The sequence below is a fragment of the Ambystoma mexicanum genome, chromosome 3p (genome assembly GCF_040938575.1).
Source record: "Ambystoma mexicanum isolate Mex_15411 chromosome 3p, UKY_AmexF1_1, whole genome shotgun sequence".
Taxonomy (NCBI): domain Eukaryota; kingdom Metazoa; phylum Chordata; class Amphibia; order Caudata; family Ambystomatidae; genus Ambystoma; species Ambystoma mexicanum.
In genome coordinates this window covers 43,777,499-43,849,587 of record NC_090925.1, presented here as the reverse complement: position 1 = coordinate 43,849,587, position 72,089 = coordinate 43,777,499, and positions in this window count along the sequence as shown.

The window sequence follows — 72,089 nt, the reverse complement described above, 5'->3', positions numbered from 1 at the left end:
AGGTAAGCGTCCTTGAGGTCTAATTTGACCATCCAGTCTTCCGGAAGAAGGGTGTCATGAGCACTGTTTCCAAGGAGTCAGGACAAGCCCAACATCCCCGGAAGCAGGCTCACAACCCCCGCCCCTGGTCCCAACCGACCCCTATCGGGGCCCTCTGGACCATGTCCTGGCGCCGTTGGCGCCAGGCTCATAAGAATCACTGGTCCCGGCGCCAGAGGTGCCGGGCTCATACTTTGGGTAAAGGTGCTCGGGTGGACTTACCTGTAGCAGACCATGCTGCATACTCACCTTCACAAGTCCTGGCAAAATGAAGCTCCAGCCTTCTGCTGGGTGGGACTATTTTTCCAATCTGGAACTACTTTCTTACCTGGGTGGGGCTGGCATCACTCCTTGAATCTGGAACACAGGAACTCTTTTTCTCTTGGGCGAGGCTGAGGAGGAAGACACCTAATCACCTCAACACTATTTAAACCACACCCGATTGGAAGAATGTGCTTCGCGTTATTCTGCATCTGCAGCAGGACGCTCACCGAGTCAGCTCCAGTCTTCTAGTGATATCTTCTGCTCCAGCCTGTGAAAACAAGTCAGATCTTCACTTACCATCCAGGGATCCAGTCTCCGGCCGCACCTGTCAGCAAAGGAACATCAGGTTAGCAAAAGGCAACGTTTTAGCAGCCGCGCTTACTTACCTGAATCCACGGCATCTCCCGAATCCCGCGGCCTCTACCTGCAAGACAAAGAACTCCGGTTAGTTAAAAAAAAAGGGGAAATTGGACACAATTATATTTTCACTTACCGGAGCTGTGCGCTCCTCGCCATCTCCTCTTCTGCTGCATCTCCGCACCTGCAAATCAAGAAAAAGACATTAAGAGGTGCGAATAAACCTGTCAGCAAGCATATTACTTACGTGCTCCTCCACGTGCACGGATCTTCATACTTACGTGCATCCGTATGCTCAGCATATAGCATTTCGGCACCTAAGAAACAAAGGCAAAGTCTTCATTGAAAGGTGCTCTCGAACTTTACAAACCGACCAGCATCCGCTCGTGCAGAAAACGACGGCATCGCTTCTTCAGCAGCTTTAAACCCTCTGAGGCTACAAGAGACTTAAAGCAATCCCAGTGAAGTAACTGGAACCCAGCGCCCCTGCATCAGTCGCAGGATGGAGAGCCCAGCATTTACATATCTAAGGTGAGAGCTCATTCAGACTTTGGGCGGCCTCAGGGAAAAACGAATAAGGAGGAGAAGCCCAACCAACAACCAGCCATTAATCCCTTTTTCTTCCGCCTGCAGACACCTTACTCTACAAGTCAGACATTCCATAAGAGGAGGTCCGGTCCAGAGAACCATCCGAGTCCTGCGCTTCTCAATTGAAGACACGGTAACTGTCCAGCCAGGATCTGCGCCTCCGTGGGAACCAGGTGAGCGTTACAAAGGGTGTCCCTGAGCAAATGAATTCCCTCCATCTTGAAGTGGTGATAAACCACAAAAGAGTTGAGGGCTTTCAGATTGATTACTGGGCGAAACCCCTGGTCGGGTTTCGGGACTAAGAAGATGGTATTCAGAAACTGAGAGGCCTTGTAAGAGGCCGGGACTACCGCCCCCTTGGAGATGAGATCCCTTACCTCCACATCTATGAGGGATTGCTTGACCTCGTCGAACACCAAAGGAAGGGGAAAGGACAACTGGCAAGGAGGGGCATAAAATTCTATCTGATAACCTTGAACACTTTGCAACACCCAAGGATCCGAAGTGAGGGACTCCCACACTGGAAGAAACCTGTTCTCAATGAGAACATAATTCTGAGGGGCCACTACATCTCCCATATTGCTCCATTCCCATCTAACTAGCATAGGTTTCCCCTGAAGCACACCGTCGTACACAGGGAACCTGCAATCCAAAGGACTGCCTCTTTAAGACTAAGCTCGCTTCAGAGTAAAGATCAGGCATGTCATAAAGATAAGTTAATTGAAGGTCAGGCAACCTTCCCTCTGATTCCACACCTGCAGCCTGTTAACCTGATGCAGGTATATAAAGGGAGAATGCTCAAACTCAGGGTGTTGAGCAAGGCACGGCACAGGTACATGGAGGCTGCGTGGCTGAGACCAGCAGGGGATCCCTAAGTGCTGACACTCTGACAGGGAGGAAAAGGCGAGACACAGAGGGGAGCCGGGGTGCACAGAGCAGGCCCAAGAACCCAGTGAAGCCCAGGACTGACTGGTGGAGATGCTGGCGTGGTGTGGATCAGGAGCTCTCTGGTAAGTCTGTAAGGCAGGGAAAGGAGGAGGTAAGGTTTGAAGGCCTAAATTGCAAAGTGTGTTTATTTTCCTGTAACGAGGCAGCCGCATGGGAGTCTGTCAGGGAAGGGAGGAGGCCACCACCTGGCTGGGAAGCCACATCGAGACCCGTAGAGCAGAACGGACATCTCTCGTCTCTGGCCGGTAATCAGGTAGGCTGAAAGGTCGGCTGGAGTGTGACCACAAATGAGAGAAACTTTGTTTAATGAGACTTTCCATCTATTTCAAGTGTGCGACTTAAGGGAGCCCAGTGTTGAGCTGTCTGAGAATACATGATATATAAATGAACAACGAAAGACTAAGAGCGATAGTTGAAGTGGTCACGTGCCAAGGGAAATATTGGCGCGGTTTCAAAAATCTTCAAGTGTCTCTTTGTATTGTTTAAAAATAACTGCATGTCGCACCAAGAAATACAGAAAAAAAATGTGGTCGAACGCAAATGAAGAAACAAAGTAAATATATATTTTCTGAGCACAGTGAAAAGTAACTGTGAAAGTGAAAGCGGATGAAGTTCTGTGAACCGGGTGAAAAGCATCATGGAACTGCAGTCCAATAAATCACGCAACAGATTGCGTAAGGTGGAAGAAAAGTAGCCAGTGAACAGTCGCGCGTCCAACTGCAGGCGCTTGTAAAATTGAGGAACTGTGGAATACATGAACCAGGATGCACTTTGTTTATTGCGAAGGAAGGCAATTGTGAAACGAATACATTCTTACGAATAGAGAAAGAAGGATTGTTTTTGAAACTGTGTGAAGAGGATGTAGTCTGGGAAAGGGAACCCCATAGAGAAAGAAGAGGAACTCGAGCCTGACTGAGGGAAGTCTGGAGCCAGACTCAGTTAAGGAGAACCAAAGGGGCCTCACTGAACTGTGAACTATAAACTGAGAACCACAAACTGTGAGAAACATAAGAGATGCCTTCAACAGCCAAAGTGCGGCCTGGTCAAAGAATTGCGTCACTCACTTGTCCTTGTCATAGACCCAAAAACCCTGTGCTTAAAATGTGGGGAAGGGAGATATCTTGGACAGTACAAGAAGCCATTCTGACATGATTTAGCATCACTAATTTTCCTTTATTCCTCCCTTTGCACTTTGTGTATGCTAAAAGAGAGGGCAAGGTTATGTTTTGTTGGCATAGGCCATTTATAATTTGACTGCGACTGACGAGGACTGTTTTCTTTTCATTTGATGGTCGAGATTACTCCCATCTTAGCTATAGGGCCAGACAGGAGTTTTTTCCAACCCCCTGAAACTACCAAAAAAGGTTTTGAAACGTATACCCTTGTGTTGTTGTCTTCCTCATGGTGCCTTGGCTGTTTTACATATATAGGACACTGCTTTCAACTGCTGAAAAGCTTTGGGGATCCACATCTGGAGAAGCGACCGAGGAATGCCACCTGAGGTGTGCAGCTTCCTTTCATCGAAGGTCAGCCACTTTGAGCTCCTCTCAACACTACCTTTTCTTGGATTTATTTGCAACTTCTTTTTACTGCAGCGATGCCAGATGTTGAGCTAACCTGATAGTTTGCAAGTCATCCATGGCTTCCGGGGCCTCTGCTCTGGTTAAGTTTTTTCTCCAATAAAACAACTAACTGTTAAGGTACCTTTTCCCAAAAGGATGAACTTGCTCGTTGTATTTTGTGCTTTCACAGGTCCATCACTTTTTGGCCTGTACCCTAGACTCAAAAACGAGGCCATTTATTTGGGCATCATTTGGATGCTACAATTAAATCTGGTAGATTGATCGGTATCTGTGTCCACGGTATAATCCGGCGGATGTTAACCATTGCATACTTGTAGCGTAAGATGGCCTGGGAATCCAGGCGCTCCCCGCGCCATGCGCCATTTTTAAAGCCAGGTAGCCAATACCCTTGGATGACTGCCAGACACCCATGCATAGTCATGAGTGATCAAACAGGGCAGCTGTCATTAAAAGGGATTCTTTATATTCTGGCTGCAATTTTCTTTGTCGCATAAACAACAGGCAGAATCCATATGGTTCCAGGCCTCTTCAGCTGCATCAAAATGAGGTGTGGACAGCGGTGCAGTTGTTTTCCATGCACAGTGAAGAGAAACTCATAGAGTGCATTTTCAGCTTTATGTCCCTGTCGAACCAGGTAAACGATTTCAAATTGGTCCAGAGGTGGAGACACCTGCAGAGGAAATGATCCTGTTAGTCAATATATTGGGCTTCATTCTGAGCCTGCCACTCCGGAAACAATGGTGCTGGTAAGCTACCGGCACCGTTGTTTCCAGACCAGCACACTACAACACTGCGGTCCGATGCCAGGTCAAATCAGTTCCAGTGCGGTGTTGGTGAGTCAATGCCTGAGTGTGAAAGCCTGCAGGTGATTTCCTCCTTGGAATCCATTTGTATAACCTGCAAATGCCTTCAGTCTAGAGGTGGAGGGGCGGCTGGAGGACACCAAGTGAAATGTGGGAGTTGGAGGGTGTCTAGAGACTGAGTCTGCAACACACAGCTGTTGTGTAACCTTGTATATTTCCTCGAATAGCCGACATCTCAAAGCAAACTGCGTCACAGAAACAGCGTGTGTTGTGGTTTTATTTTTCCGATTAAAGAGTAACGAAGAAGAGACATTTTGAACATACATTCATATGTTTGGGTGTTCTCAGATTTTTCATGGGAGTTGCTCTACAACACTAACATGCATTACAATCAAGCAGTGTGTTTTAGGTTTAGGCCATTATAGAGCAATAGTACAATGAATAAAATGTACATATCTGAGCAATCCTTTGTTTGGCTCTGCTCGATGGAATAGATAACTCCTTACATTCCCTTTTCTGATTAACTGCTGCTCTAAACATGCTTGTGTAATATTGCATGTGCGCACGAGGCCACTGCATGCTCCCAGGTGAGGGGGGAGTACAGAGGCGTTCTTTTCCATAATAAAACGGCTTATAAAAGAAAGCCAGTGAAATTTATGCCAATTATCCCTGGCCAGAGAAGATTGAATAATAAAACGTTTTAGACTTGCCTTCTCATGGTTTAGGTCTACTTGATGGAAAATGTTAGACCTTTTCCAATATGAATGAAGTTAATTTGGTTGTTTTTTGCTGTAAAATGCTGGGGGAGACCCGTGCACACCCCCTTTAAGTCCCCCCACCTTAACCTATTCCCTTACCCCACCCAATATATATATTTAATTAAATTTGACTGAAATTCCCCCAAAAATGATAAAAGAAATTCTGTCAAATTTAAAAGGTACTTTTTTTTCCGATCAAGTATGCTAATACCCCTTCTCATTGGATCACAGACGTAACCAGAAGAGGATTGGTTCCCGCGCCTACTGGCCCTCTAAGAAGTCAACTCCCAATTCCTGATGGACACGCAGAACTGGGAGCAGACCACGCCAGTACCGAAAGGCCCTTGAGGGATTTGTTTTCCTGTATCTGTTGGTCAGGCATTTTCGTGCAGCCCCAGAGAGGAACCATAAAGGACAATGGGCCTCATTAGGACCCAGGCGGTAAGGGGTTTACGGCAGCATAAACAGCGCCGACCCTTACCGCCTGATTCCGAGGTCCCTTAGCGCCATGGTGGTTTTAACACCTGCTTTTAGCAGGTTAATACGCCACCGTAATTTACGGTGGCGTAATTAACGCCTTCCCCACTCCCATTATGCCCTATGGGGCAAAAATGGGAATGGGGAAGGGTAAATGAGTTAATGGGGACTTACCGCCCCACTCACCTCGGAATGGGGCGGTAAGTCCGCCAACCACCATGGCGTAAACGTAGTTTACGCCATGGTGGTAAAGGTACGACCCAGGCGGTAACTTACCGCCTGGGTCGTAATGAGGCCCAATGTCCTTTGTCTGGGTGCCATAAACTTTCAGTATCAAATCTAAGGTTTGACCATGGCATCAGGCCCTAAAACGGAAAACCCACCCAGGTATTGGGCCGTCTTCAATTGTTGCTTGCCTAGAATGGTGTTAGCCGCAACTGCTGCTGAACAACTAACACCCAAATAATCAAACTCCTTGACTCTTGGGATGACTGCCCATTACAGACCACAGATTTAATTCAGATTTCATTATCCTCCTCCCACCAACGCATGCCATCACAGCCGATTTTGAAGTGTTCATTTTCAGTTCCAAATCATTCAAAAACTCGGCATAGACATTGATCAGTTTCTAAAGGGCCAGTGGAGTTCTAGCAATCAGAAATGTGTCATCCGCGTAAGCTAAGGTCGGGAAAGCCCTACCACCTTCGCTCAGGAAATCTGCCTGGGAGTTCACCAGGCCTTCATGTAGTCCGTTAATATAGAAAGTAGAAAGAACAAGGGCTAAAACGCAGCCATGGCCGTCTCACAAACCAACTTCAAAGCAAGCCGTGCATTGCCCATCGGCCCACTACTTACATTAGCTCGATTTCCACTGTGTAACTCCAGCAACACAGTCAAAATCTCCTCTGGACACTTCATGGACACAAGCACAGCCCACAGTATTAACCTGTTCAACCTGTCAAAGTTCCTAGTCAGGTCCATGGATGCAAGATATATGGCCTCACCCCCACAGAAAACAAAATGTGTGAGTAGTAAATACAGGTTCCATTGTGCCCACCCCTGGTCTGAAACCAAGCTGAATGAGCAGGGAGATAGGTTGATATGAAAGTGGGCTAGCATGGTGCCCCTTTTTAAAAATCGGGACAATAATAGCTGACGACCAGGAAACTGGGTAGTTACCAGACTTTAAAAAAGGCAGTGTAGGCCACGTTTAACAGTGGTGTCAAGACTTCGACCTGATCAGGAAAGAGGTCCGCCAGAATACCGTTCGGGCCTAGGGAGCAATTACGTGTTGCCTATTAATAGCCAAAAGTAGCTTCTAGGGTGTGAAACACAGGGAAGAACTTGAATTCAATACCAACTGGGAAGGATCCATCCCGTTGAACAGACCAGAGAAATACTCCACCCATAAATGTTCATCCACATGCATTCCCTTTGGCCTGTTTGCGGTCATATAAACCAGCCTACGTCATATAAACCAGCCTACATTCACACATTCCCCAAACCGTTTTGAGTCCTGGATTGTGACAGTCGCCAGCAAGTCTACCCATGCTCCCTCATCTCCTTCACTGCTCGCCTCGCCAGATGCTGTGAGCCTTCCTCCTCCAAATGCAAGGTATCCATCCATTTACTCAGTGATATTGGGCATTGTTGTGTAGTCGCAGCACAAATGATGAAAAGCAGAAAAAAGAAAAAAGAACATTTTGCATTTAATCTTTCTCGAAAATCCAACTGGTTGGATACACTTTTGTGCCTCCTTGCACATTTTCATTCCGTTTGCAGACAATCTGCCCAGCTGGTCCCCGATGCATTTGACCTCCTTGTGGCCTTTTTAAGATGGCCGCCACCATTCACGGCTCACAGTGAACTGCCTTCTGCCACCCGATTGGCTGGGGCAGCATTTGCGTGGCCAATAAGGGAGTGGGCAGGTGGTAGCTGGTCCTCATTCCCCAAGGTCCTTTCTTTAAACTCTGGGGATTACCCTTTCTGGCCCTGTCTGGGTCTCTGCAGGCTGTGTGGACCCCTTTCAACAATGCCGGATCCTGCCATCACGTCTTTCTTCCATAAGAACGGGTAAGCCCCTTACTCCTTCACCAGGCTCACTTCTCATGCACATTTCCTTTCAATACTGTGCTCTCCCAGCCTAATCCTCTTGCTCACCCCCACCTGGCGCTGCTGCCAACACATACGTTTATCCAAACCTGATTCTGTGGCTTCTCGGATGGTCTTGCTTTCCCTCACATTGCGCCTCCTGATTCTTATCCACCGACCCACGTGTTAGGCAAGATTGTGTGCAGTATCCTTTGGGTGCACTACAGCAACCTTGACTTTCTGGCAATAGGAACCCAACTTTTGGTATAAGTCTGTACTACATAGGTTGGTAGTATGGCTGAGCAGCCAGGCTTATCTCAAGAGGGGTCAATGTGAGCAGTAAGGTTCCACAGTAACAGTTATTCAAATAAAAACGTACACTCAAGGTTTCTTGATTAAACAATTATTAATTTATTTAACAGTCAGTTCTAGAAGCCTTCCTCAGAAGAGAGCAAAACATGTAGCAATTATCATACACTTCAAAACACACTCTGTTTCTCTAAATCAGATGATACCCATTTGGGATGGCACACAGGCACTTCCTACACCCTCAGGTGACTTAATTAGCTAGGACACTGTGGACATAAATCTATCACTGGTACATTTAGAGCAATACTGAGTTTGGTTCAAAGGTTAGATTGGGGAATAAAACAAAGGTTAACAAATAATTCATAAACAGGTAAGTACTTTTTAAACCTTCCAATGTCAAGTAAATGTAACCCTTTCCTGGGGGAAAGGTGAAGGCACAGAGTCAGAGGTAAGAAGAGTCTCTCAGGGAGCTAGGACAGCCAATGTTAGTTGAACAAAGTCTATGGGAGCTGAAGATCTTCTTTGCAGGTAATTAAAAGTCTTGCACAATGTTTTAGAAATGTTTTTATGAATAAAATCACTTGAAGAGCCACAAACTGTGAGGCTTGTGGGGAGCAAAGCTGTAAGAAACTCTGCAAGGGCAACCAAGACAAGTCTCAACTGAGAGCAAGTAAGGCTACACAACAAGAGGTAAGTCCTCTAAACTTTACAGTACCTTTGGTTAGAAGAAATGGTTCCAGCTGGCTTCTGTTCCTTTACAGCTCTGCAGATCCTGGTATTCCAGGGCCTCAGTCGTAGGGACAAGAGGGAGGACGTCTGGGGACTCCTGCACTGCAATGGCACGGTCAGCGGCAGCAATGGGCAAACTTTAATTCAGCGCCACTTCGCCGTTTCAGCTTCTCGCATCTGACAGCAAATAGCAACACTGCACTTCTCGGATACCACGTTGGACTTTCCTCGCATCTGGGTTCCAGAACTCTGTTGAGGTGACTCAGGCATGGTCAGTCCTGCTTCAGGGAAGTCCGGAGTATCTTCCTGATGCTCGGGTCCGATTTACAAGCGATACACTTTGTTTGGTGTTCCTCTCCCTGGCACTTCCGTTCCAGCAGCAGCCATGGAAGTACAGCCAGCTCTGAGAGGATGTCCAAACGAGTTCACTTTGTGGTTGATTGGTCCCACTAACCTAAGGGGAAAAGTCGTCCTTGCAGGGCTTCTCTAGTCGAAATGAATTCGGAGCTTCAGCACAGCAACAGGAGTGCTTCACCGGGCAAACCAACGGTCCAGGAGTTGGAGCAGGTGTCTCTTCCAAGTTCTTCTTCGAATTCCTTTTTCCAGTGGTTGACCCTACCTTCCAAGCCAAAAATCCTCGCCTTTTTATACAGGTTTCTCCCATTCATTCCAGCCTAACTGTCAATCACACAGCAGGGTTCACCTTTGGGTGCATTTCTGTAACCAAGGGGATTGAGCACAAGGAATTTCGGGAACCTCCCTCACTTCCTGCCCTGCCAGACATACAGGAGCCAGAGGCGGGCTTCACTAGTGAATCCCACCAAAGGCAAAACGAACAAAGAGACCAAACCTGGTTTGCTGCACAAAGTAAATCTCAAGAAAGACCGGGGTCATTTTGATAAAATGGGTACCCATGGGTGCCTTACAGCAGCTGCAAATGCAGCCTGTGGTAAAAACATACAAAGGTAGTAAAAAGTAGCCAGCCATTAATTGTAGAAAGGGTAACATAAGACAATGTAACATGAGAAACTAGACAAAGGGGATCCTAAGTAACCCCTCCAGCACCCTATGGTAAGATAGTGTGTGCTGGTTCTAGAAAGTTACAAAGTGTAAATAAAGTCAATTTCACTTCACTGCTCTTGGAAACGGTAGTTTGACCAAGAGATGGTATTTAAACCTTTGGGAAATCTAAGAGACTTCTCTGTGCCACTGCACTGAAGGTGTTGTGTGTCACTATGTAAAAGATGATGACTATGGAGTTTGTAAGGCTCCAAAGTAAAAAATCACAGAAAAAATACATGAAGGATTGGGGAAAGGGTCTCATTCTCTCCAGGTTAGAAATTAAAAGTCCTAAAGCCCTGCAAAAGAGCTGGGGGTCTCTAAGGTAGAGAGGAATAAGTACATTTCTGATAATTCTCCCTTATACCACTCCTGAACTTGCATATAGAAGCCTGCAGCCTCTGCTCAGCGTCATTGAACTCTAGCATATTTGGTCTTCTCTGTGGGCCTCGTCACGAGTTGGGGTGTATCCTGGCTGTAATACTACCCAACTATAATAGCTTTAGCGCCCAGCGGACCGGCGGTATTACTGGCCGGATCACGGGTTGGGCGTTAACAGTAAATCTCCATTCCCCATTGATTGATTGATTGATTGATTGTTTATTTGTATAGCGCCTATACACAATGTGTTTCACAGCGCTTCAAGGAGGGAGGGAACATGGGAGAAAAACAAATTACATTCTTTCAAGTCCTTGATACAATTCAGAATGTGAAATAACTATCGTAATAGGCCTGGCGACATTTCTGATAGTGCAAGTGCACGGAACAATTAGGGGGGGAGGGGGAGGGAAAGAAAAATGGGAACAAAACAAGCAGGAACATTACTATGTCTGACGACAATTGATGTAGTGCATGAGTATAACAAGAGGAAAGGGAGGGTAAGGTGAAGGGAAAAGGGGAGGGACAAACAAATGACTATCCTGTGAGGTCTGGTGACGGGCATAGATCAGGAAGGGGAAAAGGTGGGGAGAAGACAAGGAGGGCAGGGGGACAGACAAGGTCCTAACAAAGGTCGAGAGACAAGTGGTAGGACTAAGTGCCAATGGCTAAAAGGACAGAGGGAGGGGGGGAGGGAGAGGGAGGGTGGCGGCGAAGACAGGCAGTTAGGGTAGTCCGGAAGGCAGGAGGGGCAAGTGTGGGGAGGAGGGGAAGGGGAAGGAAGATAACAGAGGAGAAGAAGAAGAGCAGGAAGAGGGGGTGGGAGGAGGACATGAGCCATCAGACATGTCTATAAGAGTAAACATAATAGGTAAAAGAGTACAGAGAGGAGTGGGAGGGGGGCGAGAACAATACAAGGAGAAGTGGAGGAACAACACGGGGCAATCAGAGGGGGGCTGGCGGGATAGCGGGAACAACATAGGGCATTGGGGGTGAGAGAAAAATGGGAAAAACACAGGGCAATAGGGGGGATCAGTGGGAAAAACATCACAAAAAAAAGGGTGGGGGGCAGCGGGAACATCACTGGGAGACACTTGCAGGGGGCAGAGGGACATGGAGACATGACGGGGGCAGGGGGGACATGGAGACACTGGCAGGGGTCCATTGGATCTAAGGGGGCATTTTTGTGCTAATACCATGCACTAATATAGCTGCTGGTAATACCGCTGAAAACAGGGCACTAAATGGGATTTTCACCTGCAGGAAAAAAATGCCCAACACTTGATACGGCCAGCCCTTAAATGCTGCAGTAATTGTGGCAATAATACCATTACTGCTGCATTTAAGGACTACAGCCCAACTCGTGATGAGGCCCTGTGCCTTAAATGTGGGAAAAAACACCCCAAAAAAAATCACTAAATACTTTAATCTCCTTTTCTATTCTATGGTGTATCTCCAACTGTGCATCCACCTTTTTTGTTCTGCTTTGCAGTGCTTCTGGCAAAATTCGAATTTAGGCGTGCATTCCAATTTGTTAATGGCTGTAATTCTGGGCATGACCAGCATACCCATTGAGTTTCTCTGCTTTGCCCCCTGGTGAGATTCTATTGTTGCATAGTGCTCTTACCCTTTCCCCTGCTATTCCTCTGCCCCCCCTTTTGTCTCTGCCACCATGGTGCTCTACCTCTCTCCTATTCTATTTGATTCTCCATCACCTATCCTCCCTCTCTCACAAAGTCTGGAAGGAAGAAACTTAAAGCACTCCTTAGTTCCAACTCTGGTCTGCCCATTGCAGACACCTACATCAGTGCTTCCTCCAGACAGACTATTACTGACATTCACTTTGCCGTTCCCTCTTCTGACTTTTGGACTCCCCATATTGTTTCTCTCCTCACCCATTACTGGCAGCACCAGATGGGAAGTGCTCTTGGCCTACTTTGCATCGTCCAAATGCACCATTAATGTCTATCAAAATGACACTATCAAGGCCCATGGCTCTCAGTCCAACCTTCTACTTCTTGACAGGCGTCTTCCATCTCTCTTCAACTCCCACCCTCTCCTGCCACCTCTCAGCCCTCCCGCAGTGGCAACACCCCACACCTGTGCCCCCCTTTCAAAACCTTTAAAGGGGACAACCAGATTCACGTAGCTACCATTCATTCTTGCTCTGCTATCAAACATTCCTCTGACATCTGTCACCTCCTTGAAGGTCTTGACCTTGACGTCCTTGCTCTAACAGAGATGTAGTTCAAGGCCAGCTCCATCACTGCTTTTGAAACTTTCCTTCCTGAGGGCTACAAGATCCTCTCCAAACCCTGGCTTAATCGGTCTGGAGGTGGAATGGCTCTTGTCTTCCCTGAATGAGTCCCTGCGTCTGTCATACCTTCTCAATCCTACTCGTCCTTTGAATGTCTTGTCTGTAAGCTCTGTGTCTCCCCCTCCCTCTTGCTCACCCTCGCTACCATCTAGAGGACCCTGGCCCGACTTCCTTCTTCCTCTCTGAGTGGGCCGAACTCGGCTGTTCTGACCTCTACCTCTAAGCTTCTTTTCCTTGGAGACTTCAATATTCACCTAGACTCTTCTGATACAGAAACCTTACCCTTCCGCAACCTCTGCAACTCTTTTTCCCTCACCCTCACCGTCCTAATGGATAACAACATCACTCTGGAGACACAAGTAAACTCGGTAATCAAGAAATGTTTCTTCCTCCTGCGAGCAGCAAAAAGGATCCTACCGTTCCTGTCATTCGCCAACAAAACACTTACCATCATCGCTCTGATCATGTCCAGAGTAGACTATGCCAATAGCCTATACCTGGGCATGCCCAAATGACTTCTAAAAAAACTGCAAGGCATACAAAATGCAGCAGCCAGACTCCTCCTCAAGCTACCCAGAAGAGAACACATCACACCCGCACTAAAAATACTACACTGGCTACCACTGAAACAACAAATAAAGTTCAAGGCCATGTGCATCACGCACAGAACAATACACAAACAAGGCGCAGAATTCCTAAGCGACAAACTACGCCTACACCAACCGACAAGAACACTAAGATCAATCACCGACATACGCCTGGAACCAAAACCCTACAACAGAAAAAAACTTGGAGGATCGTCTTTCTCTCACCAGGCACCCAAAACCTGGAATGACCGACCTAAAAATATACGGAATACAATAAACCACCTAGCATCCAGGAAACTCCTCAAATCATGGCTCTTCAAAGGATAACCACAACAGAGACGCACTAGAATGCCCAGACATTAAAACAATGACGAAAATAACCCCAAACTCGACCACTCTCAAATTGCACAAACCCTCAAACCAAAGAACCAACCATTCGACAGAGCATAAGACATCATGGAAAATAACCACAAAGGAAGGCTGCAGAGACTGACCACACACATAGACCCAGACGAAAGCCCCAAGTGACACTCTCACTCGTACGTACCGGACAAACATATCCAGACCGGCAGACGCATCTAGATAGACGTTGGCCTGCGTCGCATCTGGATAGGATCGATTGAAGGATAACATGCCCGCGCCTAGGAAAAACGTGAATGCTAACATGTGCCACACCTAGAGTTGTGAACACCAGCCTGCGTGGCGCTCAGATGGAGTTGTGAATGTTATCATGCCAACACCTGGATGGGTCTCTAGACACTGGCCTGCGCCGCATCTGGATGGGGGTGTGAGGGTTGGCATGACCACACCTGGATGGAGTCCTAAACATTGGCCTGCGCCCCGTCTAGATGGGAATGTGAGGGCCAACAGGTGCCACACTCAGACAGAACTATGAATGCTAGCATGGTAAAGGTCAGGTAACCCACTAACCAATATAAGCTCAAACTCTGCATACCTATCTCACTCAAAAAACTCACACAACCATCTCTCGCACAACAAGCCGCACGCCCTTCACAGCACTGCAACAACACATAAGCCGGAACAACAGCAGACGCGGACTGACTCCGATCCGATACCCGCACCAAAGCTCAGCACCCGGTGTATAATGAGTTGAAGCTGCCAACAGAACACCACTCCTCTCACTATCCTACTCCCTTCTTCACCTTACTAACCCATCCCACCTTGTCGTTTACAGATCCGCCTGAGCGCCTGGGGACCAATTCCGTTGGTGACGGTGCGCGGTACAAATACCTTTAACATTTAACCATTCAACCCTCTGGTGCAACCCACTCAGCCGGGCACAACCTGGATGAGAAGTCCAACGGTCGGGAGAGGGATAGCAAAGAGGATGTCCATTATAGTCTGTCTGGAGGAAGAGTTGACATAGGTGTCAGCAATGGGCAATCCTGGGTTGGAGACCAGGAGTGCTTTTCAAAATTGCTTCCTTCCAGACTTCGAAAGAGGGGTAGGAAAGGTGAGAGAAGAGCAATTAGAGTAGATAGGAGATATGGAGAGCACCATAGTTGCAGGGGCGGCTGGAGAGCAGGAAGAGGATTTCACAATACACGCCAACCTCACCAGGTGGCCTAGCAGCGATCAGAGGAGAATGCAGCAATTGAAAACAGAAAACACAGTGTAAGATGGTAAAAGGCCTACGTTACACAGGCAGCAGGGGGCATAACATTCAAAGGTATGTAAGCGCAGCTAGTAGGAACAAAAAGAAATGAGATGGAAAAGGAAGGTCTAGAGTGCCATAGCGGTGTTAAGAATTGGATATGAATTCACAACCTGAGTTTTGAGCAGATATAGGACTTAAAAAAGATGTCAAAATCCAATTTCAAAAATACAAGTGGAAAGTCTGCATTTAAACACAGAGGCAAGAATCAACATGGCCAATTCAGCCTGAGTAACATTTAAACGCAACCAGTGAATTTTATAAACACGTAGATTTGACTCTCAACATACATCACATATTTTAACATTAAAAAACAGCCAAATTTGAAATTCAAACAAATGAAGAATGCAGCAGTTCAACACGGGCAACAGGATTTAAAAATGCCCACATTTGAGATTCAAACAAACATATAGAATGCAGCAGTTCAACAGGAGCAGCAGGATTGGAAAAATGGCTAAAGTTGAGAATCAAACAGACGTGAGATGCAAGCATTTAGACTTCCAGATTGTAGTTACAAAAGAGACCATTTGGGCAACGTAGGCAGAAAGCAAACAGCCAAAGATTGTTAGGAAGTGAAAGAAAACTGCAATTGGTCGAAGTATGCAACGGATGATGACGCTTTCCAATGTCGGAGTATTCAATGCTGGCAGTGTGCATATAGAGGGGGCAGGTAGTCAGAGCACTCACAAAGGGTGAAGTGGCTATGTGTAGATGCTTCATTCTGTGGGTGAAGCAGGGGAAACAAGTGAGCAATGAAGTTGAGTAGGGAAGAATATTGGGAGGGCTGAAACATGCCTGGGAATCAGGGCATGGGCCCAGTGACTGCCGCAGAACAGTGGAAGGGAGCACAAAGCTCAGAGAGTGAACATACGGTGCGTGGGGACGCCAGGCAGGGACTCCCAAGTAATGCTGGCTGAGCCAAGGGCGTAAGAGCAACAACAATAGCATGCGCATACCATTGGATCAATTGCAGGAGCTGCTGGCCGACCCCCAAAGGGCTCTACATGCGCAGGCATTGTGATGCATATGGGTCAACAGGAAATGTACTGGCAGCAATGTGCCCATGGCCAGACAGGCCAGACAGGGGCCTTAGTCGTGGTCCTTTGCCAGGGGGCTGGCTCAGGCTGTCGGCTCCCGGAGTGTACACAAGTAGTGGGGATAGACAAATCACAGTATTGCAGGGCGTACTCTTGTGGAGCTCAGAGGGCACTCTTGTGCCTGGGGATGCTGACGGCCATCAATGAGGAGAGCGAGTCCATTTTGTTAAATATAAGGACCATGCCCGCTTACAGCGCTCACCTCACTATATGTTGCAATGCCGGCAGATTGTCAATCCGGCCTCAAGTGGCTATTCAAAAAACTGTTTAACAGATTCTTTTTTAGCCCTATCTCAGACACATATCATGCCCCTTGGATCCCTCGCCCCTGAGCTAACAATGAGCCAAGAGCCAGGCCCGTGTACGGGAAATATATTGGTATTTATTTAAATAAATAGCAATAGAAATTAGCACGAAAATTCTGAACACACCACTTTATCCGTGGCAAAACACGAACTTCTCTCAGCTTAAATAGATCATAAAAGTGAGTTAAAAAGAAGAACACCGTAACAATCTTACACTTTCTCCACAAAATAATCACACCGATCAATAATATAATTTCGGCCAAACTTTTGGTTTAAAATAAACACAGGGTGATTGATTGCTTTGTTTTTCAGACCCCCCTTGCTTTGGTCTATGTTGGGAAGTCACACAGGAAAATTGGAACGCTTTGGGAATTTTGGATTTCAGACCCCCTGACTGATAGGCTTGTGTTGGGGAAGATGGATAAAATGGTTGAATTGATTTAAGAACAAAGACACCCCTCTTCCTTAAGAAGTCGGGGTCAGCTACTCAACAAAGATTAGCCAATTAAATGATAGGCTATAGTTTTCAGCGCACACTGGCAAGTGAGTTTTGTTAATTTCAAATTGTAACAAAATTCCCCCCGTAGTGTTCTGCCAAATGGGCAATTAATTAAATAAATATTTTTGGTTACATAGGCTAAGGATTTACAGTTTTGGCCCCTGCCCCCACCCACTATAAAGGGAAAAGATTCAAGGCAAGCAGACTCTTCCCCCCTTTTGGTTTTCCAGGGCTTAGTTCTACTTACATAGCAAGCCTCTGTTTAAGGTTCAGGAAAGCCAGTGGCATCTCAGGACACACTGGAAAGATAGGGCAGGGTTCTGGACACAACACTCTCAAAGATGGTCTCCCACTCTCCACCATAGGACCCAGTCAGCTTTGAGGCCTTCCTAGAAATAGACAGCTCCACCAAGATTCACTTTCAGCAATCTCTTCTGGTGTCTGCTCACAGCTGCCAGAATGGTAAGTTTCATTAGCCTTCCTGATGGTCTGTCTCTTCTCTCTGTCCTCCTGCCTTTCTCTTTTTTCTGACATCCCAGTTTGTGTGTGTCTGTCCTAGTGCAGTTCCCCTTACATAGCAGAAAGGGCATCACCAATGTTACAATCTTGGGGAAGTACCCTGCAATAATCCCATCCACTAGGATTGGACTGTTATCCTCTCTCCTCCCAACCCGGCCTCCAAGACAGGATTGTTTTAGGGGACTGGAGCAACATATGGCAATTGCTATTTGTAATCACGCCTTTGTTCTCCTTTCAACTTTTTTGACAAAAACGAGTTATGTATCACAACTTCATAATTTTACTAGCAACTTCCAGACTTAACAAATGTTCTGTTTTAACTGATCATGGGGAATTAGATAATCCGACCACCAAATCCGTAACAATGTAGCATGGCCGTGTGGCACATTTCTGCCATTTTCATAAAAGGTTCAACAGGTATGAATATGTAAGTTATTAAGCATATCCCTAATTTCATTTTCCACCCGTTAACCAACTCTCCCATTTGGTACATGTTCAGATCAGCCAGAAACCTAGTCTAACTGTCCATTACAGTTCCCAGAGTCACAGGTAGATGCATTTTATATCCCCCAAATCACCTGGAAATTACATAAATAATGGTACAAAAATGAATTCAATCCACATTAGGGTTGCTGAGAAAAAAAGCCTAAATGATAATAGTCGTTTTAAATTAATTGTGAATGGTCATGTGGGGCAAAGGGCAGTTTCTGCTTTCAGGCCATCTGTTTTCACTGGGTCAGCCTGTGCCCAGAGATGTTTTATCAGCCAAGGATGACATTCCTTGAAGCCCCTGTTTTCAGAGCCAGTAGGTCTGGGAGAACTTTCAATTTCGTCACCTTCAGCAGCACATTTTGTATTGCAGAGGTCATTAGATGGGAGATGTGACATGCAGGCTGGAAGTGGGAGTTTTCATTGTGATGTTATGCCCTCAGCCATCAAAAAGGTGTGCCTTGGAATGACTATTTTTTCATGCAGACCAAGTGGCTCTTCAAATGTCACTGGAGTTTTGTGGGTGAAACATAATATACATTGCTCTTTGTCAACCAACACATCATGTTTTGTTTACCTGACATTCTTCTGTGAACAGTGGTGTTTCTTTCAGTTTTATTTTTTTTCAAACAGTTTTTCTTAGCACACACATGTGCAGGCCGCTTTTGTTTTCAATGTTTAAAAATCGTGTTTTCCATGTCAGTTAGGCCCCTTTCCACATGGATATTTAACTTTACTTGAAAAACAAAAGCAGTGTTTAACATCTTGCCATTCATGTGAAAGGGTCTTCTGTTTTGGGCCTTTCAATGCACCCCACAGGCTGTTCGGAACATGTACTAGGAAAAGGGAAAAGTAAAGTGCGAGATATGAGGCTGGAAAGCAGATGTTTAGCAAGGCTGAGCTGCAGGTCCTCACAGATGAGGTTGTGGCTCATGCTGATGAGCTATGTGGGTTAAATCATAGGAAAACATGCGGGCAGAGAAAAGCTGCCATCTGGGCCAGCATTCGTTACAAAGTCACGGCAGTGGGCATGGTCTCACGGGACAGGGGGGACTGTCAGAAGCGCTGTGATGACCTCAAAGCCAGGGTTTGCAACCTCCGGCTGAAACACCAGTGAAAAGACATCTGCCACTGGAGGCGGCACAGTGGAACCCCCCTGTCCGGACCACGTGAAAGGGGAAAGCAAGCAGCATCCTCCATATGAAAGGGATTGAGGTTTTGGGAGTGTGGGCTACATTGACACCCTCAACAGAATTCTTCTCCATAACCAAGCTGCGCTTTGGCAGTTAACAGCAAAATGGCTGTGCTGGCTCCTTGGAACACCATTGCGTCAAAGGTGCGCCTTGCAGCGACAAAAGGATGGCTGCACCATCTTGCCAAACACAAATGGGCAAGTTGGAACCAGGACCACACAGAGAAAGGTGCCAGTGTGTTCTGGGGTGCACCCAAGAGAAGCGAAGCAGTGCTGCTCTGCTGCTTGCATTCCCACAGTTCCCATTGGAAAAGGGAAATATTTACATTAAAAATGATGCCGCCTTGATGCTTTTTCCTTTGATTCCTCATCATACTATTTTATTAAGGAGACTCTGCCATGCCCATTCACATTCACATTGTGCTCCAGCAGACAAGAGCAGTATCCCTGAATGACAGGCTGTTGTTCAGTTCTGAAGGAATCAAAAGAAGCTTTACTTCAGCCACACAGGAAACGCTTTACTTTTGGGATACAAAATATGAAAGATCAATGCGTCAAAGAGGCCCTGGCTCTGGGCCCATGTCAATTTCAGTGCATCTGTGTTCAAACAAATTACTGCATACAAGGAACTAACTATGGCTACAAAACAATGTGGAAATGCAGAGGGAAGATGCAAACCGAATTTGCAAGAAAAATATCAGCTGGCTTCACACATGTAAAAATGGCCTTTTACAAACCAGAAAAAAATGCCTGTTTTTAAAGTACCGTGTTGAACAAAATCTTGTCTGTGCCCAGCAATGTAAAGGGGTTTGTTGCTGTGAAACATAGGGGATGTTTTATCCAACAGGTTTGTTTTGATCGAGGACAAAAGAAAATAAAATAAAAGGAATTAACCCTTTAAGTGCCATGGGTATTTCTCACCAGTGCCAGAGCCTTTTTTGGTGATTTTGGTATGTGGCCATTCAATGGCTTGTAACTTTTTCGTTACATGAGATATCTCGGCGAAATTTGGCTCCTTTTTTCCCCACATGTAGGCGGTCGTAACGCCACCCAGGAATCCCAGGTTGCTGTAGAGGGGTGAGATAAAATAAGGAAAATGTGCGAAAATGTTGGGTTTTTTCAAAAAATGTCACTAAAATGATGTACAAAGAAGCCTGTGTTTTTTTCCTTGTAAGAGCTAGGAACAAATGGTTTGCTGTGCTGAGTTCCCTAATGTGTTGGCTTCCAGGAATAGGTTGAGTGGAAATGGAAAAAAAATATTTTGATGGGGTTATCAACCGTTTTGTGAGAGGTAGGTGATTTTTGCCATTTTTGCCAATTGGACATGCATGGACGGAATGGAAGAAAAGGGCAGGAAAGCCAAAATGGAGGACAGAAAGGCATATATTTCTCAAAAGTAGACAAAATTCCAAGTTTAGGAAGGGCTGATTTGCATAGGTCAGGCAACAACTAGGTAGGGGAAACTGCCATCGAATGGAGAAAAGCGGGAAAATGACTGAAAAAAAAGGTATGTGTTGGACATGGATGGCTTGGTACGGCAATGGCTTCTATGAATTTTGAGAAAAGCAATGCTCCGCTACATTCCCCCGACTCTTGCGGTTAGGAGAGCATACCATTTTGTAGTGTTTGTACAAAACAAGCAATACCACAAGCCAAACACTGAGCCATGGTACACAGGAGTTTTACGCTCACGGTCTGACCAGACGCACTTAGCATGTGTAAATTGGGAAAACCAATGTGGTGAGGAACGGCAGCCATACATTTTTTGAAAGAGCACAGGCAGACCTTTTCAAGGGTAGGTGACTTGTGCAGGTTACAAAAGTGTATGGTGGCTAAAGCAGCGACTAAATGTAGGTTACATTTGGGAAAAGAAAGGGTTGTGAGACAAAGGGCTCCAGCAAATGGGTCAAAACGTTATGAAAACCACACAAACACATCACAATCTCCTCCCGCGTTCCCACAGGTGTCCCGATGAAAACGGTACCCCACATGTGTGGGTGCACCTACCTGGCCGGCAAGGGGAAAGCCTAAAACACAAGTAACCCCAAGTCTGTTTTCAGAGGGAAATCTCAGACATTCTGCCGACCGGCACAACGTACATATATGGGCCTCGGGTGTCCAAGCCACCGAAGAAAATGGGGAACCCCATGCATTTCTGAAAAGAGGACATCCATGGGAATCCGCAAAGGTATGATATGCCCAAATTGCCCCAGATTTTATTACCCAGACACCCCCGCAAAGTCCGAAATGTGGGAAAAAATACGCATTTTCCACACATTTCGCTCGACTCACCCATCGAAACATGCCCCCAACAACACAGGACCTACTGTCCCGCGTTCCCAGAGGTGTCCCGATGAAAACGGTACCTCACATGTGTGGGTGCACCTACCTGGCCGCCAAGGGGAAAGCCTAAAACACAAGTAACCCCAAGTCTGTTTTCACACGGGAAATGTCACACTCTCACATCATACAGATATGGGCCTCGGGTGTCCAAGCCACCGAGGAAAACAGGGAACCCCATGCATTTCCGCAAAGATAACACCCGTGGGAATCTGCAAAGGTATGATATGCCCAAATTGCCCCAGATTTTATTACCCAGACACCCCCGCAAAGTCCGAAATGTGGGAAAAAATACGCAATTTCCTCAAATTTCGCTCAGCTCACCCATCGAAACACGTCCCCAACAACACATGGCCTACCGTTACGCGTTCCCACAGGTGTCCCGATGAAAACGGTACCTCACATGTGTGGGTGCACCTACCTGGCCGCCAAGGGGAAAGCCTAAAACACAAGTAACCCCAAGTCTGTTTTCACACCGGAAATGTCACACTCTCACATCATACAGATATGGGCCTCGGGTGTCCAACCCACCGAGGAAAACAGGGAACCCCATGCATTTCCAAAAAGAGGACACCGGTGGGAATCCGCAAAGGTATGATATGCCCAAATTGCCCCAAATTTTATTACCCAGACATCCCTGCAAAGTCCGAAATGTGGGAAAAAATACGCATTTTCCTCACATTTCGCTCGACTCACCCATCGAAACACGCCCCCAACAACACATGGCCTACTGTCCTGCGTTCCCACAGGTGTCCCGATGAAAACGGTACCTCACATGTGTGGGTGCACCTACCTGGCCGCCAAGGGGAAAGCCTAAAACACAAGTAACCCCAAGTCTGTTTTCAGAGGGAAATCTCATACATTCTGCCGACCGGAACAATGTACAGATATGGGCCTCGGGTGTCCAAGCCACCGAGGAAAACAGGGAACCCCATGCATTTCCGAAAAGAGGACACCCGTGGGAATCCGCAGAGGTATGATATGCCCAAATTGCCCCAGAATGTATTACCCAGACACCCCTGCAAAGTCCGAAATGTGGGGAAAAAAACACTTTTTCCACACATTTCAATCGACGCACCCATCGAAACACGCCCCCAACAACACATGGCCTATGGTCACGCGTTCCCACAGGAGTCTCAATGAAAACGGTACCTCACATGTGTGGTTGCACCTACCTGGCCGCCAAGGGGAAAGCCTAAAACACAAGTAACCCCACGTCTGTTTTCACACCGGAAATGTCACACTCTCACATCATACAGATATGGGCCTCGGGTGTCCAAGCCACCAAGAAAAACAGGGAACCCCATGCATTTCCGAAAAGAGGACACCCGTGGGAATCCGCAGAGGTATGATATGCCCAAGTCGCCCCAGAATTTATTACCCAGACACCCCCGCAAAGTCCGAAATGTGGGAAAAAATACGCATTTTCCTCACATTTCGCTCGACTCACCCATTGAAACACGCCCCCAACAACACATGGCCTACTGTCCCGCATTCCCACAGGTGTCCAGATGAAAACGGTACCTCACATGTGTGGGTTTACCTACCTGGCCGCCAAGGGGAAAGCCTAAAGCACAAGTAACCCTAAGTCTGTTTTCACACCGGAAATGTCACACTCTCACATCATACAGATATGGGCCTCGGGTTTCCAAGCTGCCGAGGAAAACAGGGAGCCCCATGCATTTCCGAAAAGAGGACACCCGTGGGAATCCGCAGTGGTATGATATGCCCAAATTGCCCCAGAATTTATTACCCAGACACCCCTGCAAAGTCCGAAATGTGGGGAAAAAACCCTTTTTTCGCACATTTCGCTCGACGCACCGATCGAAACACGCCCCCAACAACACATGCACAACGTACAGATATGGGCCTCGGGTGTCCAAGCCACCGAGGAAAACAGGGAACCCCATGCATTTCCGAAAAGAGGACACCCGTGGGAATCCGCAGAGGTATGATATGCCCAAATTGCCCCAGAATTTATTACCCAAACACCCCTGCAAAGTCCGAAATGTGGGGAAAAAAATTATTTTTCCGCACATTTCGCTTGACGCACCCATCGAAACACGCCCCCAACAACACATGGCCTACTGTCCCGTGTTCCCACAGGTGTCCCGATGAAAATGGTACCTCACATGTGTGGGTGCACATACCTGGCGGCCAAGGGGAAAGCCTAAAACACAAGTAACCCCAAGTCTGTTTTCACACCGGAAATGTCACACTCTCACATCATACAGATATGGGCCTCGGGTGTCCAAGCCATCAAGGAAAACAGGGAACCCCATGCATTTCCGAAAAGAGGACACCCGTGGGAATCCGCAGTGGTATGATATGCCCAAATCGCCCCAGAATTTATTACCCAGACACCCCCGCAAAGTCCAAAATGTGGGAAAAAATACGCATTTTCCACACATTTCGCTCGGCTCACCCATCAAAACATGCCCCCAACAACACATGGCCTACCGTCGCGGGTTCCCACAGGTGTCCCGATGAAAACGGTACCTCAAATGTGTGGGTGCACCTACCTGGCCGCCAAGGGGAAAGCCTAAAACACAAGTAACCCCAAGTCTGTTTTCAGAGGGAAATCTCAGACATTCTGCCAACCGGCACAACGTACAGATATGGGCCTCGGGTGTCCAACCCACTGAGGAAAACAGGGAACCCCATGCATTTCCAAAAAGAGGACACCCGTGGGAATCCGCAGAGGTATGATATGCCCAAATTGCCCCAGAATTTATTACCCAGACACCCCTGCAAAGTCCGAAATGTGGGAAAAAATACGCAATTTCCGCACATTTTGCTCGGCTCACCCATCGAAACACGCCCCCAACAACCGATGGCCTACCGTCACGCGTTCCCACAGGTGTCCCGATGAAAACGGTACCTCACATGTGTGGGTGCACCTACCTGGCCGCCAAGGGGAAAGCCTAAAACACAAGTAACCCCAAGTCTGTTTTCAGAGGGAAATCTCAGACATTCTGCCGACCGGCACAACGTACAGATATGGGCCTCGGGTGTCCAAGCCACCGAGGAAAACAGGGAAGCCCATGCATTTCCGAAAAGATGACACCCGTGGGAATCCGCAGATGTATGATATTACCAAATTGCCCCAGATTTTATTACCCAGACACCCCCGCAAAGTCCGAAATGTGGGGAAAAATACGCAATTTCCGCACATTTCGCTCGGCTCACCCATCGAAACACGCCCCCAACAACACATGGCCTACCGTTATGCATTCCCAGAGGTGTCCCGATGAAAACTGTACCTCACATGTGTGGGTGCACCTACCTGGCCGCCAAGGGGAAAGCCTAAAACACAAGTAACCCCAAGTCTGTTATCACACCGGAAATTTCACACTCTCACATCATACAGATATGGGCCTCGGGTGTCCAAGCCACCAAGGAAAACAGGGAACCCCATGCATTTCCGAAAAGAGGACACCCGTGGGAATCTGCAGTGGTATGATATGCCCAAATCACCCCAGAATTTATTACCCAGACACCCCCGCAAAGTCCGAAATGTGGGAAAAAATACACATTTTCCACACATTTCGCTCGACTCACCCATCGAAACATGCCCCCAACAATACATGGCCTACTGTCCCGCGTTCCCACAGGTGTCCCGATGAAAACTGTACCTCACATGTGTGGGTGCACCTACCTGGCCGCCAAGGGGAAAGCCTAAAACACAAGTAACCCCAAGTCTGTTTTCACACCAGAAATGTCACACTCTCACATCATACAGATATGGGCCTCGGGTGTCCAAGCCACCGAGGAAAACAGGGAACCCCATGCATTTCCGAAAAGAGGACACCCGTGGGAATCCGCAAAGGTATGATATGCCCAAATTGCCCCAGATTTTATTACCCAGACACCCCTGCAAAGTCCGAAATGTCGGAAAAAATATGCAATTTCCGCACATTTCGCTCGTCTCACCCATCAAAACATGCCCCCAACAACACATGGCCTACCGTCACGCGTTCCCACAGGTGTCCCGATGAAAATGGTACCTCACATGTGTGGGTGCACATACCTGGCGGCCAAGGGGAAAGCCTAAAACACAAGTAACCCCAAGTCTGTTTTCACACCGGAAATGTCACACTCTCACATCATACAGATATGGGCCTCGGGTGTCCAAGCCACCGAGGAAAACAGGGAACCCCATGCATTTCTGAAAAGAGGACACCCGTGGCAATCCGCAAAGGTATGATATGCCCAAATTGCCCCAGATTTTATTACCCAGACACCCCTGCAAAGTCAGAAATGTGGGGAAAAAAACGCTTTTTCCGCACATTTCGCTCGACGCACCCATCGAAACACGCCCCCAACAACACATACCCTACCGTCACGCGTTCCCACAGGTGTCCCGATGAAAACGGTACCTCACATGTGTGGGTGCACCTACCTGGCCGCCAAGGGGAAAGCCTAAAACACAAGTAACCCCAAGTCTGTTTACACACTGGAAATGTCACACTCTCACATCATACAGATATGGGCCTCGGGTGTCCAAGCCACCGAGGAAAACAGGGAACCCCATGCATTTCCGAAAAGAGGACACCCGTGGGAATCCGCAGAGGTATGATATGCCCAAATTGCCCCAGATTTTATTACCCAGACACCCACGCAAATTCCGAAATGTGGGAAAAAATACGCAATTTCCGCACATTTCGCTCGGCTCACCCATCGAAACACGCCCCCAACAACACATGGCCTACCGTCATGCGTTCCCAGAGGTGTCCCAATGAAAACGGTACCTCACATGTGTGGGTGCACCTACCTGGCCGCCAAGGGGAAAGCCTAAAACACAAGTAACCCCAAGTCTGTTTTCAGAGGGAAATCTCAGACATTCTGCCAACCGGCACAACGTACAGATATGGGCCTCGGGTGTCCAAGCCACCGAGGAAAACAGGGAACCCCATGCATTTCCAAAAAGAGGACACCCGTGGGAATCCGCAGAGGTATGATATGCCCAAATTGCCCCAGAATTTGTTACCCAGACACCCCTGCAAAGTCCAAAATGTGTGAAGAAATATGCAATTTCCGCACATTTCGCTCGGCTCACCCATCGAAACACGCCCCCAACAACACATGGCCTACCGTCACGCGTTCCCACATGTGTCCCGATGAAAACGGTACCTCACATGTGTGCGTGCACCTACCTTGCCACCAAGGGGAAAGCCTAAAACACAAGTAACCCCAAGTCTGTTTTCAGAGGTAAATCTCAGACATTCTGCCGACCGGCACAATGTACAGATATGGGCCTCGGGTGTCCAAGCCACCGAGAAAAACAGGGAACCCCATGCATTTCCGAAAAGAGGACACCCGTGGGAATCCGCAGAGGTGTGATTTGCGCACATCGCCCCAGATTTTTTTACCAAGACACCCCTGCAAAGTCCAAAATGTGGTGAAAAAATGCTTTTTCCGCACATTTCGCTCGACGCACCCATGGAAACACGCCCCCAACAACACATGGCCTAACGTCCCGCGTTCCCACAGGTGTCCCGATGAAAACGGTACCTCACATGCGTGGGTTCACTTACCTGGCCGCCAAGGGCAAAGCCGAAAACACAAGTAACCCCAAGTCTGTTTTCAGAGGGAAATCTCAGACATTCTGCCGACCGGCACAACGTACAGATATGGGCCTCGGATGTCCAAGCCACCGATGAAAACAGGGAACCACATGCATTTCCGAAAAGAGGACATCCGTGGGAATCCGCAGAGGTATGATATGCCAAAATCGCCCCAGATTTTATTACCCAGACACCCACGCAAATTCCGAAATGTGGGAAAAAATACGCAATTTCCGCACATTTCGCTCGGCTCACCCATCGAAACACGCCCCCAACAACACATGGCCTACCGTCATGCGTTCCCAGAGGTGTCCCAATGAAAACGGTACCTCACATGTGTGGGTGCACCTACCTGGCCGCCAAGGGGAAAGCCTAAAACACAAGTAACCCCAAGTCTGTTTTCAGAGGGAAATCTCAGACATTCTGCCAACCGGCACAACGTACAGATATGGGCCTCGGGTGTCCAAGCCACAGAGGAAAACAGGGAACCCCATGCATTTCCAAAAAGAGGACACCCGTGGGAATCCGCAGAGGTATGATATGCCCAAATTGCCCCAGAATTTGTTACCCAGACACCCCTGCAAAGTCCAAAATGTGTGAAGAAATATGCAATTTCCGCACATTTCGCTCGGCTCACCCATCGAAACACGCCCCCAACAACACATGTCCTACCGTCACGCGTTCCCACATGTGTCCCGATGAAAACGGTACCTCACATGTGTGCGTGCACCTACCTTGCCACCAAGGGGAAAGCCTAAAACACAAGTAACCCCAAGTCTGTTTTCAGAGGTAAATCTCAGACATTCTGCCGACCGGCACAATGTACAGATATGGGCCTCGGGTGTCCAAGCCACCGAGAAAAACAGGGAACCCCATGCATTTCCGAAAAGAGGACACCCGTGGGAATCCGCAGAGGTGTGATTTGCGCACATCGCCCCAGATTTTTTTACCAAGACACCCCTGCAAAGTCCAAAATGTGGTGAAAAAATGCTTTTTCCGCACATTTCGCTCGACGCACCCATGGAAACACGCCCCCAACAACACATGGCCTAACGTCCCGCGTTCCCACAGGTGTCCCGATGAAAACGGTACCTCACATGCGTGGGTTCACTTACCTGGCCGCCAAGGGCAAAGCCGAAAACACAAGTAACCCCAAGTCTGTTTTCAGAGGGAAATCTCAGACATTCTGCCAACCGGCACAACGTACAGATATGGGCCTCGGATGTCCAAGCCACCGATGAAAACAGGGAACCACATGCATTTCCGAAAAGAGGACATCCGTGGGAATCCGCAGAGGTATGATATGCCAAAATCGCCCCAGAATTTATTACCCAGACACCCCCGCAAAGTCCGAAATGTGGGAAAAAATACGCATTTTCCTCACATTTCGCTCGACTCACCCATCAAAACATGCCCCCGACAACACATGGCCTACTGTCCCGCATTCCCACAGGTGTCCCGATGAAAACTGTACCTCACATGTGTGGGTGCACCTACCTGGCCGCCAAGGGGAAAGCCTAAAACACAAGTAACCCCAAGTCTGTTTTCACACCAGAAATGTCACACTCTCACATCATACAGATATGGGCCTCGGATGTCCAAGCCACCGATGAAAACAGGGAACCACATGCATTTCCGAAAAGAGGACATCCGTGGGAATCCGCAGAGGTATGATATGCCAAAATCGCCCCAGAATTTATTACCCAGACACCCCCGCAAAGTCCGAAATGTGGGAAAAAATACACATTTTCCACACATTTCGCTCGACTCACCCATCGAAACATGCCCCCAACAATACATGGCCTACTGTCCCGCGTTCCCACAGGTGTCCCGATGAAAACTGTACCTCACATGTGTGGGTGCACCTACCTGGCCGCCAAGGGGAAAGCCTAAAACACAAGTAACCCCAAGTCTGTTTTCACACCAGAAATGTCACACTCTCACATCATACAGATATGGGCCTCGGGTGTCCAAGCCACCGAGGAAAACAGGGAACCCCATGCATTTCGGAAAAGAGGACACCCGTGGGAATCCACAAAGGTATGATATGCCCAAATTGCCCCAGATTTTATTACCCAGACACCTCTGCAAATTCCGAAATGTGGGAAAAAATACGCAATTTCCGCACATTTCGCTCGGCTCACCCATCAAAACATGCCCCCAACAACACATGGCCTACCGTAACGCGTTCCCACAGGTGTCCCGATGAAAACGGTACCTCACATGTGTGGGTGCACCTACCTGGCCGCCAAGGGGAAAGCCTAAAACACAAGTAACCCCAAGTCTGTTTTCACACCGGAAATGTCACACTCTCACATCATACCGATATGGGCCTCGGTGTCCAAGCCACCAAGGAAAACAGGGAACCCCATGCATTTCCGAAAAGAGGACACCCGTGGGAATCAGCAGAGGTATGATATGCCCAAATCGCCCCAGAATTTATTACCCAGACACCCCCGCAAAGTCCGAAATGTGGGAAAAAATACGCATTTTCCTCACATTTTGCTCGACTCAGCCATCGAAACATGCCCCCAACAACATATGGCCTACTGCCCCGCGTTCCCACAGGTGTCCCGATGAAAACGGTACCTCACATGTGTGGGTGCACCTACCTGGCCGCCAAGGGGAAAGCCTAAAACACAAGTAACACCAAGTCTGTTTTCACACCGGAAATGTCACACTCTCACATCATACAGATATGGGCCTCGGGTGTCCAAGCCACCGAGGAAAACAGGGAACCCCATGCATTTCCGAAAAGAGGACACCCGTGGGAATCCGCAGAGGTATGATATGCCCAAATTTCCCCAGATTTTATTACCCAGACACCCCCGCAAAGTCCGAAATGTGGGAAAAAATACGCAATTTCCGCACATTTCGCTCGGCTCACCCATCGAAACACGCCCCCAACAACACATGGCCTACCGTCATGCGTTCCCAGAGGTGTCCCGATGAAAACGGTACCTCACATGTGTGGGTGCACCTACCTGGCCGCCAAGGGGAAAGCCTAAAACACAAGTAACCCCAAGTCTGTTTTCAGAGGGAAATCTCAGACATTCTGCCAACCGGCACAACGTACAGATATGGGCCTCGGGTGTCCAAGCCACCGAGGAAAACAGGGAACCCCATGCATTTCCAAAAAGAGGACACCCGTGGGAATCCGCAGAGGTGTGATTTGCGCACATCGCCCCAGATGTTTTTACACAGACACCCCTGCAAAGTCCGAAATGTGGGGAAAAAAACGCTTTTTCCGCACATTTCGCTCGACGCACCCATGGAAACACGCCCCCAACAACACATGGCCTACCGTAACGCGTTCCCACAGGTGTCCCGATGAAAACGGTACCTCACATGTGTGCGTGCACCTACCTGGCCGCCAAGGGGAAAGCCTAAAACACAAGTAACCCCAAGTCTGTTTTCAGAGGGAAATCTCAGACATTCTGGCGACCGGCACAACGTACAGATATGGGCCTCGGGTGTCCAAGCCACCGAGGAAAACAGGGAACCCCATGCATTTCCGAAAAGAGGACACCCGTGGGAATCCGCAGAGGTATGATATGCCCAAATTGCCCCAGAATGTATTACCCAGACACCCCTGCAAAGTCCAAAATGTGGGAAGAAATACGCAATTTCCGCACATTTCGCTCGGCTCACACATCGAAACACGCCCCCAACAACACATGGCCTACCGTCACGCGTTCCCACATGTGTCCCGATGAAAACGGTACCTCACATGTGTGCGTGCACCTACCTGGCCGCCAAGGGGAAAGCCTAAAACACAAGTAACCCCAAGTCTGTTTTCAGAGGGAAATCTCAGACATTCTGCCGACCGGCACAATGTACAGATATGGGCCTCGGGTGTCCAAGTCACCGAGAAAAACAGGGAAACCCATTCATTTCCGAAAAGAGGACACCCGTGGGAATCCGCAGAGGTGTGATTTGCGAACATCGCCCCAGATTTTTTTACCCAGACACCCCTGCAAAGTCCGAAATGTGGGGAAAAAACGCTTTTTTCGCACATTTCGCTCGACGCACCCATGGAAACACGCCCCCAACAACACATGGCCTACCGTCCCGCGTTCCCACAGGTGTCCCGATGAAAACGGTACCTCACATGCGTGGGTGCACCTACCTGGCCGCCAAGGGGAAAGCCGAAAACACAAGTAACCCCAAGTCTGTTTTCAGAGGGAAATCTCAGACATTCTGGCGACCGGCACAACATACAGATATGGGCCTCGGGTGTCCAAGCCACCGAGGAAAACAGGGAACCCCATGCATTTCCGAAAAGAGGACACCCGTGGGAATCCGCAGAGGTATGATATGCCCAAATTGCCCCAGAATGTATTACCCAGACACCCCTGCAAAGTCCAAAATGTGGGAAGAAATACGCAATTTCCGCACATTTCGCTCGGCTCACCCATCGAAACACGCCCCCAACAACACATGGCCTACCGTCACGCGTTCCCACATGTGTCCCGATGAAAACGGTACCTCACATGTGTGCGTGCACCTACCTGGCCGCCAAGGGGAAAGCCTAAAACACAAGTAACCCCAAGTCTGTTTTCAGAGGGAAATCTCAGACATTCTGCCGACCGGCACAATGTACAGATATGGGCCTCGGGTGTCCAAGTCACCGAGAAAAACAGGGAAACCCATTCATTTCCGAAAAGAGGACACCCGTGGGAATCCGCAGAGGTGTGATTTGCGAACATCGCCCCAGATTTTTTTACCCAGACACCCCTGCAAAGTCCGAAATGTGGGGAAAAAACGCTTTTTCCGCACATTTCGCTCGACGCACCCATGGAAACACGCCCCCAACAACACATGGCCTACCGTCCCGCGTTCCCACAGGTGTCCCGATGAAAACGGTACCTCACATGCGTGGGTGCAGCTACCTGGCCGCCAAGGGGAAAGCCGAAAACACAAGTAACCCCAAGTCTGTTTTCAGAGGGAAATCTCAGACATTCTGCCGACCGGCACAACGTACAGATATGGGCCTCGGGTGTCCAAGCCACCGAGGAAAACAGGGAACCCCATGCATTTCCGAAAAGAAGACACCCCTGGGAATCCGCAGAGGTATGATATGCCCAAATCGCCCCAGAATTTATTACCCAGACACCCCCGCAAAGTCCGAAATGTGGGAAAAAATATGCATTTTCCTCACATTTCGCTCAACTAACCCATCAAAACATGCCCCCAACAACACATGGCCTACTGTCCCGCGTTCCCACAGGTGTCCCGATGAAAACGGTACCTCACATGTGTGGGTGCACCTACCTGGCCGCCAAGGGGAAAGGCTAAAACACAAGTAACCCCAAGTATGTTTTCAGAGGGAAATCTCAGACATTCTGCCAACCCGCACAACGTTCAGATATGGGCCTCGGGTGTCCAAGCCACCTCGGAAACAGGGACCCAAAGCATTTCCAAAAAGAGGACACCCGTAGGAATCCACAGGTATGACATGCCCAAATTGCCACAGAATTTATTACCCAGACACCCCTGCAAAATCCGAAATGTGGGAAAAAAAACGCAATTTCCGCACATTTCGCTCGGCTCACCCATTGAAACACGCCCCCAACAACACATGGCCTACCGTTACGCGTTCCCACAGGTGTCCCGATGAAAACGGTACCTCACATGTGTGGGTGCACCTACCTGGCCGCCAAGGGGAAAGCCTAAAACACAAGTAACCCCAAGTCTGTTTTCACACCGGAAATGTCACACTCTCACATCATACAGATATGGGCCTCGGGTGTCCAAGCCACCGAGGAAAACAGGGAACACCATGCATTTCCGAAAAGACGACACCCATGGGAATCCGCAAAGGTATGATATGCCCAAATTGCCCCAGATTTTATTACCCAGCACCCCCGCAAAGTCCGAAATGTGGGAAAAAATACGCAATTTCCACAAATTTCGCTCGGCTCACCCATCGAAACACGTCCCCAACAACACATGGCCTACCGTTACGCGTTCCCACAGGTGTCCCAATGAAAACGGTACCTCACATGTGTGGGTGCACCTACCTGGCCGCCAAGGGGAAAGCCTAAAACACAAGTAACCCCAAGTCTGTTTTCACACCGGAAATGTCACACTCTCACATCATACAGATATGGGCCTCAGGTGTCCAAGCCACCGAGGAAAACAGGGAACCCCATGCATTTCCAAAAAGAGGACACCCTTGGGAATCCGCAAAGGTATGATATGCCCAAATTGCCCCAGATTTTATTACCCAGACACCCCTGCAAAGTCCGAAATATGGGAAAAAATACGCATTTTCCTCACATTTCGCTCGACTCACCCATCGAAACACGCCCCCAACAACACATGGCCTACTGTCCCGCGTTCCCACAGGTGTCCCGATGAAAACGGTACCTCACATGTGTGGGTGCACCTACCTGGCCGCCAAGGGGAAAGCCTAAAACACAAGTAACCCCAAGTCTGTTTTCAGAGGGAAGTCTCAGACATTCTGCCGACCGGAACAATGTACAGATATGGGCCTCGGGTGTCCAAGCCACCGAGCAAAACAGGGAACCCCATGCATTTCCGAAAAGGGGACACCTGTGGGAATCCGCAGAGGTATGATATGCCCAAATTGCCCCAGAATTTATTACCCAGACACCCCTGCAAAGTCCGAAATGTGGGGAAAAAAACGCTTTTTCCGCACATTTCAATCGACGCACCCATCGAAACACGCCCCCAACAACACATGGCCTACTGTCCTGCGTTCCCACAGGTGTCCCGATGAAAACGGTACCTTACATGTGTGGGTTTACTTACCTGGCCGCCAAGGGGAAAGCCTAAAACACAAGTAACCCCACGTCTGTTTTCACACCGGAAATGTCACACTCTCACATCATACAGATATGGGCCTCGGGTGTCCAAGCCACCAAGAAAAACAGGGAACCCCATGCATTTCTGAAAAGAGGACACCCGTGGGAATCCACAGAGGTATGATATGCCCAAGTCGCCCCAGAATTTATTACCCAGACACCCCCGCAAAGTCCGAAATGTGGGAAAAAATATGCATTTTCCTCACATTTCGCTCGACTCACCCATTGAAACACGCCCCCAACAATACATGGCCTACTGTCCCGCGTTCCCAGAGGTGTCCCGATGAAAACGGTACCTCACATGTGTGGGTTTACTTACCTGGCCGCCAAGGGGAAAGCGTAAAGCACAAGTAACCCCAAGTCTGTTTTCACACCGGAAATGTCACACTCTCACATCATACAGATATGGGCCTCGGGTGTCCAAGCCACCGAGGAAAACAGGGAACCCCATGCATTTCCGAAAAAAGAGGACACCCGTGGGAATCCGCAGAGGTATGATATGCCCAAAATGCCCCAGAATTTATTACCCAAACACCCCTGCAAAGTCCGAAATGTGGGGAAAAAAATGTTTTTTTCGCACATTTCGCTCGACGCACCCATCGAAACACGCCCCCAACAACACATACACAACGTACAAATATGGGCCTCGGGTGTCCAAGCCACCGAGGAAAACAGGGAACCCCATGCATTTCCGAAAAGAGGACAACCGTGGGAATCTGCAGAGGTATGATATGCCCAAATTGCCCCAGATTTTATTACCCAGACACCCCCGCAAAGTCCGAAATGTGGGAAAAAATACGCAATTTCCGCACATTTCGCTCAGCTCACCCATCGAAACACGCCCCCAACAACACATGGCCTACCGTCATGCGTTCCCAGAGGTGTCCCGATGGAAACGGTACCTCACATGTGTGGGTGCACCTACCTGGCCTCCAAGGGGAAAGCCTAAAACACAAGTAACCCCAAGTCTGTTTTCAGAGGGAAATCTCAGACATTCTGCCAACCGGCACAATGTACAGATATGGGCCTCGGGTGTCCAAGCCACCAAGGAAAACAGGGAACCCCATGCATTTCCGAAAAGAGGACACCCGTGGGAATCCGCAGTGGTATGATATGCCCAAATCGCCCCAGAATTTATCACCAAGACACCCCCGCAAAGTCCGAAATGTGGGAAAAAATACGCATTTTCCGCACATTTCGCTCGACTCACCCATCGAAAAACGCCCCCAACAACACATGGCCTACCGTCATGCGTTCCCAGAGGTGTCCCGTTGAAAACGGTACCTCACATGTGTGGGTGCACCTACCTGGCCTCCAAGGGGAAATCCTAAAACACAAGTAACCCCAAGTCTGTTTTCAGAGGGAAATCTCAGACATTCTGCCAACCTGCACAATGTACAGATATGGGCCTCGGGTGTCCAAGCCACCAAGGAAAACAGGGAACCCCATGCATTTCCGAAAAGAGGACACCCGTGGGAATCCGCAGTGGTATGATATGCCCAAATCGCCCCAGAATTTATCACCAAGACACCCCCGCAAAGTCCGAAATTTGGGAAAAAATATGCATTTTCCGCACATTTCGCTCGACTCACCCATCGAAACACGCCCCCAACAACAAATGGCCTACGGTCACGCATTCCCACAGGAGTCTCAATGAAAACGGTACCTCACATGTGTGGTTGCACCTACCTGGCCGCCAAGGGGAAAGCCTAAAACACAAGTAACCCCACGTCTGTTTTCACAACGGAAATGTCACACTCTCACATCATACAGATATGGGCCTCGGGTGTCCAAGCCACCAAGAAAAACAGGGAACCCCATGCATTTCCGAAAAGAGGACACCCGTGGGAATCCGCAGAGGTATGATATGCCCAAGTCGCCCCAGAATTTATTACCCAGACACCCCCGCAAAGTCCGAAATGTGGGAAAAGATACGCATTTTCCTCACATTTCGCTCGACTCACCCATTGAAACACGCCCCCAACAACACATGGCCTACTGTCCCGCATTCCCACACGTGTCCCGATGAAAACGGTACCTCACATGTGTGGGTTTACCTACCTGGCCGCCAAGGGGAAAGCGTAAAGCACAAGTAACCCCAAGTCTGTTTTCACACCGGAAATGTCACACTCTCACATCATACAGATACGGGCCTCGGGTGTCCAAGCCACCGAGGAAAACAGGGAACCCCATGCATTTCCAAAAAGAGGACACCCGTGGGAAGCCGCAGAGGTATGATATGCCCAAATTGCCCCAGATTTTATTACCCAGACACCACCGCAAAGTCCGAAATGTGGGAAAAAATACGCAATTTCCGCACATTTCGCTCGGCTCACCCATCGAAACACGCCCCCAACAACACATAGCCTACCGTCATGCGTTCCCAGAGGTGTCCCGATGAAAACGGTACCTCACATGTGTGGGTGCACCTACCTGGCCTCCAAGGGGAAAGCCTAAAACACAAGTAACCCCAAGTCTGTTTTCAGAGGGAAATCTCAGACATTCTGCCAACCGGCACAATGTACAGATATGGGCCTCGGGTGTCCAAGCCACCAAGGAAAACAGGGAACCCCATGCATTTCCGAAAAGAGGACACCCGTGGGAATCCGCAGTGGTATGATATGCCCAAATCGCCCCAGAATTTATCACCAAGACACCCCCGCAAAGTCCGAAATGTGGGAAAAAATACGCATTTTCCGCACATTTCGCTCGACTCACCCATCGAAACACGCCCCCAATAACACATGGCCTACTGTCCCGCGTTCCCACAGGTGTCCCGATCAAAATGGTACCTCACATGTGTGGGTTTACCTACCTGGCGGCCAAGGGGAAAGCCTAAAGCACAAGTAACCCCAAGTCTGTTTTCACACCGGAAATGTCACACTCTCACATCATACAGATATGGGCCTCGGGTGTCCAAGCCACCGTGGAAAACAGGGAACCCCATGCATTTCCGAAAAGAGGACACCCGTGGGAATCCGCAGAGGTATGATATGCCCAGAATGCCCCAGAATTTATTACCCGACACCCCTGCAAAGTCCGAAATGTGGGGAAAAAAACGCTTTTTTCGCACATTTCGCTCGACGCACCCATCGAAACACGCCCCCAACAACACATGCACAACATACAGATATGGGCCTCGGTTGTCCAAGCCACCGAGGAAAACAGGGAACCCCATGCATTTCCGAAAATAGGACACCCGTGGGAATCCGCAGAGGTATGATATGCCCAAATTGCCCCAGATTTTATTACCCAGACACCCCCACAAAGTCCGAAATGTGGGAAAAAATACGCAATTTCCGCACATTTCGCTCGGCTCACCCATCGAAACACGCCCCCAACAACACATGGCCTACAGTCATGCATTCCCAGAGGTGTCCCGATGAAAACGGTACCTCACATGTGTGGGTGCACCTACCTGGCCGCCAAGGGGAAAGCCTAAAACAAAGTAACCCCAAGTCTGTTTTCACACCGGAAATGTCACACTCTCACATCATACAGATATGGGCCTCGGGTGTCCAAGCAACCAAGGAAAACAGGGAACCCCATGCATTTCCGAAAAGAGGACACCCGTGGGAATCCGCAGAGGTATGATATGCCCAAATTTCCCTAGATTTTATTACCCAGACACCCCCGCAAAGTCCGAAATGTGGGAAAAAATACGCAATTTCCGCACATTTCGCTCGGCTCACCCATCGAAACACGCCCCCAACAACACATGGCCTACCGTCATGCGTTCCCAGAGGTGTCCCGATGAAAACGGTACCTCACATGTGTGGGTGCACCTACCTGGCCGCCAAGGGGAAAGCCTAAAACACAAGTAACCCCAAGTCTGTTTTCAGAGGGAAATCTCAGACATTCTGCCAACCGGCACAACGTACAGATATGGGCCTCGGGTGTCCAAGCCACCGAGGAAAACAGGGAACCCCATGCATTTCCAAAAAGAGGACACCCGTGGGAATCCGCAGAGGTGTGATTTGCGCACATCGCCCCAGATGTTTTTACACAGACACCCCTGCAAAGTCCGAAATGTGGGGAAAAAAACGCTTTTTCCGCACATTTCGCTCGACGCACCCATGGAAACACGCCCCCAACAACACATGGCCTACCGTAACGCGTTCCCACAGGTGTCCCGATGAAAACGGTACCTCACATGTGTGCGTGCACCTACCTGGCCGCCAAGGGGAAAGCCTAAAACACAAGTAACCCCAAGTCTGTTTTCAGAGGGAAATCTCAGACATTCTGGCGACCGGCACAACGTACAGATATGGGCCTCGGGTGTCCAAGCCACCGAGGAAAACAGGGAACCCCATGCATTTCCGAAAAGAGGACACCCGTGGGAATCCGCAGAGGTATGATATGCCCAAATTGCCCCAGAATGTATTACCCAGACACCCCTGCAAAGTCCAAAATGTGGGAAGAAATACGCAATTTCCGCACATTTCGCTCGGCTCACACATCGAAACACGCCCCCAACAACACATGGCCTACCGTCACGCGTTCCCACATGTGTCCCGATGAAAACGGTACCTCACATGTGTGCGTGCACCTACCTGGCCGCCAAGGGGAAAGCCTAAAACACAAGTAACCCCAAGTCTGTTTTCAGAGGGAAATCTCAGACATTCTGCCGACCGGCACAATGTACAGATATGGGCCTCGGGTGTCCAAGTCACCGAGAAAAACAGGGAAACCCATTCATTTCCGAAAAGAGGACACCCGTGGGAATCCGCAGAGGTGTGATTTGCGAACATCGCCCCAGATTTTTTTACCCAGACACCCCTGCAAAGTCCGAAATGTGGGGAAAAAACGCTTTTTTCGCACATTTCGCTCGACGCACCCATGGAAACACGCCCCCAACAACACATGGCCTACCGTCCCGCGTTCCCACAGGTGTCCCGATGAAAACGGTACCTCACATGCGTGGGTGCACCTACCTGGCCGCCAAGGGGAAAGCCGAAAACACAAGTAACCCCAAGTCTGTTTTCAGAGGGAAATCTCAGACATTCTGGCGACCGGCACAACATACAGATATGGGCCTCGGGTGTCCAAGCCACCGAGGAAAACAGGGAACCCCATGCATTTCCGAAAAGAGGACACCCGTGGGAATCCGCAGAGGTATGATATGCCCAAATTGCCCCAGAATGTATTACCCAGACACCCCTGCAAAGTCCAAAATGTGGGAAGAAATACGCAATTTCCGCACATTTCGCTCGGCTCACCCATCGAAACACGCCCCCAACAACACATGGCCTACCGTCACGCGTTCCCACATGTGTCCCGATGAAAACGGTACCTCACATGTGTGCGTGCACCTACCTGGCCGCCAAGGGGAAAGCCTAAAACACAAGTAACCCCAAGTCTGTTTTCAGAGGGAAATCTCAGACATTCTGCCGACCGGCACAATGTACAGATATGGGCCTCGGGTGTCCAAGTCACCGAGAAAAACAGGGAAACCCATTCATTTCCGAAAAGAGGACACCCGTGGGAATCCGCAGAGGTGTGATCTGCGAACATCGCCCCAGATTTTTTTACCCAGACACCCCTGCAAAGTCCGAAATGTGGGGAAAAAACGCTTTTTCCGCACATTTCGCTCGACGCACCCATGGAAACACGCCCCCAACAACACATGGCCTACCGTCCCGCGTTCCCACAGGTGTCCCGATGAAAACGGTACCTCACATGCGTGGGTGCAGCTACCTGGCCGCCAAGGGGAAAGCCGAAAACACAAGTAACCCCAAGTCTGTTTTCAGAGGGAAATCTCAGACATTCTGCCGACCGGCACAACGTACAGATATGGGCCTCGGGTGTCCAAGCCACCGAGGAAAACAGGGAACCCCATGCATTTCCGAAAAGAAGACACCCCTGGGAATCCGCAGAGGTATGATATGCCCAAATCGCCCCAGAATTTATTACCCAGACACCCCCGCAAAGTCCGAAATGTGGGAAAAAATATGCATTTTCCTCACATTTCGCTCAACTCACCCATCAAAACATGCCCCCAACAACACATGGCCTACTGTCCCGCGTTCCCACAGGTGTCCCGATGAAAACGGTACCTCACATGTGTGGGTGCACCTACCTGGCCGCCAAGGGGAAAGGCTAAAACACAAGTAACCCCAAGTATGTTTTCAGAGGGAAATCTCAGACATTCTGCCAACCCGCACAACGTACAGATATGGGCCTCGGGTGTCCAAGCCACCTCGGAAACAGGGACCCAAAGCATTTCCAAAAAGAGGACACCCGTAGGAATCCACAGGTATGACATGCCCAAATTGCCACAGAATTTATTACCCAGACACCCCTGCAAAATCCGAAATGTGGGAAAAAAAACACAATTTCCGCACATTTTGCTCGGCTTACCCATTGAAACACGCCCCCAACAACACATGGCCTACCGTTACGCGTTCCCACAGGTGTCCCGATGAAAACGGTACCTCACATGTGTGGGTGCACCTACCTGGCCGCCAAGGGGAAAGCCTAAAACACAAGTAACCCCAAGTCTGTTTTCACACCGGAAATGTCACACTCTCACATCATACAGATATGGGCCTCGGGTGTCCAAGCCACCGAGGAAAACAGGGAACACCATGCATTTCCGAAAAGACGACACCCATGGGAATCCGCAAAGGTATGATATGCCCAAATTGCCCCAGATTTTATTACCCAGACACCCCCGCAAAGTCCGAAATGTGGGAAAAAATACGCAATTTCCACAAATTTCGCTCGGCTCACCCATCGAAACACGTCCCCAACAACACATGGCCTACCGTTACGCGTTCCCACAGGTGTCCCAATGAAAACGGTACCTCACATGTGTGGGTGCACCTACCTGGCCGCCAAGGGGAAAGCCTAAAACACAAGTAACCCCAAGTCTGTTTTCACACCGGAAATGTCACACTCTCACATCATACAGATATGGGCCTCAGGTGTCCAAGCCACCGAGGAAAACAGGGAACCCCATGCATTTCCAAAAAGAGGACACCCTTGGGAATCCACAAAGGTATGATATGCCCAAATTGCCCCAGATTTTATTACCCAGACACCCCTGCAAAGTCCGAAATATGGGAAAAAATACGCATTTTCCTCACATTTCGCTCGACTCACCCATCGAAACACGCCCCCAACAACACATGGCCTACTGTCCCGCGTTCCCACAGGTGTCCCGATGAAAACGGTACCTCACATGTGTGGGTGCACCTACCTGGCCGCCAAGGGGAAAGCCTAAAACACAAGTAACCCCAAGTCTGTTTTCAGAGGGAAGTCTCAGACATTCTGCCGACCGGAACAATGTACAGATATGGGCCTCGGGTGTCCAAGCCACCGAGCAAAACAGGGAACCCCATGCATTTCCGAAAAGGGGACACCTGTGGGAATCCGCAGAGGTATGATATGCCCAAATTGCCCCAGAATTTATTACCCAGACACCCCTGCAAAGTCCGAAATGTGGGGAAAAAAACGCTTTTTCCGCACATTTCAATCGACGCACCCATCGAAACACGCCCCCAACAACACATGGCCTACTGTCCCGCGTTCCCACAGGTGTCCCGATGAAAACGGTACCTTACATGTGTGGGTTTACTTACCTGGCCGCCAAGGGGAAAGCCTAAAACACAAGTAACCCCACGTCTGTTTTCACACCGGAAATGTCACACTCTCACATCATACAGATATGGGCCTCGGGTGTCCAAGCCACCAAGAAAAACAGGGAACCCCATGCATTTCTGAAAAGAGGACACCCGTGGGAATCCACAGAGGTATGATATGCCCAAGTCGCCCCAGAATTTATTACCCAGACACCCCCGCAAAGTCCGAAATGTGGGAAAAAATATGCATTTTCCTCACATTTCGCTCGACTCACCCATTGAAACACGCCCCCAACAATACATGGCCTACTGTCCCGCGTTCCCAGAGGTGTCCCGATGAAAACGGTACCTCACATGTGTGGGTTTACTTACCTGGCCGCCAAGGGGAAAGCGTAAAGCACAAGTAACCCCAAGTCTGTTTTCACACCGGAAATGTCACACTCTCACATCATACAGATATGGGCCTCGGGTGTCCAAGCCACCGAGGAAAACAGGGAACCCCATGCATTTCCGAAAAAAGAGGACACCCGTGGGAATCCGCAGAGGTATGATATGCCCAAAATGCCCCAGAATTTATTACCCAAACACCCCTGCAAAGTCCGAAATGTGGGGAAAAAAATGCTTTTTTCGCACATTTCGCTCGACGCACCCATCGAAACACGCCCCCAACAACACATACACAACGTACAAATATGGGCCTCGGGTGTCCAAGCCACCGAGGAAAACAGGGAACCCCATGCATTTCCGAAAAGAGGACACCCGTGGGAATCTGCAGAGGTATGATATGCCCAAATTGCCCCAGATTTTATTACCCAGACACCCCCGCAAAGTCCGAAATGTGGGAAAAAATACGCAATTTCCGCACATTTCGCTCGGCTCACCCATCGAAACACGCCCCCAACAACACATGGCCTACCGTCATGCGTTCCCAGAGGTGTCCCGATGGAAACGGTACCTCACATGTGTGGGTGCACCTACCTGGCCTCCAAGGGGAAATCCTAAAACACAAGTAACCCCAAGTCTGTTTTCAGAGGGAAATCTCAGACATTCTGCCAACCTGCACAATGTACAGATATGGGCCTCGGGTGTCCAAGCCACCAAGGAAAACAGGGAACCCCATGCATTTCCGAAAAGAGGACACCCGTGGGAATCCGCAGTGGTATGATATGCCCAAATCGCCCCAGAATTTATCACCAAGACACCCCCGCAAAGTCCGAAATTTGGGAAAAAATATGCATTTTCCGCACATTTCGCTCGACTCACCCATCGAAACACGCCCCCAACAACACATGGCCTACGGTCACGCATTCCCACAGGAGTCTCAATGAAAACGGTACCTCACATGTGTGGTTGCACCTACCTGGCCGCCAAGGGGAAAGCCTAAAACACAAGTAACCCCACGTCTGTTTTCACAACGGAAATGTCACACTCTCACATCATACAGATATGGGCCTCGGGTGTCCAAGCCACCAAGAAAAACAGGGAACCCCATGCATTTCCGAAAAGAGGACACCCGTGGGAATCCGCAGAGGTATGATATGCCCAAGTCGCCCCAGAATTTATTACCCAGACACCCCCGCAAAGTCCGAAATGTGGGAAAAAATACGCATTTTCCTCACATTTCGCTCGACTCACCCATTGAAACACGCCCCCAACAACACATGGCCTACTGTCCCGCGTTCCCACACGTGTCCCGATGAAAACGGTACCTCACATGTGTGGGTTTACCTACCTGGCCGCCAAGGGGAAAGCGTAAAGCACAAGTAACCCCAAGTCTGTTTTCACACCGGAAATGTCACACTCTCACATCATACAGATACGGGCCTCGGGTGTCCAAGCCACCGAGGAAAACAGGGAACCCCATGCATTTCCAAAAAGAGGACACCCGTGGGAAGCCGCAGAGGTATGATATGCCCAAATTGCCCCAGATTTTATTACCCAGACACCACCGCAAAGTCCGAAATGTGGGAAAAAATACGCAATTTCCGCACATTTCGCTCGGCTCACCCATCGAAACACGCCCCCAACAACACATAGCCTACCGTCATGCGTTCCCAGAGGTGTCCCGATGAAAACGGTACCTCACATGTGTGGGTGCACCTACCTGGCCTCCAAGGGGAAAGCCTAAAACACAAGTAACCCCAAGTCTGTTTTCAGAGGGAAATCTCAGACATTCTGCCAACCGGCACAATGTACAGATATGGGCCTCGGGTGTCCAAGCCACCAAGGAAAACAGGGAACCCCATGCATTTCCGAAAAGAGGACACCCGTGGGAATCCGCAGTGGTATGATATGCCCAAATCGCCCCAGAATTTATCACCAAGACACCCCCGCAAAGTCCGAAATGTGGGAAAAAATACGCATTTTCCGCACATTTCGCTCGACTCACCCATCGAAACACGCCCCCAATAACACATGGCCTACTGTCCCGCGTTCCCACAGGTGTCCCGATCAAAATGGTACCTCACATGTGTGGGTTTACCTACCTGGCGGCCAAGGGGAAAGCCTAAAGCACAAGTAACCCCAAGTCTGTTTTCACACCGGAAATGTCACACTCTCACATCATACAGATATGGGCCTCGGGTGTCCAAGCCACCGTGGAAAACAGGGAACCCCATGCATTTCCGAAAAGAGGACACCCGTGGGAATCCGCAGAGGTATGATATGCCCAGAATGCCCCAGAATTTATTACCCGACACCCCTGCAAAGTCCGAAATGTGGGGAAAAAAACGCTTTTTTCGCACATTTCGCTCGACGCACCCATCGAAACACGCCCCCAACAACACATGCACAACATACAGATATGGGCCTCGGTTGTCCAAGCCACCGAGGAAAACAGGGAACCCCATGCATTTCCGAAAATAGGACACCCGTGGGAATCCGCAGAGGTATGATATGCCCAAATTGCCCCAGATTTTATTACCCAGACACCCCCACAAAGTCCGAAATGTGGGAAAAAATACGCAATTTCCGCACATTTCGCTCGGCTCACCCATCGAAACACGCCCCCAACAACACATGGCCTACAGTCATGCATTCCCAGAGGTGTCCCGATGAAAACGGTACCTCACATGTGTGGGTGCACCTACCTGGCCGCCAAGGGGAAAGTCTAAAACACAAGTAACCCCAAGTCTGTTTTCAGAGGGAAATCTCAGACATTCTGCCAACCGGCACAACGTACAGATATGGGCCTCGGGTGTCCAAGCCACCGAGGAAAACAGGGAACCCCATGCATTTCCAAAAAGAGGACACCCGTGGGAATCCGCAGTGGTATGATATGCCCAAATCGCCCTAGAATTTATCACCAAGACACCCCCGCAAAGTCCGAAATGTGGGAAAAAATATGCATTTTCCGCACATTTCGCTCGACTCACCCATCGAAACATGCCCCCAACAACACATGGCCTACCGTCACGCGTTCCCACAGGTGTCCCGATGAAAACGGTACCTCACATGTGTGGGTGCACCTACCTGGCCGCCAAGGGGAAAGCCTAAAACAAAGTAACCCCAAGTCTGTTTTCACACCGGAAATGTCACACTCTCACATCATACAGATATGGGCCTCGGGTGTCCAAGCAACCAAGGAAAACAGGGATCCCCATGCATTTCCGAAAAGAGGACACCCGTGGGAATCCGCAGTGGTATGATATGCCCAAATCGCCCCAGAATGTATCACCAAGACACCCCCGCAAAGTCTGAAATGTGGGAAAAAATACGCATTTTCCGCACATTTTGCTCGACTCACCCATCGAAACACGCCCCCAACAACACATGGCCTACTGTCCCGCGTTCCCACAGGTGTCCCGATGAAAATGGTACCTCACATGTGTGGGTGCACATACCTGGCGGCCAAGGGGAAAGCCTAAAACACAAGTAACCCCAAGTATGTTTTCACACCGGAAATGTCACACTCTCACATCATACAGATATGGGCCTCGGGTGTCCAAGCCACCGAGGAAAACAGGGAACCCCATGCATTTCCGAAAAGAGGACACCCATGGGAATCCGCAAAGGTATTATATGCCCAAATTGCCCCAGATTTTATTACCCAGACACCCCTGCAAAGTCCGAAATGTGGGAAAAAATACGCAATTTCCGCACATTTCGCTCGGCTCACCCATCAAAACATGCCCCCAACAACACATGGCCTACCGTCACGCGTTCCCACAGGTGTCCCGATGAAAACGGTACCTCACATGTGTGGGTGCACCTACCTGGCCGCCAAGGGGAAAGCCTAAAACACAAGTAACCCCAAGTCTGTTTTCAGAGGGAAATCTCAGACATTCTGCCAACCGGCACAACGTACAGATATGGGCCTCGGGTGTCCAACCCACTGAGGAAAACAGGGAACCCCATGCATTTCCAAAAAGAGGACACCCATGGGAATCCGCAGAGGTATGATATGCCCGAATTGCCCCAGAATTTATTACCCAGACACCCCTGCAAAGTCCGAAATGTGGGAAAAAATACGCAATTTCCGCACATTTTGCTCGGCTCACCCATCGAAACACGCCCCCAAGAACACATGGCCTACCGTCACGCGTTCCCACAGGTGTCCCGATGAAAACGGTACCTCACATGTGTGGGTGCACCTACCTGGCCGCCAAGGGGAAAGCCTAAAACACAAGTAACCCCAAGTCTGTTTTCAGAGGGAAATCTCAGACATTCTGCCGACCGGCACAACGTACAGATATGGGCCTCGGGTGTCCAAGCCACCGAGGAAAACAGGGAAGCCCATGCATTTCCGAAAAGAGGACACCCGTGGGAATCCGCAGAGGTATGATATGCCTAAATCGCCCCAGAATTTATTACCCAGACACCCCTGCAAAGTCCGAAATGTGGGGAAAAAAACGCTTTTTCCGCACATTTCGCTCGACGCACCCATCGAAACACGCCCCCAACAACACATGGCCTACCGTCACGCGTTCCCACAGGGGTCCTGATGAAAACGGTACCTCACATGTGTGGGTGCACCTACCTGGCCGCCAAGGGGAAAGCCTAAAACACAAGTAACCCCAAGTCTGTTTTCACACCGGAAATGTCACACTCCCACATCATAAAGATATGGGCCTCGGGTGTCCAAGCCACCAAGGAAAACAGGGAACCCCATGCATTTCCGAAACGAGGACACCCGTGGGAATCCGCAGAGGTATGATATGCCCAAATCGCCCCAGAATTTATTACCCATACACCCCCGCAAAGTCCGAAATGTGGGAAAAAATACGCAATTTCCGCACATTTCGCTCGGCTCACCCATCGAAACACGCCCCCAACAACACATGGCCTACCGTCATGCGTTCCCACAGGTGTCCCGATGAAAACGGTACCTCACATGTGTGGGTGCACCTACCTGGCCGCCAAGGGGAAAGCCTAAAACACAAGTAACCCGAAGTCTGTTTTCAGAGGGAAATCTCAGACATTCTGCCAACCGGCACAACGTACAGATATGGGCCTCGGGTGTCCAAGCCACTGAGGAAAACAGGGAACCCCATGCATTTCCAAAAAGAGGACACCCGTGGGAATCCGCAGAGGTATGATATGCCCAAATTGCCCCAGAATTTATTACCCAGACACCCCTGCAAAGTCCAAAATGTGGGAAGAAATACGCAATTTCCCCACATTTCGCTCGGCTCACCCATCGAACACGCCCCCAACAACACATGCACAACGTACAGATATGGGCCTCGGGTGTCCAAGCCACCGAGAAAAACAGGGAACCCCATGCATTTCCGAAAAGAGGACATCCGTGGGAATCCGCAGAGGTGTGATTTGCGCACATCGCCCCAGATTTTTTTACCCAGACACCCCTGCAAAGTCCGAAATGTGGGGAAAAAACGCTTTTTCCGCACATTTTGCTCGACGCACCCATGGAAACACGCCCCCAACAACACATGGCCTACCGTCCCACGTTCCCACAGGTGTCCCGATGAAAACGGTACCTCACATGCGTGGGTGCACCTACCTGGCCTCCAAGGGGAAATCCGAAAACACAAGTAACCCCAAGTCTGTTTTCAGAGGGAAATCTCAGACATTCTGCCGACCAGCACAACGTACAGATATGGGCCTCGGGTGTCCAAGCCACCGAGGAAAACAGGGAACCCCATGCATCTCCGAAAAGAGGACACCCGTGGGAATCCGCAGTGGTATGATATGCCCAAATCGCCCCAGAATGTATCACCAAGACACCCCCGCAAAGTCCGAAATGTGGGAAAAAATACGCATTTTCCGCACATTTTGCTCGACTCACCCATCGAAACACGCCCCCAACAACACATGGCCTACTGTCCCGCGTTCCCACAGGTGTCCCGATGAAAATGGTACCTCACATGTGTGGGTGCAAATACCTGGCGGCCAAGGGGAAAGCCTAAAACACAAGTAACCCCAAGTCTGTTTTCACACCGGAAATGTCACACTCTCACATCATACAGATATGGGCCTCGGGTGTCCAAGCCACCGAGGAAAACAGGGAACCCCATGCATTTCCGGAAAGAGGACACCCATGGGAATCCGCAAAGGTATTATATGCCCAAATTGCCCCAGATTTTATTACCCAGACACCCCTGCAAAGTCCGAAATGTGGGAAAAAATACGCAATTTCCGCACATTTCGCTCGGCTCACCCATCAAAACATGCCCCCAACAACACATGGCCTACCGTCACGCGTTCCCACAGGTGTCCCGATGAAAACGGTACCTCACATGTGTGGGTGCACCTACCTGGCCGCCAAGGGGAAAGCCTAAAACACAAGTAACCCCAAGTCTGTTTTCAGAGGGAAATCTCAGACATTCTGCCAACCGGCACAACGTACAGATATGGGCCTCGGGTGTCCAGCCCACTGAGGAAAACAGGGAACCCCATGCATTTCCAAAAAGAGGACACCCATGGGAATCCGCAGAGGTATGATATGCCCAAATTGCCCCAGAATTTATTACCCAGACACCCCTGCAAAGTCCGAAATGTGGGAAAAAATACGCAATTTCCGCACATTTTGCTCGGCTCACCCATCGAAACACGCCCCCAAGAACACATGGCCTACCGTCACGCGTTCCCACAGGTGTCCCGATGAAAACGGTACCTCACATGTGTGGGTGCACCTACCTGGCCGCCAAGGGGAAAGCCTAAAACACAAGTAACCCCAAGTCTGTTTTCAGAGGGAAATCTCAGACATTCTGCTGACCGGCACAACGTACAGATATGGGCCTCGGGTGTCCAAGCCACCGAGGAAAACAGGGAAGCCCATGCATTTCCGAAAAGAGGACACCCGTGGGAATCCGCAGAGGTATGATATGCCTAAATCGCCCCAGAATTTATTACCCAGACACCCCTGCAAAGTCCGAAATGTTGGGAAAAAAACGCTTTTTCCGCACATTTCGCTCGACGCACCCATCGAAACACGCCCCCAACAACACATGGCCTACCGTCACGCGTTCCCACAGGGGTCCTGATGAAAACGGTACCTCACATGTGTGGGTGCACCTACCTGGCCGCCAAGGGGAAAGCCTAAAACACAAGTAACCCCAAGTCTGTTTTCACACCGGAAATGTCACACTCTCACATCATAAAGATATGGGCCTCGGGTGTCCAAGCCACCAAGGAAAACAGGGAACCCCATGCATTTCCGAAATGAGGACACCCGTGGGAATCCGCAGAGGTATTATATATCCAAATCGCCCCAGAATTTATTACCCAGACACCCCCGCAAAGTCCGAAATGTGGGAAAAAATACGCATTTTCCTCACATTTCGCTCGACTACCCATCCAAACATGCCCCAAACAACACATGGCCTACTGTCCCGCGTTCCCACAGGTGTCCCGATGAAAACGGTACCTCACATGTGTGGGTGCACCTACCTGGCCGCCAAGGGGAAAGCCTAAAACACAAGTAACCCCAAGTCTGTTTTCACACGGGAAATATCACACTCTCACATCATACAGATATGGGCCTCGGGTGTCCAAGCCACAGAGGAAAACAGGGAACCCCATGCATTTCTGAAAAGAGGACACCCGTGGGAATCCGCAGAGGAATGATATGCCCAAATCGCCCCAGAATTTTTTACCCAGACACCCCTGCAAAGTCCGAAATGTGGGGAAAAAAACGCTTTTTCCGCACATTTCGCTCGACGCACCCATCGAAACACGCCCCCAACAACACATGGCCTACCGTCACGCGTTCCCACAGGGGTCCTGATGAAAACGGTACCTCACATGTGTGGATGCACCTACCTGGCCGCCAAGGGGAAAGCCTAAAACACAGGTAACCCCAAGTCTGTTTTCACACCGGAAATGTCACACTCTCACATCATAAAGATATGGGCCTCGGGTGTCCAAGCCACCAAGGAAAACAGGGAACCCCATGCATTTCCGAAACGAGGACACCCGTGGGAATCCGCAGAGGTATGATATGCCCAAATCGCCCCAGAATTTATTACCCATACACCCCCGCAAAGTCCGAAATGTGGGAAAAAATACGCAATTTCCGCACATTTCGCTCGGCTCACCCATCGAAACACGCCCCCAACAACACATGGCCTACCGTCATGCGTTCCCACAGGTGTCCCGATGAAAACGGTACCTCACATGTGTGGGTGCACCTACCTGGCCGCCAAGGGGAAAGCCTAAAACACAAGTAACCCGAAGTCTGTTTTCAGAGGGAAATCTCAGACATTCTGCCAACCGGCACAACGTACAGATATGGGCCTCGGGTGTCCAAGCCACTGAGGAAAACAGGGAACCCCATGCATTTCCAAAAAGAGGACACCCGTGGGAATCCGCAGAGGTATGATATGCCCAAATTGCCCCAGAATTTATTACCCAGACACCCCTGCAAAGTCCAAAATGTGGGAAGAAATACGCAATTTCCGCACATTTCGCTCGGCTCACCCATCGAACACGCCCCCAACAACACATGCACAACGTACAGATATGGGCCTCGGGTGTCCAAGCCACCGAGAAAAACAGGGAACCCCATGCATTTCCGAAAAGAGGACATCCGTGGGAATCCGCAGAGGTGTGATTTGCGCACATCGCCCCAGATTTTTTTACCCAGACACCCCTGCAAAGTCCGAAATGTGGGGAAAAAACGCTTTTTCCGCACATTTTGCTCGACGCACCCATGGAAACACGCCCCCAACAACACATGGCCTACCGTCCCACGTTCCCACAGGTGTCCCGATGAAAACGGTACCTCACATGCGTGGGTGCACCTACCTGGCCTCCAAGGGGAAATCCGAAAACACAAGTAACCCCAAGTCTGTTTTCAGAGGGAAATCTCAGACATTCTGCCGACCGGCACAACGTACAGATATGGGCCTCGGGTGTCCAAGCCACCGAGGAAAACAGGGAACCCCATGCATCTCCGAAAAGAGGACACCCGTGGGAATCCGCAGAGGTATAATATGCCCAAATCGCCCCAGAATTTATTACCCAGACACCCCTGCAAAGTCCGAAATGTGGGAAATAAATACGCATTTTCCTCACATTTCGCTCGACTCATCCATCAAAACATGCCCCCAACAACACATGGCCTACTGCCCCGCGTTCCCACAGGTGTCCTGATGAAAACGGTACCTCACATGTGTGGGTGCACCTACCTGGCCGCCAAGGGGAAAGCCTAAAACGCAAGTAATCCCAAGTCTGTTTTCACACCGGAAATGTCACACTCTCACATCATACAGATATGGGCCTCGGGTGTCCAAGCCACCGAGGAAAACAGGGAACCCCATGCATTTCCGAAAAGAGGACACCCGTGGGAATCCGCAGAGGTATGATATGCCCAAATTGCCCCAGATTTTATTACCCAGACACCCCCGCAAAGTCAGAAATGTGGGAAAAAATATGCAATTTCCGCACATTTCGCTCGGCTCCCCCATCGAAACACGCCCCCAACAACACATGGCCTACCGTCACGCGTTCCCACAGGTGTCCCGATGAAAATGGTACCTCACATGTGTGGGTGCACCTACCTGGCCGCCAAGGGGAAAGCCTAAAACACAAGTAACCCCAAGTCTGTTTTCAGAGGGAAATCTCAGACATTCTGCCAACCGGCACAACGTACAGATATGGGCCTCGGGTGTCCAAGCCACCGAGGAAAACAGGGAACCCCATGCATTTCCAAAAAGAGGACACCCGTGGGAATCCGCAGAGGTATGATATGCCCAAATTGCCCCAGAATTTATTACCCAGACACCCCTGTAAAGTCCGAAATGTGGGAAAAAATACGCAATTTCCGCACATTTTGCTTGGCTCACCCATCGAAACATGCCCACAACAACACATGGCCTACCGTCACGTGTTCCCACAGGTGTCCCGATGAAAACGGTACCTCACATGTGTGGGTGCACCTACCTGGCCGCCAAGGGGAAAGCCTAAAACACAAGTAACCCCAAGTCTGTTTTCAGAGGGAAATCTCAGACATTCTGCCGACCGGCACAACGTACAGATATGGGCCTCGGCTGTCCAAGCCACCGAGGAAAACAGGGAACCATATGCATTTCTGAAAAGAGGACACCCGTGGGAATCCGCAGAGGTATGATATGCCCAAATCGCCCCAGAATTTATTACCCAGACACCCCTGCAAAGTCCGAAATGTGGGGAAAAAAACGCTTTTTCCGCACATTTTGCTCGACGCACCCATCGAAACACGCCCCCAACAACACATGGCCTACCGTCACGCATTCCCACAGGTGTCCCGATGAAAATGGTACCTCACATGTGTGGGTGCACCTACCTGGCCGCCAAGGGGAAAGTCTAAAACACAAGTAACCCCAAGTCTGTTTTCAGAGGGAAATCTCAGACATTCTGCCAACCGGCACAACGTACAGATATGGGCCTCGGGTGTCCAAGCCACCGAGGAAAACAGGGAACCCCATGCATTTCCAAAAAGAGGACACCTGTGGGAATCCGCAGTGGTATGATATGCCCAAATCGCCCTAGAATTTATCACCAAGACACCCCCGCAAAGTCCGAAATGTGGGAAAAAATATGCATTTTCCGCACATTTCGCTCGACTCACCCATCGAAACACGCCCCCAACAACACATGGCCTACCGTCACGCGTTCCCACAGGTGTCCCGATGAAAACGGTACCTCACATGTGTGGGTGCACCTACCTGGCCGCCAAGGGGAAAGCCTAAAACAAAGTAACCCCAAGTCTGTTTTCACACCGGAAATGTCACACTCTCACATCATACAGATATGGGCCTCGGGTGTCCAAGCAACCAAGGAAAACAGGGATCCCCATGCATTTCCGAAAAGAGGACACCCGTGGGAATCCGCAGTGGTATGATATGCCCAAATCGCCCCAGAATGTATCACCAAGACACCCCCGCAAAGTCTGAAATGTGGGAAAAAATACGCATTTTCCGCACATTTTGCTCGACTCACCCATCGAAACACGCCCCCAACAACACATGGCCTACTGTCCCGCGTTCCCACAGGTGTCCCGATGAAAATGGTACCTCACATGTGTGGGTGCACATACCTGGCGGCCAAGGGGAAAGCCTAAAACACAAGTAACCCCAAGTATGTTTTCACACCGGAAATGTCACACTCTCACATCATACAGATATGGGCCTCGGGTGTCCAAGCCACCGAGGAAAACAGGGAACCCCATGCATTTCCGAAAAGAGGACACCCATGGGAATCCGCAAAGGTATTATATGCCCAAATTGCCCCAGATTTTATTACCCAGACACCCCTGCAAAGTCCGAAATGTGGGAAAAAATACGCAATTTCCGCACATTTCGCTCGGCTCACCCATCAAAACATGCCCCCAACAACACATGGCCTACCGTCACGCGTTCCCACAGGTGTCCCGATGAAAACGGTACCTCACATGTGTGGGTGCACCTACCTGGCCGCCAAGGGGAAAGCCTAAAACACAAGTAACCCCAAGTCTGTTTTCAGAGGGAAATCTCAGACATTCTGCCAACCGGCACAACGTACAGATATGGGCCTCGGGTGTCCAACCCACTGAGGAAAACAGGGAACCCCATGCATTTCCAAAAAGAGGACACCCATGGGAATCCGCAGAGGTATGATATGCCCGAATTGCCCCAGAATTTATTACCCAGACACCCCTGCAAAGTCCGAAATGTGGGAAAAAATACGCAATTTCCGCACATTTTGCTCGGCTCACCCATCGAAACACGCCCCCAAGAACACATGGCCTACCGTCACGCGTTCCCACAGGTGTCCCGATGAAAACGGTACCTCACATGTGTGGGTGCACCTACCTGGCCGCCAAGGGGAAAGCCTAAAACACAAGTAACCCCAAGTCTGTTTTCAGAGGGAAATCTCAGACATTCTGCCGACCGGCACAACGTACAGATATGGGCCTCGGGTGTCCAAGCCACCGAGGAAAACAGGGAAGCCCATGCATTTCCGAAAAGAGGACACCCGTGGGAATCCGCAGAGGTATGATATGCCTAAATCGCCCCAGAATTTATTACCCAGACACCCCTGCAAAGTCCGAAATGTGGGGAAAAAAACGCTTTTTCCGCACATTTCGCTCGACGCACCCATCGAAACACGCCCCCAACAACACATGGCCTACCGTCACGCGTTCCCACAGGGGTCCTGATGAAAACGGTACCTCACATGTGTGGGTGCACCTACCTGGCCGCCAAGGGGAAAGCCTAAAACACAAGTAACCCCAAGTCTGTTTTCACACCGGAAATGTCACACTCCCACATCATAAAGATATGGGCCTCGGGTGTCCAAGCCACCAAGGAAAACAGAGAACCCCATGCATTTCCGAAATGAGGACACCCGTGGGAATCCGCAGAGGTATTATATACCCAAATCGCCCCAGAATTTATTACCCAGACACCCCCGCAAAGTCCGAAATGTGGGAAAAAATACGCATTTTCCTCACATTTCGCTCGACTACCCATCCAAACATGCCCCAAACAACACATGGCCTACTGTCCCGCGTTCCCACAGGTGTCCCGATGAAAACGGTACCTCACATGTGTGGGTGCACCTACCTGGCCGCCAAGGGGAAAGCCTAAAACACAAGTAACCCCAAGTCTGTTTTCACACGGGAAATATCACACTCTCACATCATACAGATATGGGCCTCGGGTGTCCAAGCCACAGAGGAAAACAGGGAACCCCATGCATTTCCGAAAAGAGGACACCCGTGGGAATCCGCAGAGGAATGATATGCCCAAATCGCCCCAGAATTTATTACCCAGACACCCCTGCAAAGTCCGAAATGTGGGGAAAAAAACGCTTTTTCCGCACATTTCGCTCGACGCACCCATGGAAACACGCCCCCAACAACACATGGCCTACCGTCCCACGTTCCCACAGGTGTCCCGATGAAAACGGTACCTCACATGCGTGGGTGCACCTACCTGGCCTCCAAGGGGAAATCAGAAAACACAAGTAACCCCAAGTCTGTTTTCAGAGGGAAATCTCAGACATTCTGCCGACCGGCACAACGTACAGATATGGGCCTCGGGTGTCCAAGCCACCGAGGAAAACAGGGAACCCCATGCATCTCCGAAAAGAGGACACCCGTGGGAATCCGCAGTGGTATGATATGCCCAAATCGCCCCAGAATGTATCACCAAGACACCCCCGCAAAGTCCGAAATGTGGGAAAAAATACGCATTTTCCGCACATTTTGCTCGATTCACCCATCGAAACACGCCCCCAACAACACATGGCCTACTGTCCCGCGTTCCCACAGGTGTCCCGATGAAAATGGTACCTCACATGTGTGGGTGCACATACCTGGCGGCCAAGGGGAAAGCCTAAAACACAAGTAACCCCAAGTCTGTTTTCACACCGGAAATGTCACACTCTCACATCATACAGATATGGGCCTCGGGTGTCCAAGCCACCGAGGAAAAGAGGGAACCCCATGCATTTCCGGAAAGAGGACACCCATGGGAATCCGCAAAGGTATTATATGCCCAAATTGCCCCAGATTTTATTACCCAGACACCCCTGCAAAGTCCGAAATGTGGGAAAAAATACGCAATTTCCGCACATTTCGCTCGGCTCACCCATCAAAACATGCCCCCAACAACACATGGCCTACCGTCACGCGTTCCCACAGGTGTCCCGATGAAAACGGTACCTCACATGTGTGGGTGCACCTACCTGGCCGCCAAGGGGAAAGCCTAAAACACAAGTAACCCCAAGTCTGTTTTCAGAGGGAAATATCAGACATTCTGCCAACCGGCACAACTTACAGATATGGGCCTCGGGTGTCCAACCCACTGAGGAAAACAGGGAACCCCATGCATTTCCAAAAAGAGGACACCCATGGGAATCCGCAGAGGTATGATATGCCCAAATTGCCCCAGAATTTATTACCCAGACACCCCTGCAAAGTCCAAAATGTGGGAAAAAATATGCAATTTCCGCACATTTTGCTCGGCTCACCCATCGAAACACGCCCCCAAGAACACATGGCCTACCGTCACGCGTTCCCACAGGTGTCCCGATGAAAACGGTACCTCACATGTGTGGGTGCACCTACCTGGCCGCCAAGGGGAAAGCCTAAAACACAAGTAACCCCAAGTCTGTTTTCAGAGGGAAATCTCAGACATTCTGCCGACCGGCACAACGTACAGATATGGGCCTCGGGTGTCCAAGCCACCGAGGAAAACAGGGAAGCCCATGCATTTCCGAAAAGAGGACACCCGTGGGAATCCGCAGAGGTATGATATGCCTAAATCGCCCCAGAATTTATTACCCAGACACCCCTGCAAAGTCCGAAATGTTGGGAAAAAAACGCTTTTTCCGCACATTTCGCTCGACGCACCCATCGAAACACGCCCCCAACAACACATGGCCTACCGTCACGCGTTCCCACAGGGGTCCTGATGAAAACGGTACCTCACATGTGTGGGTGCACCTACCTGGCCGCCAAGGGGAAAGCCTAAAACACAAGTAACCCCAAGTCTGTTTTCACACCGGAAATGTCACACTCTCACATCATAAAGATATGGGCCTCGGGTGTCCAAGCCACCAAGGAAAACAGGGAACCCCATGCATTTCCGAAATGAGGACACCCGTGGGAATCCGCAGAGGTATTATATACCCAAATCGCCCCAGAATTTATTACCCAGACACCCCCGCAAAGTCCGAAATGTGGGAAAAAATACGCATTTTCCTCACATTTCGCTCGACTACCCATCCAAACATGCCCCAAACAACACATGGCCTACTGTCCCGCGTTCCCACAGGTGTCCCGATGAAAACGGTACCTCACATGTGTGGGTGCACCTACCTGGCCGCCAAGGGGAAAGCCTAAAACACAAGTAACCCCAAGTCTGTTTTCACACGGGAAATATCACACTCTCACATCATACAGATATGGGCCTCGGGTGTCCAAGCCACAGAGGAAAACAGGGAACCCCATGCATTTCTGAAAAGAGGACACCCGTGGGAATCCGCAGAGGAATGATATGCCCAAATCGCCCCAGAATTTTTTACCCAGACACCCCTGCAAAGTCCGAAATGTGGGGAAAAAAACGCTTTTTCCGCACATTTCGCTCGACGCACCCATCGAAACACGCCCCCAACAACACATGGCCTACCGTCACGCGTTCCCACAGGGGTCCTGATGAAAACGGTACCTCACATGTGTGGATGCACCTACCTGGCCGCCAAGGGGAAAGCCTAAAACACAGGTAACCCCAAGTCTGTTTTCACACCGGAAATGTCACACTCTCACATCATAAAGATATGGGCCTCGGGTGTCCAAGCCACCAAGGAAAACAGGGAACCCCATGCATTTCCGAAACGAGGACACCCGTGGGAATCCGCAGAGGTATGATATGCCCAAATCGCCCCAGAATTTATTACCCATACACCCCCGCAAAGTCCGAAATGTGGGAAAAAATACGCAATTTCCGCACATTTCGCTCGGCTCACCCATCGAAACACGCCCCCAACAACACATGGCCTACCGTCATGCGTTCCCACAGGTGTCCCGATGAAAACGGTACCTCACATGTGTGGGTGCACCTACCTGGCCGCCAAGGGGAAAGCCTAAAACACAAGTAACCCGAAGTCTGTTTTCAGAGGGAAATCTCAGACATTCTGCCAACCGGCACAACGTACAGATATGGGCCTCGGGTGTCCAAGCCACTGAGGAAAACAGGGAACCCCATGCATTTCCAAAAAGAGGACACCCGTGGGAATCCGCAGAGGTATGATATGCCCAAATTGCCCCAGAATTTATTACCCAGACACCCCTGCAAAGTCCAAAATGTGGGAAGAAATACGCAATTTCCGCACATTTCGCTCGGCTCACCCATCGAACACGCCCCCAACAACACATGCACAATGTACAGATATGGGCCTCGGGTGTCCAAGCCACCGAGAAAAACAGGGAACCCCATGCATTTCCGAAAAGAGGACATCCGTGGGAATCCGCAGAGGTGTGATTTGCGCACATCGCCCCAGATTTTTTTACCCAGACACCCCTGCAAAGTCCGAAATGTGGGGAAAAAACGCTTTTTCCGCACATTTTGCTCGACGCACCCATGGAAACACGCCCCCAACAACACATGGCCTACCGTCCCACGTTCCCACAGGTGTCCCGATGAAAACGGTACCTCACATGCGTGGGTGCACCTACCTGGCCTCCAAGGGGAAATCCGAAAACACAAGTAACCCCAAGTCTGTTTTCAGAGGGAAATCTCAGACATTCTGCCGACCGGCACAACGTACAGATATGGGCCTCGGGTGTCCAAGCCACCGAGGAAAACAGGGAACCCCATGCATCTCCGAAAAGAGGACACCCGTGGGAATCCGCAGAGGTATAATATGCCCAAATCGCCCCAGAATTTATTACCCAGACACCCCTGCAAAGTCCGAAATGTGGGAAATAAATACGCATTTTCCTCACATTTCGCTCGACTCATCCATCAAAACATGCCCCCAACAACACATGGCCTACTGCCCCGCGTTCCCACAGGTGTCCTGATGAAAACGGTACCTCACATGTGTGGGTGCACCTACCTGGCCGCCAAGGGGAAAGCCTAAAACGCAAGTAATCCCAAGTCTGTTTTCACACCGGAAATGTCACACTCTCACATCATACAGATATGGGCCTCGGGTGTCCAAGCCACCGAGGAAAACAGGGAACCCCATGCATTTCCGAAAAGAGGACACCCGTGGGAATCCGCAGAGGTATGATATGCCCAAATTGCCCCAGAATTTATTACCCAGACACCCCTGTAAAGTCCGAAATGTGGGAAGAAATACGCAATTTCCGCACATTTTGCTTGGCTCACCCATCGAAACATGCCCACAACAACACATGGCCTACCGTCACGCGTTCCCACAGGTGTCCCGATGAAAACGGTACCTCACATGTGTGGGTGCACCTACCTGGCCGCCAAGGGGAAAGCCTAAAACACAAGTAACCCCAAGTCTGTTTTCAGAGGGAAATCTCAGACATTCTGCCGACCGGCACAACGTACAGATATGGGCCTCGGCTGTCCAAGCCACCGAGGAAAACAGGGAACCATATGCATTTCTGAAAAGAGGACACCCGTGGGAATCCGCAGAGGTATGATATGCCCAAATCGCCCCAGAATTTATTACCCAGACACCCCTGCAAAGTCCGAAATGTGGGGAAAAAAACGCTTTTTCCGCACATTTTGCTCGACGCACCCATCGAAACACGCCCCCAACAACACATGGCCTACCGTCACGCATTCCCACAGGTGTCCCGATGAAAATGGTACCTCACATGTGTGGGTGCACCTACCTGGCCGCCAAGGGGAAAGCCTAAAACACAAGTAACCCCAAGTCTGTTTTCAGAGGGAAATCTCAGACATTCTGCCAACCGGCACAACGTACAGATATGGGCCTCGGGTGTCCAAGCCACCGAGGAAAACAGGGAACCCCATGCATTTCCAAAAAGAGGACACCCGTGGGAATCCGCAGAGGTATGATATGCCCAAATTGCCCCAGAATTTATTACCCAGACACCCCTGCAAAGTCCGAAATGTGGGAAAAAATACGCAATTTCCGCACATTTTGCTCGGCTCACCCATCGAAACACGCCCCCAACAACACATGGCCTACCATCACGCGTTCCCACACGTGTCCCGATGAAAACGGTACCTCACATGTGTGGGTGCACCTACCTGGCCGCCAAGGGGAAAGCCTAAAACACAAGTAACCCCAAGTCTGTTTTCAGAGGGAAATCTCAGACATTCTGCCGACCGGCACAACGTACAGATATGGGCCTCGGGTGTCCAAGCCACCGAGGAAAACAGGGAACCATATGCATTTCCCGAAAAGAGGACACCCGTGGGAATCCGCAGAGGTATGATATGCCCAAATCGCCCCAGAATTTATTACCCAGACACCCCTGCAAAGTCTGAAATGTGGGGAAAAAAATGCTTTTTCCGCACATTTCGCTCGACGCACCCATCGAAACACGCCCCCAACAACACATGGCCTACCGTCACGCGTTCCCACAGGTGTCCCGATGAAAACGGTACCTCACATGTGTGGGTGCACCTACCTGGCCGCCAAGGGGAAAGCCTAAAACACAAGTAACCCCAAGTCTGTTTTCAGAGGGAAATCTCAGACATTCTGCCAACCGGCACAACGTACAGATATGGGCCTCGGGTGTCCAAGCCACCTGGGAAACAGGGACCCAAAGCATTTCCAAAAAGAGGACACCCGTAGGAATCCACAGAGGTATGACATGCCCAAATTGCCACAGAATTTATTACCCAGACACCCCTGCAAAGTCCGAAATGTGGGAAAAAATACGCAATTTCCGCACATTTCGCTCGGCTCACCCATTGAAACACGCCCCCAACAACACATGGCCTACCGTCACGCGTTCCCACAGGTGTCTCGATGAAAACGGTACCTCACATGTGTGGGTGCACCTACCTGGCCGCCAAGGGGAAAGCCTAAAACACAAGTAACCCCAAGTCTGTTTTCACACCGGAAATGTCACACTCTCACATCATACAGATATGGGCCTCGGGTGTCCAAGCCACCAAGGAAAACAGGGAACCCCATGCATTTCCGAAAAGAGGACACCCGTGGGAATCCGCAGAGGTATGATATGCCCAAATTGCCCCAGAATTTATTACCCAGACACCCCCGCAAAGTCCGAAATGTGGGAAAAAATACGCATTTTCCTCACATTTCGCTCGACTCACCCATCGAAACATGCCCCCAACAACACATGGCCTACTGTTCCGCATTCCCACAGGTGTCCCGATGAAAACGGTACCTCACTTGTGTGGGTGCACCTACCTGGCCGCCAAGGGGAAAGCCTAAAACACAAGTAACCCCAAGTCTGTTTTCAGAGGGAAATCTCAGACATTCTGCCAACCGGCACAACTTACAGATATGGGCCTCGGGTGTCCAAGCCACCGAGGAAAACAGGGAACCCCATGCATTTCCAAAAAGAGGACACCCTTGGGAATCCGCAGAGGTATGATATGCCCAAATTGCCCCAGAATTTATTACCCAGACACCCCTGCAAAGTCCGAAATGTGGGAAAAAATACGCAATTTCCGCACATTTCGCTCGGCTCACCCATCGAAACACGCCCCCAACAACACATGGCCTACCGTCATGCGTTCCCACCTGTGTCCCGATGAAAACGGTACCTCACATGTGTGGGTGCACCTACCTGGCCGCCAAGGGGAAAGCCTAAAACACAAGTAACCCCAAGTCTATTTTCAGAGGGAAATCTCAGACATTCTGCCGACTGGCACAACGTACAGATATGGGCCTCGGGTGTCCAAGCCACCGAGGAAAACAGGGAACCCCAGGCGTTTCCGAAAAGAGGACACCCGTGGGAATCCGCAGAGGTATGATATGCCCAAATTGCCCCAGAATTTATTACCCAGACACCCCTGCAAAGTCCGAAATGTGGGGAAAAAAACGCTTTTTCCGCACATTTCGCTCAACGCACCCATCGAAACACGCCCCCAACAACACATGGCCTACCGTCACGCGTTTCCACAGGTGTCCCGATGAAAACGGTACCTCACATGTGTGGGTGCACCTACCTGGCGGCCAAGGGGAAAGCCTAAAACACAAGTAACCCCAAGTCTGATTTCACACCGGAAATGTCACACTCTCACATCATACAGATATGGGCCTCGGGTGTCCAAGCCACCCAGGAAAACAGGGAACCCCATGCATTTCCGAAAAGAGGACACCCGTGGGAATCCGCAAAAGTATGATATGCCCAAATTGCCCCAGATTTTATTACCCAGACACCCCCGCAAAGTCCGAAATGTGGGAAAAAATATGGATTTTCCGCACATTTCGCTCGACTCACCCAACGAAACACGCCCCCAACAACACATGGCCTACTGTCCCGCTTTACCACAGGTGTCCTGATGAAAACGGTACCTCACATGTGTGGGTGCACCTACCTGGCGGCCAAGGGGAAAGCCTAAAACACAAGTAACCCCAAGTCTGATTTCACACCGGAAATGTCACACTCTCACATCATACAGATATGGGCCTCGGGTGTCCAAGCCACCCAGGAAAACAGGGAACCCCATGCATTTCCGAAAAGAGGACACCCGTGGGAATCCGCAAAAGTATGATATGCCCAAATTGCCCCAGATTTTATTACCCAGACACCCCTACAAAGTCCGAAATGTGGGAAAAACTGCGCAATTTCGGCACATTTCGCTCGGCTCACCCATCGAAACATGCCCCCAACAACACATGGCCTACCGTCACGCGTTCCCACAGGTGTCCCGATGAAAATGGTACCTCACATGTGTGGGTGCACCTACCTGGCCGCCAAGAGGAAAGCCTAAAACACAAGTAACCCCAAGTCTGTTTTCAGAGGGAAATCTCAGACATTCTGCCAACCGGCACAACGTACAGATATGGGCCTCGGGTGTCCAAGCCACCGAGGAAAACAGGGAACCCCATGCATTTCCAAAAAGAGGACACCCGTGGGAATCCGCAGAGGTATGATATGCCCAAATTGCCCCAGAATATATTACCCAGACACCCCTGCAAAGTCCGAAATGTGGGAAAAAATACGCAATTTCCGCACATTTTGCTCGGCTCACCCATCGAAACACGCCCCCAACAACACATGGCCTACCATCACGCGTTCCCACAGGTGTCCCGATGAAAACGGTACCTCACATGTGTGGGTGCACCTACCTGGCCGCCAAGGGGAAAGCCTAAAACACAAGTAACCCCAAGTCTGTATTCAGAGGGAAATCTCAGACATTCTGCCGACCGGCACAACGTACAGATATGGGCCTCGGGTGTCCAAGCCACCGAGGAAAACAGGGAACCATATGCATTTCCCGAAAAGAGGACACCCGTGGGAATCCGCAGAGGTATGATATGCCCAAATCGCCCCAGAATGTATTACCCAGACACCCCTGCAAAGTCTGAAATGTGGTGAAAAAAATGCTTTTTCCGCACATTTCGCTCGACGCACCCATCGAAACACGCCCCCAACAACACATGGCCTACCGTCACGCGTTCCCACAGGTGTCCCGATGAAAACGGTACCTCACATGTGTGGGTGCACCTACCTGGCCGCCAAGGGGAAAGCCTAAAACACAAGTAACCCCAAGTCTGTTTTCAGAGGGAAATCTCAGACATTCTGCCAACCGGCACAACGTACAGATATGGGCCTCGGGTGTCCAAGCCACCTGGGAAACAGGGACCCAAAGCATTTCCAAAAAGAGGACACCCGTAGGAATCCACAGAGGTATGACATGCCCAAATTGCCACAGAATTTATTACCCAGACACCCCTGCAAAGTCCGAAATGTGGGAAAAAATACGCAATTTCCGCACATTTCGCTCGGCTCACCCATTGAAACACGCCCCCAACAACACATGGCCTACCGTCACGCGTTCCCACGGGTGTCTCGATGAAAACGGTACCTCACATGTGTGGGTGCACCTACCTGGCCGCCAAGGGGATAGCCTAAAACACAAGTAACCCCAAGTCTGTTTTCACACCGGAAATGTCACACTCTCACATCATACAGATATGGGCCTCGGGTGTCCAAGCCACCAAGGAAAACAGGGAACCCCATGCATTTCCGAAAAGAGGACACCCGTGGGAATCCGCAGAGGTATGATATGCCCAAATTGCCCCAGAATTTATTACCCAGACACCCCCGCAAAGTCCGAAATGTGGGAAAAAAACGCTTTTTACGCACATTTCGCTCGACGCACCCATCGAAACACGCCCCCAACAACACATGGCTTACCGTCACGCGTTCCCACAGGTGTCCAGATGAAAATGGTACCTCACATGCGTGGGTGCACCTACCTGGCCGCCAAGGGGAAAGCCTAAAACACAAGTAACCCCAAGTCTATTTTCAGAGGGAAATCTCAGACATTCTGCCGACTGGCACAACGTACAGATATGGGCCTCGGGTGTCCAAGCCACCGAGGAAAACAGGGAACCCCAGGCGTTTCCGAAAAGAGGACACCCGTGGGAATCCGCAGAGGTATGATATGCCCAAATTGCCCCAGAATTTATTACCCAGACACCCCTGCAAAGTCCGAAACGTGGGGAAAAAAACGCTTTTTCCGCACATTTCGCTCAACGCACCCATCGAAACACGCCCCCAACAACACATGGCCTACCGTCACGCGTTCCCACAGGTGTCCCGATGAAAACGGTACCTCACATGTGTGGGTGCACCTACCTGGCCGCCAAGGGGAAAGCCTAAAACACAAGTAACCCCAAGTCTGTTTTCAGAGGGAAATCTCAGACATTCTGTCGACCGGCACAACGTGCAGATATGCGCCTCGGGTGTCCAAGCCACCAAGGAAAACAGGGAACCCCATGCATTTCCGAAAAGAGGACACCCGTGGGAATCCGCAGTGGTATGATATGCCCAAATCGCCCCAGAATTTATTACCCAGACACCCCCGCAAAGTCTGAAATGTGGGAAAAAATATGCATTTTCCGCACATTTCGCTCGACTCACCCAACGAAACACGCCCCCAACAACACATGGCCTACTGTCCCGCTTTCCCACAGGTGTCCTGATGAAAACGGTACCTCACATGTGTGGGTGCACCTACCTGGCGGCCAAGGGGAAAGCCTAAAACACAAGTAACCCCAAGTCTGATTTCACACTGGAAATGTCACACTCTCACATCATACAGATATGGGCCTCGGGTGTCCAAGCCACCCAGGAAAACAGGGAACCCCATGCATTTCCGAAAAGAGGACACCCGTGGGAATCCGCAAAAGTATGATATGCCCAAATTGCCCCAGATTTTATTACCCAGACACCCCCACAAAGTCCGAAATGTGGGAAAAAATACGCAATTTCCGCACATTTCGCTCGGCTCACCCATCGAAACACGCCCCCAACAACACATGGCCTACAGTCATGCATTCCCAGAGGTGTCCCGATGAAAACGGTACCTCACATGTGTGGGTGCACCTACCTGGCCGCCAAGGGGAAAGCCTAAAACACAAGTAACCCCAAGTCTGTTTTCAGAGGGAAATCTCAGACATTCTGCCAACCAGCACAACGTACAGATATGGGCCTCGGGTGTCCAAGCCACCGAGGAAAACAGGGAACCCCATGCATTTCCAAAAAGAGGACACCCGTGGGAATCCGCAGAGGTATGATATGCCCAGATTGCCCCAGAATTTATTACCCAGACACCCCTGCAAAGTCCAAAATGTTGGAAAAAATACGCAATTTCCGCACATTTTACTCGGCTCACCCATCGAAACACGCCCCCAACAACACATGGCCTACCGTCACGCATTCCCACAGGTGTCCCGATGAAAACGGTACCTCACATGTGTGGGTGCAACCACCTAGCCGCCAAGGGGAAAGCCTAAAACACAAGTAACCCCAAGTCTGTTTTCACACCGGAAATGTCACACTCTCACATCATACAGATATGGGCCTCGGGTGTCCAAGCCACAGAGGAAAACAGGGAACCCCAGGTGTTTCCGAAAAGAGGACACCCGTGGGAATCCGCAGAGGTATGATATGCCCAAATTGCCCCAGAATTTATTACCCAGACACCCCTGCAAAGTCCGAAATGTGGGGAAAAAAACGCTTTTTCCGCACATTTCGCTCGACGCACCCATCGAAACACGCCCCCAACAACACATGGCCTACCGTCACGCGTTCCCACAGGTGTCCCGATGAAAACGGTACCTCACATGTGTGGGTGCACCTACCTGGCCGCCAAGGGGAAAGCCTAAAACACAAGTAACCCCAAGTCTGTTTTCAGAGGGAAATCTCAGACATTCTGCCAACCGGCACAACGTACAGATATGGGCCTTGGGTGTCCAAGCCACCGAGGAAAACAGGGAACCCCATGCATTTCCAAAAAGAGGACACCCGTGGGAATCCGCAGAGGTATGATATGCCCAGATTGCCCCAGAATTTATTACCCAGACACCCCTGCAAAGTCCAAAATGTTGGAAAAAATACGCAATTTCCGCACATTTTGCTCGGCTCACCCATCGAAACACGCCCCCAACAACACATGGCCTACCGTCACGCGTTCCCACAGGTGTCCCGATGAAAACGGTACCTCACATGTGTGGGTGCACCTACCTGGCCGCCAAGGGAAAAGCCTAAAACACAAATTACCCCAAGTCTGTTTTCAGAGGGAAATCTCAGACATTCTGCCGACCGGCACAACGTACAGATATGGGCCTCGGGTGTCCAAGCCACTGAGGAAAACTGGGAACCCCATGCATTTCCGAAAAGAGGACACCCGTGGAAATCCGCAGAGGTATGATATGCCCAAATCGCCTCAGAATTTATTACCCGGACATCCCTGCAAAGTCCGAAATGTGGGGAAAAAAACGCTTTTTCCGCACATTTTGCTCGACGCACCCATCGAAACACGCCCCCAACAACACATGGCCTACCGTCACGCGTTCCCACAGGTGTCCCGATGAAAACGGTACCTCACATGTGTGGGTGCACCTACCTGGCCGCCAAGGGGAAAGCCTAAAACACAAGTAACCCCAAGTCTGTTTTCACACCGGAAATGTCACACTCTCACATCATACAGATATGGGCCTCGGGTGTCCAAGCCACAAAGGAAAACAGGGAACCTCATGAATTTCCGAAAAGAGGACACCCGTGGGAATCCGCAGAGGTATGATATGCCCAAATTGCCCCAGAATGTATTACCCAGACACCCCTGCAAAGTCCGAAACGTGGGGAAAAAAACGCTTTTTCCGCACATTTCGCTCAACGCACCCATCGAAACACGCCCCCAACAACACATGGCCTACCGTCACGCGTTCCCACAGGTGTCCCGATGAAAACGGTACCTCACATGTGTGGGTGCACCTACCTGGCCGCCAAGGGGAAAGCCTAAAACACAAGTAACCCCAAGTCTGTTTTCAGAGGGAAATCTCAGACATTCTGTCGACCGGCACAACGTGCAGATATGCGCCTCGGGTGTCCAAGCCACCAAGGAAAACAGGGAACCCCATGCATTTCCGAAAAGAGGACACCCGTGGGAATCCGCAGTGGTATGATATGCCCAAATCGCCCCAGAATTTATTACCCAGACACCCCCGCAAAGTCTGAAATGTGGGAAAAAATATGCATTTTCCGCACATTTCGCTCGACTCACCCAACGAAACACGCCCCCAACAACACATGGCCTACTGTCCCGCTTTCCCACAGGTGTCCTGATGAAAACGGTACCTCACATGTGTGGGTGCACCTACCTGGCGGCCAAGGGGAAAGCCTAAAACACAAGTAACCCCAAGTCTGATTTCACACCGGAAATGTCACACTCTCACATCATACAGATATGGGCCTCGGGTGTCCAAGCCACCCAGGAAAACAGGGAACCCCATGCATTTCCGAAAAGAGGACACCCGTGGGAATCCGCAAAAGTATGATATGCCCAAATTGCCCCAGATTTTATTACCCAGACACCCCTACAAAGTCTGAAATGTGGGAAAAACTGCGCAATTTCCGCACATTTCGCTCGGCTCACCCATCGAAACATGCCCCCAACAACACATGGCCTACCGTCACGCGTTCCCACAGGTGTCCCGATGAAAACGGTACCTCACATGTGTGGGTGCACCTACCTGGCCGCCAAGGGGAAAGCCTAAAACACAAGTAACCCCAAGTCTGTTTTCAGAGGGAAATCTCAGACATTCTGCCAACCAGCACAACGTACAGATATGGGCCTCGGGTGTCCAAGCCACCGAGGAAAACAGGGAACCCCATGCATTTCCAAAAAGAGGACACCCGTGGGAATCCGCAGAGGTATGATATGCCCAGATTGCCCCAGAATTTATTACCCAGACACCCCTGCAAAGTCCAAAATGTTGGAAAAAATACGCAATTTCCGCACATTTTACTCGGCTCACCCATCGAAACACGCCCCCAACAACACATGGCCTACCGTCACGCATTCCCACAGGTGTCCCGATGAAAACGGTACCTCACATGTGTGGGTGCAACCACCTAGCCGCCAAGGGGAAAGCCTAAAACACAAGTAACCCCAAGTCTGTTTTCACACCGGAAATGTCACACTCTCACATCATACAGATATGGGCCTCGGGTGTCCAATCCACCGAGGAAAACAGGGAACCCCAGGTGTTTCCGAAAAGAGGAAACCCGTGGGAATCCGCAGAGGTATGATATGCCCAAATTGCCCCAGAATTTATTACCCAGACTCCCCTGCAAAGTCCGAAATGTGGGGAAAAAAACGCTTTTTCCGCACATTTCGCTCGACGCACCCATCGAAACACGCCCCCAACAACACATGGCCTACCGTCACGCGTTCCCACAGGTGTCCCGATGAAAACGGTACCTCACATGTGTGGGTGCACCTACCTGGCCGCCAAGGGGAAAGCCTAAAACACAAGTAACCCCAAGTCTGTTTTCAGAGGGAAATCTCAGACATTCTGCCAACCGGCACAACGTACAGATATGGGCCTCGGGTGTCCAAGCCACCGAGGAAAACAGGGAACCCCATGCATTTCCAAAAAGAGGACACCCGTGGGAATCCGCAGAGGTATGATATGCCCAGATTGCCCCAGAATTTATTACCCAGACACCCCTGCAAAGTCCAAAATGTTGGAAAAAATACGCAATTTCCGCACATTTTGCTCGGCTCACCCATCGAAACACGCCCCCAACAACACATGGCCTACCGTCACGCGTTCCCACAGGTGTCCCGATGAAAACGGTACCTCACATGTGTGGGTGCACCTACCTGGCCGCCAAGGGGAAAGCCTAAAACACAAGTAACCCCAAGTCTGTTTTCACACCGGAAATGTCACACTCTCACATCATACAGATATGGGCCTCGGGTGTCCAAGCCACAAAGGAAAACAGGGAACCTCATGAATTTCCGAAAAGAGGACACCCGTGGGAATCCGCAGAGGTATGATATGCCCAAATCGCCCCAGAATTTATTACCCAGACACCCCCGCAAAGTCCGAAATGTGGGAAAAAATATGCATTTTCCTCACATTTCGCTCGACTCACCCATCGAAACATGCCCCCAACAACACATGGCCTACTGTCCCGCGTTCCCACAGCTGTCCCGATGAAAACGGTACCTCACATGTGTGGGTGCAACCACCTAGCCGCCAAGGGGAAAGCCTAAAACACAAGTAACCCCAAGTCTGTTTTCACACCGGAAATGTCACACTCTCACATCATACAGATATGGGCCTCGGGTGTCCAAGCCACCAAGGAAAACAGGGAACCCCATGAATTTCCGAAAAGAGGACACCCGTGGGAATCCGCAGAGGTATGATATGCCCAAATCGCCCCAGAATTTATTACCCAGACACCCCCGCAAAGTCCGAAATGTGGGAAAAAATATGCATTTTCCTCACATTTTGCTCGACTCACCCATCGAAACATGCCCCCAACAACACTTGGCCTACTGTCCCGCGTTCCCACAGCTGTCCCGATGAAAACGGTACCTCACATGTGTGGGTGCACCTACCTGGCCGCCAAGGGGAAAGCCTAAAACACAAGTAACCCCAAGTCTGTTTTCACACCGGAAATGTCACACTCTCACATCATACAGATATGGGCCTCGGGTGTCCAAGCCACAAAGGAAAACAGGGAACCTCATGAATTTCCGAAAAGAGGACACCCGTGGGAATCCGCAGAGGTATGATATGCCCAAATCGCCCCAGAATTTATTACCCAGACACCCCCGCAAAGTCCGAAATGTGGGAAAAAATATGCATTTTCCTCACATTTCGCTCGACTCACCCATCGAAACATGCCCCCAACAACACATGGCCTACTGTCCCGCGTTCCCACAGCTGTCCCGATGAAAACGGTACCTCACATGTGTGGGTGCAACCACCTAGCCGCCAAGGGGAAAGCCTAAAACACAAGTAACCCCAAGTCTGTTTTCACACCGGAAATGTCACACTCTCACATCATACAGATATGGGCCTCGGGTGTCCAAGCCACCAAGGAAAACAGGGAACCCCATGAATTTCCGAAAAGAGGACACCCGTGGGAATCCGCAGAGGTATGATATGCCCAAATCGCCCCAGAATTTATTACCCAGACACCCCCGCAAAGTCCGAAATGTGGGAAAAAATATGCATTTTCCTCACATTTTGCTCGACTCACCCATCGAAACATGCCCCCAACAACACTTGGCCTACTGTCCCGCGTTCCCACAGCTGTCCCGATGAAAACGGTACCTCACATGTGTGGGTGCAACCACCTAGCCGCCAAGGGGAAAGCCTAAAACACAAGTAACCCCAAGTCTGTTTTCACACCGGAAATGTCACACTCTCACATCATACAGATATGGGCCTCGGGTGTCCAAGCCACCGAGGAAAACAGGGAACCCCATGCATTTCTGAAAAGAGGACACCCGTGGGAATCCGCAGAGGTATGATATGCCCAAATTGCCCCAGATTTTATTACCCAGACACCCCCGCAAAGTCGGAAATGTGGTAAAAATACGCAATTTCCACACATTTCGCTCGGCTCACCCATCGAGACACGCCCCCAACAACACATGGCCTACCGTCATGCGTTCCCACAGGTGTCCCGATGAAAACGGTACCTCACATGAGTACCTGGCCGCCAAGGGGAAAGCCTAAAACACAAGTAACCCCAAGTCTGTTTTCAGAGGGAAATCTCAGCCATTCTGCCAACGGGCACAACGTACAGATATGGGCCTCGGGTGTCCAAGCCACCGAGGAAAACAGGGAACCCCATGCATTTCCAAAAAGAGGACACCCGTGGGAATCCGCAGAGGTATGATATGCCCAAATTGCCTCAGAATTTATTACCCAGACACCCCTGCAAAGTACGAAATGTGGGAAAAAATATGCAATTTCCGCACATTTCCCTCGGCTCACCCATCGAAACACGCCCCCAACAACACATGGCCTACTGTCACGCGTTCCCACATGTGTCCCGATGAAAACGGTACCTCACATGTGTGGGTGCACCTACCTGGCTGCCAAGTGGAAAGCCTAAAACACAAGTAACCCCAAGTCTGTTTTCAGAGGGAAATCTCAGACATTCTGACAACCGGCACAACGTACAGATATGGGCCTCGGGTGTCCAAGCCACCTGGGAAACAAGGACCCAAAGCATTTCCAAAAAGAGGACACCCGTAGGAATCCGCAGAGGTATGACATGCCCAAATTGCCACAGAATTTATTACCCAGACACCCCTGCAAAGTCCGAAATGTGGGGAAAAAAATGCTTTTTCCGCACATTTCGCTCGACGCACCCATCGAAACACACCCCAAACAACACATGGCCTACCGTCCCGCGTTCCTACAGGTGTCCCGATGAAAACGGTACCTCACATGCGTGGGTGCACCTACCTGGCCGCCAAGGGGAAAGCCGAAAAAGAAAGTAACCCCAAGTCTGTTTTCAGAGGGAAATCTCAGACATTCTGCCGACAGGCACAATGTACAGCTATGGGCCTCGGGTGTCCAAGCCACCGAGGAAAACAGGGAACCCCATGCATTTCTGAAAAGAGGACACCCGTGGGAATCCGCAGAGGTGTGATTTGCGCACATCGCCCCAGATTTTTTTACCCAGACACCCCTGCAAAGTCCGAAATGTGGGGAAAAAAATGCTTTTTCCGCACATTTCGCTCGACGCACCCATCGAAACACGCCCCCAACAACACATGGCCTACCGTCCCGCGTTCCTACAGGTGTCCCGATGAAAACGGTACCTCACATGCGTGGGTGCACCTACCTGGCCGCCAAGGGAAAAGCCGAAAAAGAAAGTAACCCCAAGTCTGTTTTCAGAGGGAAATCTCAGACATTCTGCCGACCGGCACAATGTACAGATATGGGCCTCGGGTGTCCAAGCCACCGAGGAAAACAAGGAACCCCATGCATTTCTGAAAAGAGGACACCCGTGGGAATCCGCAGAGGTATGATATGCCCAAATCGCCCCAGAATTTATTACCCAGACACCCCCGCAAAGTCCGAAATGTTGGAAAAAATACACATTTTCCTCACATTTCGCTCGACTCACACATCGAAACATGCCCCCAACAACACATGGCCTACTGTCCCGCATTCCCACAGGTGTCCCGATGAAAACGGTACCTCACATGTGTGGGTGCACCTACCTGGCCGCCAAGGGGAAAGCCTAAAACACAAGTAACCCCAAGTCTGTTTTCACACCGGAAATGTCACACTCTCACATCATACAGATATGGGCCTCGGGTGTCCAGGCCACCGAGGAAAACAGGGAACCCCATGC